Source organism: Arachis stenosperma, chromosome 2 (assembly GCF_014773155.1).
Source record: "Arachis stenosperma cultivar V10309 chromosome 2, arast.V10309.gnm1.PFL2, whole genome shotgun sequence".
Taxonomy (NCBI): Eukaryota; Viridiplantae; Streptophyta; class Magnoliopsida; order Fabales; family Fabaceae; genus Arachis; species Arachis stenosperma.
The window spans coordinates 22,810,490-22,882,578 of NC_080378.1; the positions used below are offsets into that span (position 1 = coordinate 22,810,490).

General features: G+C 36.7%; 5 protein-coding genes, 1 long non-coding RNA gene and 1 other non-coding gene across 25 annotated transcripts; 3 read left to right on the top strand and 4 right to left on the bottom strand.

The window, feature by feature from the left end:
* The first annotated feature begins 8,219 nt into the window (after positions 1 to 8,219).
* Positions 8,220 to 8,327, top strand: LOC130963788 (small nucleolar RNA R71). Its single transcript, XR_009079907.1, has one exon. It is a non-coding gene; the product is annotated as a small nucleolar RNA R71 (small nucleolar RNA).
* A 5,710-nt stretch (positions 8,328 to 14,037) lies between these two features.
* Positions 14,038 to 14,808, bottom strand: LOC130962688 (uncharacterized). Its single transcript, XM_057888866.1, has 2 exons — positions 14,424 to 14,808; positions 14,038 to 14,333 (listed from the first exon to the last, which is right to left on the bottom strand). Exons 1-2 carry the CDS (start codon positions 14,806 to 14,808, stop codon positions 14,038 to 14,040), a joined length of 681 nt encoding a protein of 226 aa, XP_057744849.1.
* Positions 14,809 to 17,793: 2,985 nt separating this feature from the next.
* Positions 17,794 to 19,240, top strand: LOC130962689 (uncharacterized). The gene is made up of 2 exons (XM_057888867.1): positions 17,794 to 18,003; positions 18,131 to 19,240. The coding sequence occupies exons 1-2, from the start codon at positions 17,794 to 17,796 to the stop codon at positions 19,238 to 19,240; spliced, it is 1,320 nt and encodes a 439-aa protein (XP_057744850.1).
* A 13,202-nt stretch (positions 19,241 to 32,442) lies between these two features.
* On the bottom strand, positions 32,443 to 36,465 carry LOC130962135 (MDIS1-interacting receptor like kinase 1-like). Its single transcript, XM_057888236.1, has 2 exons — positions 33,774 to 36,465; positions 32,443 to 33,099 (listed from the first exon to the last, which is right to left on the bottom strand). The coding sequence occupies exons 1-2, from the start codon at positions 36,421 to 36,423 to the stop codon at positions 32,696 to 32,698; spliced, it is 3,054 nt and encodes a 1,017-aa protein (XP_057744219.1). The 5' UTR covers positions 36,424 to 36,465; the 3' UTR covers positions 32,443 to 32,695.
* A 2,555-nt stretch (positions 36,466 to 39,020) lies between these two features.
* LOC130961218 (uncharacterized) lies at positions 39,021 to 45,223 on the bottom strand. 19 transcript variants are annotated; one of them, XR_009079431.1, is made up of 13 exons: positions 44,942 to 45,220; positions 44,754 to 44,858; positions 44,040 to 44,346; positions 43,837 to 43,908; positions 43,672 to 43,744; positions 43,496 to 43,590; positions 43,282 to 43,318; positions 42,599 to 42,831; positions 42,040 to 42,104; positions 41,497 to 41,567; positions 41,269 to 41,375; positions 40,544 to 40,645; positions 39,359 to 40,242 (listed from the first exon to the last, which is right to left on the bottom strand). It is a non-coding gene; the product is annotated as an uncharacterized LOC130961218 (long non-coding RNA). The 19 variants fall into 19 exon arrangements; XR_009079426.1 differs by having other exon boundaries at positions 42,599 to 42,662; positions 42,796 to 42,831; positions 43,496 to 43,744; XR_009079437.1 differs by having other exon boundaries at positions 39,863 to 40,242; positions 43,496 to 43,530; positions 44,942 to 45,219.
* A 66-nt stretch (positions 45,224 to 45,289) lies between these two features.
* On the bottom strand, positions 45,290 to 46,625 carry LOC130962690 (uncharacterized). The gene is made up of 2 exons (XM_057888868.1): positions 46,151 to 46,625; positions 45,290 to 45,402 (listed from the first exon to the last, which is right to left on the bottom strand). The coding sequence occupies exons 1-2, from the start codon at positions 46,623 to 46,625 to the stop codon at positions 45,290 to 45,292; spliced, it is 588 nt and encodes a 195-aa protein (XP_057744851.1).
* Positions 46,626 to 54,093: 7,468 nt separating this feature from the next.
* Positions 54,094 to 54,801, top strand: LOC130962691 (protein FAR1-RELATED SEQUENCE 5-like). Its single transcript, XM_057888869.1, has one exon. It carries the CDS (start codon positions 54,094 to 54,096, stop codon positions 54,799 to 54,801), a length of 708 nt encoding a protein of 235 aa, XP_057744852.1.
* The last annotated feature ends 17,288 nt before the right edge of the window (positions 54,802 to 72,089 follow it).

Here is a 72,089-nt window from a genome sequence, read left to right on the forward strand (position 1 = left end):
TTGTGATAAAAACAGTTTTTATTTAAGAAAGGTGATGGATTCATATTCATAGCTTTAAGGCATAGACACTAAGACACTAATGATCATAAGACACAAACATGGATAAACATAAGCATGAAAATTTTCGAAAAACAAGAAAATAAAGAACAAGGAGATTAAAGAACGGGTCCACCTTAGTGATGGCGGCTTGTTCTTCCTCTTGAAGGTCCTCTGGAGTGCTTGAGCTCCTCAATGTCTCTTCCTTGTCTTTGTTGCTCCTCTCTCATGATTCTTTGATCTTCTCTAATTTCATGGAGGAGGATGGCATGTTCTTGGTGCTCCACCCTTAGTTGTCCCATGTTGGAACTTAATTCTCCTAGGGAGGTGTTCAGTTGCTCCCAATAGTCTTGTGGAGGAAAGTGCATCCCTTGAGGTATCTCAGGGATCTCATGATGAGAGGGGTCTCTTGTTTGCTCCATCTTCTTCTTAGTGATGGGCTTGAGGTCATGCCTTCTCAGTTGAACCGGCTTTGGATGCCATAAATGGTTATGGAAAAACAAAAAGCAATGCTTTTACCACACCAAACTTAAAAGGTTTGCTCGTCCTCGAGTAAAAGAAGAAAGAAGAGAGTAGAAGAAGAAGAAATGAGGAAGAAGGGAGTGGCTTTGTGTTCGGCCAAAGAGGGAAAGAAGTGGTGTTTTATGAAGGATGGATGTGAGTGGTGAAGAGAAAGAGATGTTGAGGTGATTGGTGAATGGGTGAAGAAGAAGAGAGAGTGGTGGGGTTGTTTGGGGATCCTGTGGGGTCCACAGATCCTGAGGTGTCAAGGAAAAGCCATCCCTGCACCAAATGGCACTCAAAATCACGTTTTGAGGCATTTCTGGCGTTAAACGCCGGGCTGGTGCCCATTCCTGGCGTTTAACGCCAGGTTCTTGCCCTTTTCTGGCGTTTAACGCCAGTCTGGTGCCCCTTTCTGGCGTTAAACGCCCAGAATGGTGCCAGACTGGGCGTTAAACGCCCAACTGCTAGCCTCACTGGCGTTTAAACGCCAGTGAATTCTTCCTCCAGGGTGTGTTGTTTTTCTTCCTGTTTTTCATTCTGTTTTTGCTTTTTCAATGGATTTTGTGACTTCTTATGATCATCAACCTACAAAAGACATAAAATAACAAAGAGAAATAGATAAAATATAACATTGGGTTGCCTCCCAACAAGCGCTTCTTTAATGTCATTAGCTTGACAGAGGACTCTCATGGCGCCTCACAGATGATCAGAGCAATGTGGAAACCTCCCAACACCAAACTTAGAGTTTGAATGTGGGGGTTCAACACCAAACTTAGAGTTTGGTTGTGGCCTCCCAACACCAAACTTAGAGTTTGACTGTGGGGGCTCTGCTTGACTCTGATTTGAGAGAAGCTTTTTATGCTTCTTCTCCATGGTGACAGAGGGATATCCTTGAGCCTTAAACACAAGGGATTCTTCATTCACTTGAATGATCAGTTCACCTCCATCAACATCAATCACAGCCTTTGCTGTGGCTAGGAAGGGTCTGCCAAGGATGATAAATTCATCCATGCACTTTCCAGTCTCTAGGACTATGAAATCAGCAGGGATGTAATGGTTTTCTATTTTTACCAAAACATCCTCTACAAGTCCATGAGCTTGTTTTCTTGAGTTGTCTGCCATCTCTAGTGAGATTCTTGCAGCTTGTACCTCAAAGATCCCTAGCTTCTCCATTACAGAGAGGGGCATGAGGTTTACACTTGACCTTAAGTCACACAAGGCCTTCTTGAAGGTCATGGTGCCTATGGTACAAGGTATTGAAAACTTCCCAGGATCTTGTCTCTTTTGAGGTAATTTCTGCCTAGACAAGTCATCCAGTTCTTTGGTGAGCAAGGGAGGTTCATCTTCCCAAGTCTCATTTCCAAATAACTTGTCATTTAGCTTCATGATTGCTCCAAGGTATTTAGCAACTTGCTCTTCAGTGACATACTCATCCTCTTCAGAGGAAGAATACTCATCAGAGCTCAAGAAAGGCAGAAGTAAGTCCAATGGAATCTCTATGGTCTCATTTTGAGCCTCAGATTTCCATGGTTCCTCATTGGGGAACTTAGAGGAGGTTGGTGCACGCCCACTGAGGTCTTCCTCAGTGGCGTCCATCTCCTCTCTTTCCTCTCCATATTCGGCCATGGTTATGGCTTTGCACTCTCCTTTTGGATTTTCTTCTGTGTTGCTTGGGAGAGTAATAGGAGGGAGTTCATTGATTTTCTTGCTCAGTTGACCCACTTGTCCTTCCAAATTTCTAATGGAGGAACTTGTTTCAGTCATGAAACTTTGAGTGGTTTTGATTAGATCAGAGACCATAGTTGCTAAGTCAGAGGGGTTCTGCTTAGCATTCTCTGTCTGTTGCTGAGAAGATGATGGAAAAGGCTTGTTATTACTAAACCTGTTTCTTCCACCATTATTATTATTGAAACCTTGTTGAGGTCTCTCTTGATTCTTCCATGAGAAATTTGGGTGATTTCTCCATGAAGAATTATAGGTGTTTCCATAGGGTTCTCCTAGGTAATTCACCTCTTCCATTGAAGGGTTCTCAGGATCATAAGCTTCTTTTTCAGATGAAGAGATCCTCCAGCAGAGCTATCCAAGGACATCTTGGATAGTTCAGAGAGACCATCATAGAAAATACCTATGATGCTCCATTCAGAAAGCATGTCAGAAAGATATTTTCTGATCAATTGTTTGTATCTTTCCCAAGCTTCATAGAGGGATTCTCCATCCTTCTGTCTGAAGGTTTGGACTTCCACTCTAAGCTTACTCAATTTTTGAGGTGGAAAGAATTTTGCCAAGAAGGCATTGACTAGCTTTTCCCATGAGTCCAGGCTTTCTTTAGGTTGTGAGTCCAACCATATTCTAGCTCTGTCTCTTACAGCAAAAGGGAATAGCATAAGTCTATAGACCTCAGGGTCTACCCCATTAGTCTTGACAGTGTCACAGATTTGCAAGAATTCAGCTAAAAACTGATGAGGATCTTCCAATGGAAGTCCATGGAACTTGCAATTCTGTTGCATTAGAGAAACTAATTGAGGCTTAAGCTCAAAGTTGTTTGCTCCAATGGCAAGGATAGAGATGCTTCTCCCATAGAAGTCGGGAGTAGGTGCAGTAAAGTCACCCAGCACCTTCCTTGCATTGTTGGCATTGTTGTTATTTTCGGCTGCCATGTGTTCTTCTTCTTTGAAGAATTCGGTCAGGTCCTCTAAAGAGAGTTGTGCTTTGGCTTCTCTTAGCTTTCTCTTCAAGGTCCTTTCAGGTTTAGGGTCAGCTTCAACAAGAATGCCTTTGTCTTTTGTTCCTGCTCATATGAAAGAGAAGAGAACAAGAAAATATGGAATCCTCTATGTCATAGTATAGAGATTCCTTGAGGTGTCAGAGGAAAAGAAAAGTAGAAGACAGAAGTAGAAAATTCGAACTTATCAAAGAAGATGGAGTTCGAATTTTGCATTAAGGAATAGAGTTAGTTCATAAATAGAAGGATGTGAGAAGAAGGGAAGTAATTTTCGAAAATTAAGTAAAAGATTTTGAAAACATTTTGAAAAACACTAATTGATTTTCGAAAACAAAAGTGGGAAAGAAGTAAAGTGATTTTTGAAAAAAGATTTTGAAATTAGAAATTAAAAAGATTTGATTGAAAACTATTTTGAAAAAGATGTGGTTAAGAAGATATGATTGGTTTTAAAAAGATGTGATTGAGAAGATATGATTTGAAAACAATTTTAAAAAGATATGATTTTTAAAAATTAATGACTTGCCTAACAAGAAAAGATATGATTCAAACATTAAACCTTTCTCAACAGAAAAGGCAACATACTTAAAATGTTCAATCAAATCATTAATTGTTAGTAAGTATCTTTGAAAAAGGAAAGAAATTGATTTTGAAAACATTTGATTGAAAAGATATGATTTGAAAAAGATTTGATTTTGAAAAACTTTGAAAACTTGAAAAAAAATTGATTTTGAAAACAAAATCTTCCCCCTTGTGCCATCCTGGCGTTAAACGCCCAGAATGGTGCACATTCTGGCGTTTAACGCCCAAACTACTACCCTTTTGGGCGTTAAACGCCCAGCCAGGCACCCTGGCTGGCGTTTAAATGCCAGTCTGTCTTCTTCACTGGGCATTTTTGAATGTCCAGCTTTTTCTGTGTGATTCCTCTGCAGTATGTTCTGAATCTTCAATTCTCTGTATTATTGACTTGAAAAGATACAAATTAAAAATATTTTTGGATTTTTTTTTATAATGAGGAATACTCAAAATGCAAATAAAATCAAATAACAATGCATGCAAGACACCAAACTTAGCAGTTTGTATACTACTGACACTAACAAAATGAGAATGCATATGAGAAACAACAAAACACTCAAGTCAATAGAATTCAAAGATCAAAACAAGAAAATCATCAAGAACAACTTGAAGATTAATTAAGACACATGCATAAATTCGAAAAATGCAAGAAGAACAGAAACATGCAATTGACACAAAACATAAAATGAGACACTAGACTTAAACAAGAAATATTTTTGGATTTTATGATTTTATAAATTTTTTTTTTGTGCTTCTTCGAAAATTAAGTGAAAAGGAAGATAAAGGTATCAAAATTCTTAATGAGAATTCCAGGAATCATGCAATGTTAGTCTAAAGCTTTAGTCTAAAGGAATTAGACATAGCTAGCTAAACTTCAGCAGGACATTGCATTCAAGAGCTAAATTGATGATGATCAATCAGCTTTGGTGATGATAAGAACATCACCTTGAAACACTAGAATTCATTCTTAAGAACTCTGAAAAAAAATACCTAATCTAAGCAACAAGATGAACCGTCAGTTGTCCATACTCGAACAATCCCCGGCAACGGCGCCAAAAACTTGGTGCACGAAATTGTGATCACTACAACTTCGCACAACTAACCAGCAAGTGCACTGGGTCGTCCAAGTAATACCTTACGCGAGTAAGGGTCGATCCCACGGAGATTGTTGGTATGAAGCAAGCTATGGTCACCTTGTAAATCTCAGTCAGGCAGACTCAAATGGATATGGTGATGAACGAAAATACATAAAAGATAAAGATAGAGATACTTATGTAATTCATTGGTAGGAACTTCAGATAAGCGCATGAAGATGCCTTTCCTTCCATCTCTCTGCTTTCCTACAGTCTTCATCCAATCCTTCTTACTCCTTTCCATGGCAAGCTCGTGTAGGGTTTCACCATTGTCAGTGGCTACCTCCCATCCTCTCAGTGAAAGCGATTGGCATATGCCCTGTCACAGCATAGCGGAATTCAGCTGTCGGTTCTCGGTCAGGCCGGAATAATATCCATTGATACTTTTGCGTCTGTCACTAACGCCCCGCCTGCTAGGAGTTTGAAGCACGTCACAGTCATTCAGTCATTGAATCCTACTCAGAATACCACAGACAAGGTTTAGACCTTCCGGATTCTCTTGAATGCCGCCATCAGTTCTCGCCTATACCACGAAGATTCCGGTTAAAGAATCCAAGAGATAAACATTAGAGCCTCGTTTGCTTGTAGAACAAGAGTGGTTGTCTGTCACTTTGTTCATAAGTGAGAATGATGATGAGCGTCACATAATCATCACATTCATCATGTTCTTGGGTGCAAATGAATATCTTGGACAAAGAACAAGCGGAATTGAATAGAAGAACAGTAGTAATTGCATTAATACTCGAGGTACAGCAGAGCTCCACACCTTAATCTATGGTGTGTAGAAACTCCACCGTTGAAAATACATAAGAACAAGGTCTAGGCATGGCCGAATGGCCAGCCCCCAAATGATCTAAGAACTAGATGTCTAAAGATGAAAAATACAATAGTAAAAGGTCCTACTTATAGAAAACTAGTAGCCTAAGGTGTACAGAGATGAGTAAATGACATAAAAATCCACTTCCGGGCCCACTTGGTGTGTGCTTGGGCTGAGCAATGAAGCATTTTCGTGTAGAGACTCTTCTTGGAGTTAAACGCCAGCTTTTATGCCAGTTTGGGCGTTTAACTCCCAATTAGGTGCCAGTTCCGGCGTTTAACGCTGGAAATTCTGTAGGTGACTTTGAACGCCGGTTTGGGCCATCAAATCTTGGGCAAAGTATGGACTATCATATATTGCTGGAAAGCCCAGGATGTCTACTTTCCAACGCCGTTGAGATCGCGCCAATTGGGCTTCTGTAGCTCCAGAAAATCCACTTCGAGTGCAGGGAGGTCAGAATCCAACAGCATCTGCAGTCCTTTTGAGTCTCTGGATCAGATTTTTGCTCAGATCCCTCAATTTCAGCCAGGAAATACCTGAAATCACAGAAAAACACACAAACTCATAGTAAAGTCCAGAAAAGTGAATTTTAACTAAAAACTAATAAAAATATAATAAAAACTCAACTAAAACTACCAAAAACATACTAAAAACAATGCCAAAAAGCGTACAAATTATCCGCTCATCACCTCCCAACAAGCGCTTCTTTAATGTCATTAGCTTGACAGAGGACTCTCATGGAGCCTCACAGATACTCAGAGTCATGTTGGAACCTCCCAACACCAAACTTAGAGTTTGAATGTGGGGGTTCAACACCAAACTTAGAGTTTGGTTGTGGCCTCCCAACACCAAACTTAGAGTTTGACTGTGGGGGCTCTGTTTGTCTCTGATTTGAGGGAAGCTCTTCAAGCTTCCTCTCCATGGTGATAGAGGGATATCCTTGAGCCTTAAACACCAAGGATTTTTCATTCACTTGAATGATCAATTCTCCTCTATCAACATCAATCACAGCCTTTGCTGTGGCTAGGAAGGGTCTGCCAAGGATGATGGATTCATCCATGCACTTCCCAGTCTCTAGGACTATGAAATCAGTAGGGATGTAATGGTTTTCAACTTTTACCAAAACATTCTCTACAAGTCCATGAGCTTGTTTTCTTGAGTTGTTTGCCATCTCTAGTGAGATACTTGCAGCTTGTACCTCAAAGATCCCTAGCTTCTCCATTACAGAGAGAGGCATGAGGTTTACACTTGACCCTAAGTCACACAAGGCCTTCTTGAAGGTCATGGTGCCTATGGTACAAGGTATGGAAAACTTTCCAGGATCTTGTCTCTTTTGAGGTAATTTCTGCCTAGACAAGTCATCCAGTTCTTTGGTGAGCAAGGGAGGTTCATCTTTCCAAGTCTCATTTCCAAATAACTTGTCATTTAGCTTCATGATTGCTCCAAGGTATTTAGTAACTTGCTCTTCAGTGACATACTCATCCTCTTCAGAGGAAGAATACTCATCAGAGCTCATGAAAGGCAGAAGTAAGTCCAATGGAATCTCTATGGTCTCATTTTGAGCCTCAGATTCCCATGGTTCCTCATTGGGGAACTCAGAGGAGATTGGTGCACGCCCATTGAGGTCTTTCTCAGTGGCGTCCACCTCCTCTCTTTCCTCTCCATATTCGGCCATGTTTATGGCTTTGCACTCTCCTTTTGGATTTTCTTCTGTATTACTTGGGAGAGTACTAGGAGGGAGTTCAGTAACTTTCTTGCTCAGCTGTCCCACTTGTGCTTCCAAATTTCTGATGGAGGACCTTGTTTCATTCATGAAACTTTGAGTGGTTTTGATTAGATCAGAGACCATTGTTGCTAAGTCAGAGGTATTCTGCTTAGAACTCTCTGTCTGTTGCTGAGAAGATGATGGAAAAGGCTTGTTATTGCTAAACCTGTTTCTTCCACCATTATTATTATTGAAACCTTGTTGAGGTCTCTCTTGATTCTTCCATGAGAAATTTGGGTGATTTCTCCATGAAGAATTATAGGTGTTTCCATAGGGTTCTCATAGGTAATTCACCTCTTCCATTGAAGGGTTCTCAGGATCATAAGCTTCTTCCTCAGGTGAAGCATCCTTAGTACTGCCAGGTGCATTTTGCATTCCAGACAGACTTTGAGAAATCAAATTGACTTGTTGAGTCAATATCTTGTTCTGAGCCAATATGGCATTCAGAGTGTCAATCTCAAGAACTCTTTTCTTCTGACTAGTCCCATTGTTCACAGGATTTCTTTCAGAAGTGTACATGAATTGGTTATTTGCAACCATTTCAATTAGTTCCTGAGCTTCTGTAGGCGTCTTCTTCAGATGAAGAGATCCTCCAGCAGAGCTATCCAAAGACATCTTGGATAGTTCAGAGAGACCATCATAGAAAATACCTATGATGCTCCATTCAGAAAGCATGTCAGAAGGACACTTTCTGATTAATTGTTTGTATCTTTCCCAAGCTTCATAGAGGGATTCTCCATCCTTCTGTCTGAAGGTTTGGACTTCCACTCTAAGCTTACTCCATTTTTGAGGTGGAAAGAACTTTGCCAAGAAGGCATTGACTAGCTTTTCCCAAGAGTCCAGGCTATCTTTAGGTTGAGAGTCCAACCATATTCTAGCTCTGTCTCTTACAGCAAAAGGGAATAGCATCAGTCTGTAGACCTCAGGGTCAATCCCATTAGTCTTGACTGTGTCACAGATTTGCAAGAACTCAGCTAAAAACTGATGAGGATCTTCCATTGGAAGTCCATGGAACTTGCAATTCTGTTGCATTAGAGAAACTAATTGAGGCTTAAGCTCAAAGTTGTTTGCTCCAATGGCAGGGATAGAGATGCTTCTCCTATAGAAATCGGGAGTAGGTGCAGTAAAGTCACCCAGCACCTTCCTTGCATTGTTGGCATTGTTGTTGTTTTCGGCTGCCATGTGTTCTTCTTCTTTGAAGAATTCGGTCAGGTCCTCAATAGAGAGTTGTGCCTTAGCTTCTCTTAGCTTTCGCTTCAAGGTTCTCTCAGGTTCAGGGTCAGCTTCAATAAGAATGCCTTTGTCTCTGCTCCTGCTCATATGAGAGAGAAGAGAAAAAGAAAATGTGGAATCCTCTATGTCACAGTATAGAGATTCCTTGAGGTGTCAGAGGAAATGAAAAATAGAAGAAGGGAGTAGAAGAATTCGAACTTGATTAGATAGAGTTCGAATTGTGCATTAAGAAGGAGTAGTACTCCATAAATAGAAGGATGTGGAAAGAAGGGAAGAGGATTTTCGAAAATTAATTAAAAAGATGTCAAAAATATTTTAAAAATTGATTGATAATTTTCGAAAATTGAAAGTGGAAAAGAAATCAAGTGATTTTTGAAAAAGATTTTGAAATTAGAAGTTAAAAAGATTTGGTTGAAAACTATTTTGAAAAAGATGAGGTTAAGAAGATATGATTGGTTTTAAAAAGATGTGATTGAGAAGATATGATTTGAAAAATATTTTTAAAAAGATTTTATAAAAAAAAAATTTGTAACTTGGCTATCAAGAAAAGATATGATTCAAACATTAAACCTTTCTCAACAGAAAAGGTAACATACTTGATTTGTTGAATCAAATCATTAATTGATAGTAAGTATCTTAAAAAAAAGAAAGAAATTGATTTTGAAACCATTTGATTGAAAAGATATGATTTGAAAAAAGATTTGATTTTGAAAAACTTTGAAAACTTGAAAAAAAATTGATTTGAAAACAAAATCTTCCCCCTTTGCCATCCTGGCGTTAAACGCCCAGAATGGTGCACATTCTGGCGTTTAACGCCCAAAATGCACCCTTTTTGGGGTTAAACGCCCAACCAGGTACCCTGGCTGGCGTTTAAACGCCAGTCTGTCTTTTTCACTGGGCATTTTTGAATGCTCAGCTTTTTCTGTATAATTCCTCTGCAGCATGTTCTGAATCTTCAATTCTTTGTATTATTGACTTGAAAAGACACAAATTAAAAATATTTTTGGATTTTTTTAATAATCAAAATGCAACTAAAATCAAATAACAATGCATGCAAGACACCAAACTTAAGATGAGACTAGTGTCTCAACAAGAAACATAACATATTTTTGGTCTTTTTATGATTTTTTTGATTTTTTTGTGTTTTTCGAAAATTAAGTGGAAAGAAGATATCAAAATTCTTAATTAGAATTCCAGGAATCAGTGCAATGCTAGTCTAAAACTCCGGTCCAGGAATTAGACATGGCTTCACAGCCAGCCAAGCTTTCGAAGAAAGCTTCGGTCCAAAACACTAGACATGGCCAAAGGCCAGCCAAGCCTTAGCAGATCACTGCTCCAAAAGCAAGATTGAGAAAATCAACAAGCTCTTGTGATGATAAGTTGAAACCTCGGTCCAATGAAATTAGACATGGCTTCTCAGCCAGCCAGATTTCAACAAATCATCATGAAACTCTAGAATTCATCTTCAAGAATTTCGAAAAAAAAATACCTAATCTAAGCAACTAGATGAACCGTCAGTTGTCCAAACTGAACAATCTCAGGCATTGTTACCAAAGCTTGCTCAAAACTTGAACAATCCCCGGCAACGGCGCCAAAAACTTGGTGCGCGAAATTGTGAACAATACTTTTCACAACTCTCATAATCCCTGGTCATGAACTCCAAAAACTTGGTGGTTCAATTCCATGGCATTACACAACTTCGCACAACTAACCAGCAAGTGCACTGGGTCGTCCAAGTAATACCTTACGTGAGTAAGGGTCGATCCCACGGAGATTGTTGCTATGAAGCAAGCTATGGTCATCCTGCAAATCTTAGTCAGGCAGACTCAAATGTATATGGTGATGAACGAAAATAACATAAAAGATAAAGATAGAGATGCTTATGTAATTCATTGGTAGGAACTTCAGATAAGCGCATGAAGATGCCTTCCCTTCCGTCTCTCTGCTTTCCTACAGTCTTCATCCAATCCTTCTTACTCCTTTCCATGGCAAGCTTATGCAAGGGTTTCACCGTTGTCAGTGGCTACCTCCCATCCTCTCATTGGAAATGTTTAACGCACCCTGTCACGGCACGGCTATCCATCTGTCGGTTCTCAATCAGGCCGGAATAGAATCCAGTGATTCTTTTGCGTCTGTCACTAACGCCCCGCCCTCAGGAGTTTGAAGCACGTCACAGTCATTCAATCATTGAATCCTACTCAGAATACCACAGACAAGGTTAGACCTTCCGGATTCTCTTGAATACCGCCATCAGTTCTCGCCTATACCACGAAGACTCTGATCTCACGGAATGGCTGGCTCGTTTGTCAGGCGAGCAATCGGTTGTCAGGCGATCAACCATGCATCGTGTTATCAGGAATCCAAGAGATATTCACTAGAGCCTTGATTGCTTGTAGAACAAGAATGGTTGTCAGTCACCTTGTTCATGAGTGAGAATGATGATGAGTGTCACGGATCATCACATTCATCAAGTTGAAGAACAAGTGATATCTTGGATAAAGAACAAGCGGAATTGAATAGAAGAACAATAGTAATTGCATTAATACTCGAGGTACAGCAGAGCTCCACACCTTAATCTATGGTGTGTAGAAACTCCACCGTTGAAAATACATAAGAACAAGGTCTAGGCATGGCCGAATGGCCAGCCTCCCAATGATCTAAGATAGCATAAAACGAAGATAGCTACCAAGATGTCAAATACAATAGTAAAAGGTCCTACTTATAGATAACTAGTAGCCCAAGGTTTACAGAAATGAGTAAATGACATAAAAATCCACTTCCGGGCCCACTTGGTGTGTGCTTGGGCTGAGCAATGAAGCAATTTCGTGTAGAGACTCTTCTTGGAGTTAAACGCCAGCTTTTATGCCAGTTTGGGCGTTTAACTCCCATTTGGGTGCCAGTTCCAGCGTTTAACGCTGGGATTTCTTGAGGTGACTTTGAACGCCGGTTTGGGCCATCAAATCTTGGGCAAAGTATGGACTATCATATATTGCTGGAAAGCCCAGGATGTCTACTTTCCAACGCCGTTGAGAGTGCGCCAATTGGGTTTCTGTAGCTCCAGAAAATCCACTTCGAGTGCAGGGAGGTCAGAATCCAACAGCATCTGCAGTCCTTTTCAGTCTCTGGATCAGATTTTTGCTCAGAACCTTCAATTTCAGCCAGAAAATACCTGAAATCACAGAAAAACACACAAACTCATAGTAAAGTCCAGAAAAGTGAATTTTAATTAAAAACTAATAAAAATATACTAAAAACTCAACTAAAACTACCAAAAACATACTAAAAACAATGCCAAAAAGTGTATAAATTATCCGCTCATCAGTGGTTCTTGATAGTTGGAACATGGAGCACTGAAGTTTCTTTGGTTTTGACTTTGCCAACCAAAATTTGAGTCGTTCCTCCATCCATAATAATAAGAATCACTCCATGGGTGTGAGTAGTAACCCATATGATCTCTCTCCATTATTTTTCTTAGCACAAAACACCAAAAAGAATTAAACACACCATGTGGTAAACAGGAAAGCAATGAAGACGGAACAGAAATATTATTATTATTTTTTTTTTGAAAATATTTTTTTTAGAGAAAAATTACTACGGGGACACCAAACTTAATTTCAAAAATTAAGGGAAAAATTTAAATAAAATAAATCAAAAAAATATATATATATATTTTTTTTCAAAAACTTTTTTAAAAATAGATTTTAATAAAATTAAAATAAAACGCCTAATCTAAGCAATCAAACAACTAATAGTTGTTAATCACATTCAATCCCCGGCAACGGCGCCAAAAACTTGATGCAGTGATTTATTACCCACAAACTAACCGGCAAGTGCACCGGATCGTACCAAGTAATACCTTACGTGAGTAAGGGTCGATCCCACGAGGATTGATGGATTAAGCAATAATAGTGTTTGATAGGCTTAGTTAGACAAGCAGAAAATAGTGTTTGGAAGTTCAAAAGCATTAACAATAAATTTAGAATATTAAAGATAGGCAGATAAATAAATTGGGAATAAAATATTGAGAAGGCAGTTAAGACTTCAGAGTTATCTATTTTTCTGAATTTACTTTTCTTACTAACTATTTTAATTATGTAGGATTTAATTTATGGCAAACTATATGTGACTAGACCCTAATTCCTTAGATCTTTTTAGTCTCCTCTAAAATTCATTAATTGCCAATTTTTTGGTCAATTAATTCCAATTAGAGGGTGAAGTTCAAATTCCAGTTTATATGCCACAAAAATTCTAATTACCCAAAAATAAGGGGATTATATGTCACGTATCCCGTTAAATCCAAATAATTAAAATTTAGGAGAAATTGTTTTCAACCTGTTGTTCAAGTAAAGAGCTTTTCCAAGTTTTACAAGAACTCAAATAGAAAGAGGGTCATACTTCCGTTCCACCCAAATTCATAAAATAAAGAGCGAAAACAATTCTTAAATTATAAATCCATGCATAAATTAAAATAGAAAAAGCAATAAAATCAATCCATACAAATAGACAGAGCTCCTAACCTTAACAATGGAGGATTAGTTGCTCATGGAATGTGGAATGTAAATTTGTATAGAATTACCTAATGGAATCCCCCTTATGGAACGTCCCTAATGGAATCTCCTTTTTATAACTAATCCTAATTAATTTAAAATCTAATTTTTAAAATTAAAATAATATCTTTTCCTATTTTCAAATTCAAATTTGAATTTAAATCAGAATTAACTAACTACTCCACGTCTTGTAACGTGGGGACCACTTGACTTCATTGGATCCGCGCCTAACCTGGGTGCTAAAATGGGGCCCAAAAATCACCCCGCAGCGGTTTCTGTGTTTTCTACACGTGGCGCATGTCACGCGTACGCGTCAGTCACGTGTACGCGCCGATGGCCTTTTTCGCGAGTCACGCAGACACGTCAGTCACGCGCACGCGTCGCTGAGCAAATCTTCAAATCACCCGTACGCGTCAGTCACGCGCACGCGTCGCTATGGAAAGCTCCAAATCACACGTACGCGTCATTCCTCGTTGCCATCTCCTTTGATTCTTGTGCTGCAGAAACTTCATCAAATTCTACCGAATGCTACCTAAAATAAACAAAATTGCAAAAGACTCAAAGTAGCATCCATATTGTCTAAAAGATAATTAATTCTTTATTAAACTCAACAATTTAGATGCAAATTCACTAGGAAAAGATAGAAAAGATGCTCACGCATCATTGGTCACTCATGAAAACCCACTTTCTTGATTCTCCAATGTCATTTAACAGCATCTCAGGAACCACCCCCAGCTGTCCTTAGTCTCTGCCTCTACTGCAGCCACTGCAATCGGAGAGTAATTGTCATTCAGATTTCTGCCAACAGCAACTAGCAGCTGCTGTCCATGGTCACCCTTCAAGTGACAACCATCGACGCTAATAATAGGTCTACAACCTGCCAAGAAACCTTTCTTGACTGCATCAAGGCACATATACATTCTCATAAATCGGAGCTGGTGCGTAAGAGAAGGCCTATCAACCAATATGCTCAGACTAGATCCTGGATTCTCCCTAAGTATCTCTGCACAGTAATCCCTTAGCTTAGCATACTGTTGGATTGCCCGCCCATGTACCTCTTCTCTTGCCTTCCTCCTTACTCAGTAAGCCTTACCAACAGTGATATTGGCCATATATTGGTCTTGGATGGTCTGAATAACTGTCGCAAGCTTCATTTTCTTGCCTCTACTGATGTTGTTGCCGATCTTCTTTGATATCCAACTGCTTGATGCAAGTCTTCCGCTATAATTCCTTCCACAAGTATGTTTTCCAGTCAAAGTCTTGATCTTGAAACAGTTAGAACCACCAACCTTACTTGCAAAACAAACCCACTTGAACTTTTTCTTTCTTCCTTTGCAAACAACTCTGCACCTCACCTCATCATTTTTTCGAAACCTGATGTCCCAACCATTCAATAGGGCATGCTTCTTAATAGCATCTTGAAATTGATTTAATGATTTAAATTCCAGTCCCACCCGAAATTCATACTCTCTGTTCATTTCTGCCTCATTGTATTTGGAAAATATCCTCCTTTTTATCATATCATCAGAGTCCCCTCATAACTGTCTATATCTTCAGTCTCATATCCATCAGATATGCCCCTAACTTGCTCATCACCCTCCATTAAACCTTCATCACCTTGAGTTGTTCTAACTACTGCAGGTCCCTCATCATTCAGTGGGCCAATGAATTCCCCAAACGCATTTGATTGAGGATCATTATCCTCCACCTCAAACCCAAAGTAATCCTTATGGTCACCATCATCAGCATTGTCATCAAATACCTCTTTATCAGTAGAAGACTCTGACTTAGCATCCACTTCAACCTCTATCAACCCAAAGCCACTATCTTCACCTTCCTCTGGCACATAATCAACATAACTAGAAGTGATTTCAATCCTATTACCTTTTCTGGCTCCATCGACAACGTATACCTTGCAATGTTTGCAAGAACTTGACACCAGTGACCTAGCCATTCTCATCGTATCCCCATCAGACTTCATCTCTATAAGACTTGACTTCAAATCCATCCCAACTTCCTTGTACCATAACCTGTCATATCCCTTATACCCTAATTGCTTTAGCTCACTCACAATCTCTTGCAATAACCATTCATCAACGTCAAAATGTAAATTCTCCATAACTATTCCTCCTAAATACTCTAATCCGTGTGCACTGTCAACAAATTTTTCACCATGGTGGACCTTAATGGTGAAATCCGAATCACCCATAACTGCATACCAAAAATAAAAAAATACAATACCATAAATTCCTATTCAACCATTTTCAGAAAAAAAGGAAGCTCTAATAAACAATGTGGCAAATTTCTCCAGGAGAAAAAAAAAGAAAAACCTTTCAATGACTGAGAAGGTTAATCGTTGTGTTACCTAGAAGCAGCAGCAATGCCTACAACAATGGCAGTGACACCAGAGAAGCGACACCCTCCAGCAACATTCCAGTGGAGTTGATCTCAGCTGATGACGGAGTGTGCAACAAATGAACGAAGGAGGAGAAGAATGTGAAGAGATTTTCTCTAAGTTTGGGAGACTGAACAGTTTTCGTTTAAGTCTGGCAGGGCTATTTTGGTTTTTAAGAAAATAAGAGTGAAAAAGAATTAGAAATTTAGGAAAAAGTTAGAGAAAAATCATTAATTTTGGAACGGAATATTCCGTTAAATCAAACTGTTTGGTCACGGTAGGGACTTAATTGAAAAAAAAAAATTTGTAGAGGGATCCGATTAAAAGGAGAAAAAGTATAGGGATTTAATTAAAAATTTCGCAAAACTATAGGACCAATAGAGTAATTAAACCTTTAATAATAATAATAATAATAATAATAATAATAATAATAATAATAATAATAATGGTAAAATAATAATATAATAATATTAATAATACTAGTATTCCTAATATTAACTAACACTAAGAATAATATAACCAAATAATAATAATAAAAACAATGATAATAATAATAATATCATGATAATAATAATAATAAAAACAGTAATCATAATAATATTATTAACAATAATATTATAATATACAAATAAAAAATAAAAAACTTACATATTGAGAATTGTTCAGATGCTTAATAACATGTTCTGTAATTAATATAAAATTACAAACTATTTTACTTAAATTAAATTAAAAAAATAAAAAATTTGTGCTGATAAAAAAATAAGTTCAACTTAATTTTTATCCTCTCTACACAGAATTGCAAAACATAGATGATGAATGATAGAGAGGAAGCTGTGATTATATAAATTAAAGAAGAAGAAGGAGAAAAGCAATTAATATATGTCACACATTCATCAGGTTGAAAGGTTCTATTTTGCAAAAGCAGATTATACTTGGATTCCGTCACCTGCAAAACGCAGGTTCTGTTTTGCATGGACCTGGGGCGAAAAAAGAAAGAAAGAGAGGGATGGGGTTTTTTTCGTTTTTGGCATAGTGGGCCTTAGTGGGAGAGACTTAAGGAATAATGGAATGGAAGAGAAAAATAAAAAAATAAGTCTCGATTTCAAACGAACAAATTCAAACTTGATTGAAAATGATCTTTCTAATTCTTGAAAAATAAGATGGAGGGAAAAAGGGCTCACTTTTTTTGTTATGGAACAAAGTTTGGTGTTGTTCAATGTAATGGACGCATGGACAAATTTTTTTCCTGCTATGGTGTCAGGTTTAAAACGTTACCTGCGTTTTACTTTTGGCTCATTTTTGTTTTTTTTTTTGTTTTTGTTCAGGAAAGGGAATAATATGGGATGCGTTTTGCTTTCTGCATGCTTTTCAAGTTTTTTTAATTTGTTTTAACCCAAACGCGGCCTGCGTTTTGTGATGGGTTTATTTTTTTTCGTAATAACAAAGTGCAGCTTGCGTTTTGTGCTGTATGTCAGCTTTTTTTTTGGAAAATGCAAAACGCGTTTTTTGCGTTGTCAGATTATTCTTTTTGAAAAATGAAAAACGCAGGTTGCGTTTTGTGAAAAAAATAATTTAATGAAGAGGCCTGCCTATAAATACGAAGCACTCCTCGCCCAAATGACCTCACTCCTCGCCCAAATGACCTCACTCCACTTCTACTCATCATACTCTTTTTTCTTATACATATGTTATAGTTCTTAGTTTTTTTTGGCAGTTAGGTGTGTTAAAAAAAATCGGATTAGGTGAGGTTGAAGTTATGGAAAATATTGCATATTTGCGAGTATATTATAATGGTGAAGTTATACCAAACACACATGAAGGAGTGACTTTTGTTTGTGAATGTCCGTTGTCATTTTCTATTCCATGTACCATGAGTTTTGTCGGGTTGCAAAATTGGCTTTGTAATAACATTCAAAGCGACATTTTGAAAAGGGTGAGCAACCTTTTATACAGAAGTCATGTGCAAATATTTGATAGGTTAATACAGTGTCAATTAATGCCCATCACTGATGATGCCAGTATGCAGCAGATGTTCTGTATTTATCAATAAATCTGATTTCACGTGCCAATGATAGAGCTATACGTTGAGTTTGAACAGCAGTCAGGGTTTGGCACGGTCGACGAGGAGGTCAATGTTGATGAGCTCGGGGATATAGATTGGGAAGAAGATAATAATGACAGTGAAGAGGAGTTCGAAGCTAACTATGAAGTCGATGACGAAAACGATGACGGAGACTTGGCAAACAATCCGGAGGTGCAAAATGAAGCAAATGCGATTGTAAGCCAGCACCCGTTTGGTGTTCCGTCTTTTATGCGGACTCTAGATCTCGAAGTCATGCATGTCCTGGAATTTTCTGAGTATGCAAATAGGGTATGTTATGATTATTAACTCAAGTTTCCTATAGTGTTTATTTTATTTGCCTTGCCTGACTGATGGTGGTGCGCATGTCGTAGGTGAAGGCAACGCTGCGGTGGAAGATGGCGAGTTTAGTGTTAGAATAGAATTTGGTTCGAGAGAGTCGGTGATATCTGCAATCAAAAGCTACACTATCTCTAGAGGAGTTGATTACGATGTGTATGAGTCTGAGCCGCAGATATTCTATACGAAATGGAAGGGGTATGGTGCAGGGTGCAATTGGCTTATCCGAGCTAGCTTGATTCAAAAGAAAGCTTGTTGGGAGATTAGGAGATACAATGGCAAGCACACGTGCCCCGTGGGAACAATATCACAAGATCATGCCAAGTTGGACTCGGACACAATTGCAGATGCCATTAGGCCGTTGGTCGAATCAGACCCCTCGATAAATGTGAAGTCTGTTATTGCAGAAGTTCAATCCAGGTTCAACTACACTGTAAGTTACCGCAAGGCTTGGTTGGCAAAGCAAAAAGCTGTTGCCAAGGTTTTCGGTGATTGGGAAGTTTCTTACCAGACTCTGCCAGTATGGTCGAAAGCAATGACGGTGAAGATGTCAAAGTCTCGCGTTCAAATCAAAACGCTCCCCGTTTACCATGAGAGTGAGGAGGTTCAAGGTGTAAGAGTTCTGCACCATATTTTTTGGAGCTTTTATCCGTGTATTGTAGCATTTAGACACTGCAAGCCATTGGTGCAAGTTGATGGTACGCACCTGTACGAAAAATATAAAGGTGCACTTCTGATAGCGGTTGCACAAGATAGGAATCAAAACATTGTGCCTATTGCATTTGCGATAGTCGAGGATGAGACGACAGACGCATGGGAGTTTTTCCTAACGAATTTGCAGAGATATGTTGTTACCATTGATGGTGTAGGTATTATTTTTGACCGCCATACCTCCATCGATGCTGCAATAACTCGCAGTAACGGTGCATGGTCACCACCAAGGGCGTGGCACATGTACTGCATCAGGCACGTCGGGTCCAACTTCTTAAGGAGGTTCAAGGCTCCATATTTGCATAAACTCGTGGTGAACACAGGAATTTCAACTCGCTGTTATGGTTCTATTGATAGTACATTTGTGGCATCTGCTTATGACTAAATGGTTTGTTCAACAGGCTATTCTAGGACGGAGTAGAACTACAACAAAAACTACCAAAGGCTTAAAGAGCGGGGTGAGGCATATACTCAATGGTGTGATGAGATCGGTGTTGAGAGATAGGTGCTGGCATTCGATGGTGGTCATCGTTGGGGACATATGACGACGCATAAATTCTGTCCTGAAGGGTGCATGCAACCTTCCTGTGACTGTCCTGGTCCGGTCAACTTTCTATCGGCTGAATGAGTTGTTCACTCGGAAGAGTACCGAGGCTCATGAGCGTCTCCGCAACGGATTCTGACGTTGAAGCAACGAAGAGAGTTGAAGAAAGCTTCTGACGTGCAGGAAACGTTGTGGTCAACTGGTTCGACAGGCGCAACGAGATGTTTGAGGTTCGTGAAATGCAAGATGGTACTATTTACACTATTAACCTTGCGCAACGACACTGTGACTGTGGCCATTTCCAGGTTGAGCGACTTCCATGTCGCCACGTGCTTGCATGTTGCGCCAACTAGCGTCTTGATTGGCAAGTGTACGTGCATGATGTGTACAAGATGTCTGAAATTTGCAAGGTGTACAGAGGCGAGTTTGTTTCGATGGGTGACCCCTCTACGTGGGATAGATACGAAGGAGCGAAGGTGATCGCCAACTGGACATTGAAGCGCGCGACAAAAGGAAGACTGAAGTCCACCCGCTACTTGAATGAGATGGATTCGCATGAAATGCGTGGTCCTCCCCGGTGCACTATATGTGGACGTGAGGGATATAGCCGCATCCGATGTCCTCAGGAAAGCCAATACCGTCGCGCTAGTGGAACACCAACATCGCCGAGTTGATCGCGGGGTATAGGTGCCAGGAATGGCATACGCTCCCACGCCCAAACGAAAAGCAGTATTAGTGGGCCATCCATTTTCTTGCAGTTGTATCGTGATGCACGACACAACGATTTGTATAGGTGTGCCAGACTGGCTGTCCCCCAACTGTATCCTAAAATCCGGTGGAAATCTCGAAGTAGTGGTAGAAACTTGGAGTTCAGTGAAACGGTCGACTTATCAGGAAACACAACTGTTCCGAGCACACAGAAAATGTGCGCTCGGATGTTCTGCCCAAAAGACTCCTGAGTATCACACGGCTCGGTGTCTCTGCACCGCCGGACCCAAGCAATATTAACCTTCCCGAACACGTGATCTTTTGGACCGAACTCCCGACCAAAACACGCAATGCAGTTCTCCACAAAAAACTGGTGACTGCTATCTGATCTACCCGTAATGGCCTCCCCATTAATCGGGAGACCAAGAATATAGCTCACATCTTCCAACGTCACCGTCACTTCACCGATCGGAAGATGAAATGTGTGAGTCTCCGACCTCCAACGTTTCACCAAAGCAGTCAGTAGTGCAGAATGACCTCTCATTTCGCCTACTCGCGAAACGTGTTGAAACCCAGTTGATGAGCGGATAATTTATACACTTTTTGGCACTATTTTTAGTATATTTTTGGTATGATTTAGTTAGTTTTTAGTATATTTTTATTAGTTTTTAGCTAAAATTCACTTTTCTGGACTTTACTATGAGTTTGTGTGTTTTTCTGTGATTTCAGGTATTTTCTGGCTGAAATTGAGGGACCTGAGCAAAAATCTGATTCAGAGACTGATAAGGACTGCAGATGCTGTTGGATTCTGACCTCCCTGCACTCGAAGTGGATTTTCTAGAGCTACGGAAGCCCAATTGGCGCGCTCTCAACGGCGTTGGAAAGTAGACATCCTGGGCTTTCCAGAAATATATGATAGTCCATACTTTGCCCAAGATTTGATGGCCCAAACCGGCGTTCAAAGTCACCTCAAGAAATCCCAGCGTTAAACGCTGGAACTGGCACCCAAATGGGAGTTAAACGCCCAAACTGGCATAAAAGCTGGCGTTTAACTCCAAGAAGAGTCTCTACACGAAAATGCTTCATTGCTCAGCCCAAGCACACACCAAGTGGGCCCGGAAGTGGATTTTTATGTCATTTACTCATCTCTGTACACCCTAGGCTACTAGTTTTTCTATAAGTAGGACCTTTTTCTATTGTATTAGAGGACTTTGGTAGCTATCTTCATTTTTATGCTATCTTAGATCATTGGGAGGCTGGCCATTCGGCCATGCCTAGACCTTATGCTTATGTATTTTCAACGGTGGAGTTTCTACACACCATAGATTAAGGTGTGGAGCTCTACTGTACCTCGAGTATTAATGCAATTACTATTGTTCTTCCATTCAATTCCGCTTGTTCTTTATCCAAGATATCACTTGTTCTTCAACTTGATGAATGTGATGATTCGTGACACTCATCATCATTCTCACCTATGAACAAGGTGACTGACAACCACTTTTGTTCTACAAGCAATCAAGGCTCTAGTGAATATCTCTTGGATTCCTGATTGGACGATGCATGGTTGATCGCCTGACAACCGAGTGCTCGCCTGACAAACGAGCCAACCATTCCGTGAGATCAGAGTCTTCGTGGTATATGCAAGAACTGATGGCGGCATTCAAGAGAATCCGGAAGGTCTAACCTTGTCTGTGGTATTCTGAGTAGGATTCAATGACTGAATGACTGTGACGTGCTTCAAACTCCTAGCAGGCGGGGCGTTAGTGACAGACGCAAAAGTATCAATGGATATTATTCCGGCCTGACCGAGAACCGACAGCTGAATTCCGCGTGCCGTGACAGGGCATATGCAATCGCTTTCACTGAGAGGATGGGAGGTAGCCATTGACAACGGTGAAACCCTACACGAGCTTGCCATGGAAAGGAGTAGGAAGGATTGGATGAAGACAGTAGGAAAGCAGAGAGACGGAAGGGAAGGCATCTTCATGCGCTTATCTGAAGTTCCTACCAATGAATTACATAAGTATCTCTATCTTTATCTTTTATGTTATTTTCGTTCATCATCATATCCATTTGAGTCTGCCTGACTAAGATTTACAAGATGACCATAGCTTGCTTCATACTAATAATCTCCGTGGGATCGACCCTTACTCACGTAAGGTATTACTTGGACGACCCAGTGCACTTGCTGGTTAGTTGTGCGAAGTTGTGTAATGCCATGGAATTGAACCACCAAGTTTTTGGAGTTCATGACCAGGGATTATGAGAGTTGTGAAAAGTATTGGTTAGACTAACATTGCACTGATTCCTGGAATTCTCATTAAGAATTTTGAGATCTTTTTCCACTTAATTTTCGAAAAACACAAAAAAAAAATAAAAAAAAATCATAAAAAGACCAAAAATATGTTATGTTTCTTGTTGAGACACTAGTCTCATCTTAAGTTTGGTGTCAATTGCATGCATGTGTCTTAGTGATCTTCAAGATGTTCTTGATGATTTTCGTGCTCTAATCTTTGAATCCTATTGACTTGAAGTATTTTGTGTGTCTCATATGCATTCTCATTAGTGTCAGTAGTATACAAACTGCTAAGTTTGGTGTCTTGCATGCATTGTTATTTGATTTTAGTTGCATTTTGAGTATTCTTTATTATTAAAAATCCAAAAATATTTTTAATTTGTGTCTTTTCAAGTCAATGATACAGAGAATTGAAGATTCAGAACATACAGCAGAGGAATTGCACAGAAAAAGCTGGGCGTTCAAAACGCCCAGTGAAGAAGGACAGACTGGCGTTTAAACGCCAGCCAGGGTACCTGGTTGGGCGTTTAACGCCCAAAAGGGTATAGTTTTGGGCGTTAAACGCCAGAATGTGCACCATTCTGGGCGTTTAACGCCAGGATAGCACAAGGGGGAAGATTTTGTTTTCAAATCAATTTTTTTTCAAGTTTTCAAAGTTTTTCAAAATCAAATCTTTTTCAAATCATATCTCTTCAATCAAATGTTTTCAAAATCAATTTCTTTCCATTTCTAAAGATACTTACTATCAATTAATGATTTGATTCAACAAATCAAGTATGTTGCCTTTTCTGTTGAGAAAGGTTTAATGTTTGAATCATATCTTTTCTTGATAGCCAAGTTACTAATTTTTAAAATCAAATCTTTTTAAAATTGTTTTCAAATCATATCTTTTCAATCACATATTTTTAAAATCAATCATATCTTCTTAACCTCATCTTTTTCAAAATAGTTTTTAATCAAATCTTTTTGATTTCTACTTTCAAAATCTTTTTCAAAAATTATTCTATTTCTTTCCCACTTTCATTTTCGAAAATCAAGTAATGTTTTTCAAAAATATTTTCAAAATCTTTCACTTAATTTTCGAAAATTACTTCCCTTCTCCTCACATCCTTCTATTTATGGACTAACAATATCCCTTAATGCAAAATTCGAACTCCATTCTTTCTGATAAGTTCGAATTTTCTACTTCTGTCTTCTACCCTTCTTTTCCTCTGACACTTCAAGGAATCTCTATACTGTGACATAGAGGATTCCACATTTTCTTGTTCCCTTCTCTTTCTTATGAGCAGGAGCAAAGACAAAGGCATTCTTGTTGAAGCTGACCCTGAACCTGAGAGGACCTTGAAGCGAAAGCTAAGAGAAGCTAAAGCACAACTCTCTTTAGAGGACCTGACCGAATTCTTCAAAGAAGAAGAACACATGGCGGCCGAAAACAACAATGCCAACAATGCAAGGAAGGTGCTGGGTGACTTTACTGCACCTACTCCCGACTTCTATGGGAGAAGCATCTCTATCCCTGCCATTAGAGCAAACAACTTTGAGCTTAAGCCTCAATTAGTTTCTCTAATGCAACAGAATTGCAAGTTCCATGGAAACCCATTGGAAGATCCTCATCAGTTCTTAGCTGAATTCTTGCAAATCTATGACACTGTCAAGACTAATGGAGTTGACCCTGAAGTCTACAGACTCATGCTATTCCCTTTTGCTGTAAGAGACAGAGCTAGAATATGGTTGGATTCTCAACCTAAAGAAAGCCTGGACTCTTGGAAAAAGCTAGTCAATGCCTTCTTGGCAAAGTTCTTTCCACCTCAAAAATTGAGTAAGCTTAGAGCGGAAGTCCAAACCTTCAGACAGAAGGATGGAGAATCCCTCTATGAAGCTTGGGAAAGATACAAACAACTGATCAGAAAATGTCCATCTGACATGCTTTTTGAATGGAGCATCATAGGTATTTTCTATGATGGTCTCTCTGAACTATCCAAGATGTCTTTGGATAGCTCTACTGGAGGATCTCTTCATCTGAAGAAGACGCCTGCAGAAGCTCAAGAACTAATTGAAATGGTTGCAAATAACCAATTCATGTACACTTCTGAAAGGAATCCTGTGAACAATGGGACTAATCAGAAGAAAGGAGTTCTTGAGATTGATGCTCTGAATGCCATTCTGGCTCAGAATAAAATATTGACTCAACAAGTCAGTTTGATCTCTCAAAGTCTGTCTGGAATGCAAAATGCACCAAGCAGTACTAAGGAAGCTTCATCTGAGGAAGAAGCCTATGATCCTGAGAACCCTTCAATGGAAGAGGTGAATTACCTAGGAGAACCCTATGGAAACACCTATAATTCTTCATGGAGAAATCACCCAAATTTCTCATGGAAGAATCAAGAGAGACCTCAACAAGGTTTCAACAACAATAATGGTGGAAGAAATAGGTTTAGCAATGGCAAGCCTTTTCCATCATCTTCTCAGCAACAGACAGAGAGTTCTAAGCAGAATACCTCTGACTTAGCAACCATGGTCTCTGATCTAATCAAAACCACTCAAAGTTTCATGACTGAAACAAGGTCCTCCATTAGGAATTTGGAGGCACAAGTGGGTCAGTTGAGCAAGAAAATCACTGAACTCCCTCCTAGTACTCTCCCAAGCAACACAGAAGAAAATCTAAAAGGAGAGTGCAAAGCCATCAACATGGCCGAATTCTGGGAGGAAGAAGAGGCAGTGAACGCCACTGAGGAAGGCCTCACTGGACGTCCACTGGCCTCCAATGAGTTCCCCAATGAGGAACCATGGGAATCTGAGGCTCAAAATGAGACCATAGAGATTCCATTTGAATTACTTCTGCCATTCATGAGCCCTGATGAGTATTCTTCCTCTGAAGAGGATGAGTATGTCACTGAAGAGCAAGTTGCTAAATACCTTGGAGCAATCATGAAGCTAAATGACAAGTTATTTGGAAATGAGACTTGGGAGGATGAACCCCCTTTGCTCACCAAAGAACTGGATGACTTGTCTAGGCAGAAATTACCTCAAAAGAGACAAGATCCGGGGAAGTTTTCAATACCTTGTACCATAGGCACCATGACCTTCAAGAAGGCTCTGTGTGACTTAGGGTCAAGTGTAAACCTCATGCCCCTCTCTGTAATGGAGAAGCTAGGGATCTTTGAGGTGCAAGCTGCAAGAATCTCACTAGAGATGGCAGACAACTCAAGAAAACAAGCCTATGGACTTGTAGAGGATGTTCTGGTTAAAGTTGAGGACCATTATATCCCTACTGATTTCATAGTCCTAGAGACTGGGAAGTGCATGGATGAATCCATCATCCTTGGCAGACCCTTCCTAGCCACAGCAAGGGCTGTGATTGATGTTGATGGAGGTGAACTGATCATTCAAGTGAATGAAGAATCCTTTGTGTTTAAGGCTCAAGGATATCCCTCTGTCACCATGGAGAGGAAGCTTGAAGAGCTTCTCTCAAATCAGAGTCAAACAGAGCCCCCACAGTCAAACTCTAAGTTTGGTGTTGGGAGGCCACAACCAAACTCTAAGTTTGGTGTTGAACCCCCACATTCAAACTCTAAGTTTGGTGTTGGGAGGTTCCAACATGGCTCTGAGTATCTGTGAGGCTCCATGAGAGTCCTCTGTCAAGCTAATGACATTAAAGAAGCGCTTGTTGGGAGGCAACCCAATGTTTTATAATTAACTATTTCCTTTTGTTATTTTATCTTTTTGTAGGTTGATGATCATAAGAAGTCACAAAATCAATGAAAAAAGCAAAAACAGAATGAAAAATAGGAAGAAAAATAGCACACCCTGGAGGACGCACTTACTGGCGTTTAAACGCCAGTAAGGTTAGCTGTTGGGCGTTTAACGCCCAGTCTGGCACCATTCTGGGCGTTTAACGCCAGAAAGGGGCACCAGACTGGCGTTAAACGCCAGAAAAAGGCAAGAAGCTGGCGTTAAACGCCAGAAATGGGCACCAGCCCGGCGTTTAACGCCAGAAATGGCACAAAACGTGATTTTGTTAGCCATTTGGTGCAGGGATGACTTTTCCTTGACACCACAGGATCTGTGGACCCCACAGGACCCCCACCTACCCTACCACTCTCTCTCTCTTCTTCACCCATTCACCAATCACCTCAATACCTCTTCCCCAAAAACCCCTCACCTATCAAATCCCTTCTTTCTCTTCACCACTCACATCCATCCTTCATAAAACCCCACCTACCCCTCCATTCAAATTCAAACCACTTTCCCACCCAAACCCACCCTCAAATGGCCGAACCACCCTCTCCCTCTCTCCTATATATACCCTCCTTCACTCCTTCATTTTCACACACCTTAAACACCATCTCTCTCCCCTTTGGCCGAATACAAAGCTATTCCCTTTCTCCTCATTTCTTCTTCTTCTACTCTCTTCTTTCTTCTTTTGCTCGAGGACGAGCAAACATTTTAAGTTTGGTGTGGTAAAAGCATTGCTTTTTGTTTTTCCATAACCATTTATGGCATCCAAGGCCGGAGAAACCTCTAGAAAGAGGAAAGGGAAGGCAAAAGCTTCCACATCCGACTCATGGGAGATGGAAAGATTCATCTCAAGGGTGCATCAAGACCACTTCTATGAAGTTGTGGCCATGAAGAAGGTGATCCATGAGGTCCCTTTCAAACTCAAAAAGGGTCAACTTTGATCAAAGGTTGGACCAAGTCCTCATAGACATTTATGAAGAGGGCGTTCAATGAAAGAGAGATTCAAGAAGGAAGCCGGTTCAACTGAGAAGGCATGACCTCAAGCCCATCACTAAGAAAAGGATGGAGCAAACAAGAGATCCCACTCATCATGAAATCCCTAAGATACCTCAAGGGATGCACTTTCCTCCACAAACTATTGGGAGCAGATCAACACCTCCCTAGGAGAACTGAGTTCCAACATGGGACAACTAAGGGTGGAGCACCAAGAACACTCCATCCTCCTCCATGAAATTAGAGAAGATCAAAGAATCATGAGAGAGGAGCAACAAAGACAAGGAAGAGACATTGAGGAGCTCAAGCACTCCATAGGATCTTCAAGAGGAAGAAAGAGCCGCCATCACTAAGGTGGACCCGTTCTTTGATTTCCTTGTTCTTTATTCTTCTGTTTTTTCGAATTTTATGCTTATGTTTATCCATGTTTGTGTCTTGAGATCATTAGTGTCTTAGTGTCTATGCCTTAAAGTTATGAATGTCCTATGAATCCATCACCTTTCTTGAATAAAAATGTGCTTAAATGAAAAAAAAAAGAAAAGAATTGCATGAATTTTGAATTTTATAATAGTTTAATTATTTTGATGTGGTGGCAATACTCTTGTTCTCTGAATGTATGCTTAAACAGTGCATATATATCTTGAATTTGTGGTTCATGAAGGTTGGCTCTTGAAAGAATGATGAAAAAGGAGACATGTTACTGAGGATCTGAAAAATCATTAAAAATGATTCTTGAAGCAAGAAAAAGCAGTGAATACAAAAAAAAAAAGAGAAAGAAAGCAAGCGAAAAAAAAAACCGAAAAAAAAAGAAAGAGAAAAAGAAAGAATAAAGTTGTGATCCAAGGCAAAAAGAGTGTGCTTAAGAACCCTGGACACCTCTAATTGGGGACTTTAGCAAAGCTAAGTCACAATCTAAAAAGGTTCACCCAATTATGTGTCTGTGGCATGTATGTATCCGGTGGTAATACTGGAAGACAGAGTGCTTTGGGCCACGGCCAAGACTCATAAAGTAGCTGTGTTCAAGAATCATCATACTCTACTAGGAGAATCAATAACACTATCTGGATTCTGAGTTCCTAAAGAAGCCAACCATTCTGAATTTCAAAGGATAGACTGAGATGCCAAAACTGTTCAGAGGCAAAAAGCTAAAAGCCCCGCTCATCTAATTAATACTGATCTTCATAGATGTTTTTGGAATTCATTGCATATTCTCTTCTTTTTATCTTATTTGATTTTCAGTTGCTTGAGGACAAGCAACAATTTAAGTTTGGTGTTGTGATGAGCGGATAATTTATACACTTTTTGGCACTATTTTTAGTATGTTTTTGGTATGATTTAGTTAGTTTTTAGTATATTTTTATTAGTTTTTAGCTAAAATTCACTTTTCTGGACTTTACTATGAGTTTGTGTGTTTTTCTGTGATTTCAGGTATTTTCTGGCTGAAATTGAGGGACCTGAGCAAAAATCTGATTCAGAGACTGATAAGGACTGCAGATGCTGTTGGATTCTGACCTCCCTGCACTCGAAGTGGATTTTCTGGAGCTACGGAAGCCCAATTGGCGCGCTCTCAACGGCGTTGGAAAGTAGACATCCTGGGCTTTCCAGCAATATATGATAGTCCATACTTTGCCCAAGATTTGATGGCCCAAACCGGCGTTCAAAGTCACCTCAAGAAATCCCAGCGTTAAACGCTGGAACTGGCACCCAAATGGGAGTTAAACGCCCAAACTGGCATAAAAGCTGGCGTTTAACTCCAAGAAGAGTCTCTACACGAAAATGCTTCATTGCTCAGCCCAAGCACACACCAAGTGGGCCCGGAAGTGGATTTTTATGTCATTTACTCATCTCTGTACACCCTAGGCTACTAGTTTTTCTATAAGTATGACCTTTTTCTATTGTATTAGAGGACTTTGGTAGCTATCTTCATTTTTATGCTATCTTAGATCATTGGGAGGCTGGCCATTCGGCCATGCCTAGACCTTATGCTTATGTATTTTCAACGGTGGAGTTTCTACACACCATAGATTAAGGTGTGGAGCTCTGCTGTACCTCGAGTATTAATGCAATTACTATTGTTCTTCCATTCAATTCCGCTTGTTCTTTATCCAAGATATCACTTGTTCTTCAACTTGATGAATGTGATGATCCGTGACACTCATCATCATTCTCACCTATGAACAAGGTGACTGACAACCACTTTTGTTCTACAAGCAATCAAGGCTCTAGTGAATATCTCTTGGATTCCTGATTGGACGATGCATGGTTGATCGCCTGACAACCGAGTGCTCGCCTGACAAACGAGCCAACCATTCCGTGAGATCAGAGTCTTCGTGGTATAGGCAAGAACTGATGGCGGCATTCAAGAGAATCCGGAAGGTCTAACCTTGTCTGTGGTATTCTGAGTAGGATTCAATGACTGAATGACTGTGACGTGCTTCAAACTCCTAGCAGGCGGGGCGTTAGTGACAGACGCAAAAGTATCAATGGATATTATTCCGGCCTGACCGAGAACCGACAGCTGAATTCCGCGTGCCGTGACAGGGCATATGCAATCGCTTTCACTGAGAGGATGGGAGGTAGCCATTGACAATGGTGAAACCCTACACGAGCTTGCCATGGAAAGGAGTAGGAAGGATTGGATGAAGACAGTAGGAAAGCAGAGAGACGGAAGGGAAGGCATCTTCATGCGCTTATCTGAAGTTCCTACCAATGAATTACATAAGTATCTCTATCTTTATCTTTTATGTTATTTTCGTTCATCATCATATCCATTTGAGTCTGCCTGACTAAGATTTACAAGATGACCATAGCTTGCTTCATACTAACAATCTCCGTGGGATCGACCCTTACTCACGTAAGGTATTACTTGGACGACCCAGTGCACTTGCTGGTTAGTTGTGCGAAGTTGTGTAATGCCATGGAATTGAACCACCAAGTTTTTGGAGTTCATGACCAGGGATTATGAGAGTTGTGAAAAGTATTGTTTACAATTTCGCGCACCACCAGTCAATGCCAATGCCGCTGCAGCTACCTCGTTAAAGGTATCTGGTGGATCCAGTTTTCTGGGCAACAAATTTCTGTTAGCCTGCAAAAAAAAATGATAATTATTAAATTCTAAATAATATCAGTTAATAATTTGTTCAAAAAAAATAGCAACAATAATTAAACAATATTATTATTATTATCTTAAAATATAATAATAAATTATTAAAAAATCATAATTATTTATCTATTATTTATTAAATAGTATTATTAATTATTAAAAATTAATAATAACTTATCCTCACTATCATAACCAGTATTATAAAATAATAATAATAATAATAATATACTAATTATAATAATAATTACTCAAATATAACAATAATAACAATAATAATAACCATTTATTATATTATCTATATCCTAAACGGTATGTTATTAACATACAATATTACTTATTATTAGAAAATATTAATAAAATATTAAACATAATAATTTTTTAAATTAAATATTGTTAAAAAAATCATTTACTATACAGTATTATTATTATTATTATCATAAAAAATAATAATAAATCACAAAAAAATAATAATAAATTATTACACATTATTGTCATTAAAATTATTAATAAATTATTATCATTAACATACCCACTATAATAACAACAACAACAACAACAACAACAACAACAACAACGTCACTAACAATACAGAGATTAATTTGCCTAATAATAACAATAATAATATAATAACAATATTAAAAAAATTAAACCGTAACGAAAAATAAATAACAACATAATATTAGTTATAATAATATTAATAACCACAATACTACTAATTACAACATAAATAAATAAAATTCGAATAATATATATATATATATATATATATATATATATATATATATATATATATATATATATATTCGTTGTTAAATATTAAAAAAAATTACTTACAAATTGAGAATGATCCAAATACTCAATAATATGTTCTTTCGGTTTGGTATAATTACGCAACTTTTTTTTTCTGCCGTACAGTTCTTCTTCGGCAACACTTAGCTCCTTCACTGTTAACTCTTGCTTCCTCACTCTCCTTCAACTCTTCCTCACTTTGCTTCAGTAACTCGTTTTTATCTTTGCTCCCCTTCCAATCTGCGTTTTGGCTTATAAGGACCAAGTTGAACACCCTTCAAGAACACGTGGCGCGCATGCAGCTAGGAAGCCTGCAAAACGCAACCTCCGTTTGGTTCTGCTACGCTGACAAACGCAGCCTGCGTTTTGCGCAGTTCCATGTTGGTCAAAACCTGCTCCTGTCGGCATGTAGGGCACGTTTTGTTTGCTGGTTTCCTTTCCAGCCCAATCGCAGTCAGCGTTTTGCAGCAGCTGCAGATTTTTTATTCCAACGCCTGCAAAACGTTACCTACGTTTTGCAGGTCTCTGATCAATGCAGGTCCACATTTATTGATAACATACCATGCATCCATATACAAGTTTATCACCAATCTTTTATCCATAACCAAATTAATTTCTGGACAAAAAGATTGATGAAAAAAGATTTCTTGTTCTTATTCAAAGGATGGACCCATTTCGTCTATGCAATCCTCCTAGATAAAACGCATGATAATGTTTTCTTTCTTTTTTTCCGTTTAGGGTAAAATGCAACTTGCATTTTTTTCGTTCCCCGCAAACGCAAGTTGCATTTTATAGAACTGTAAATATGCAGGTTCACAATTCTACATAACACACAATGATATAATATGTGTGAATAACATCATTTTTATTTCCATTCTTAAATTATTTTCTGGCAAATAACAGAAGCAGAGTTTGAAATAGGTACTACTATCTTTTAAAAAGAAAGGGAACATTAGAGCAATACTTGAGGGTTTATATATATATATATAGGTCAGGTTGCTTATACGGTTACATTCCTTCTTTGGGCTGCAATCCTTCTCAAGATCTTGAATAATGCAAGATGCTTTGTACGGGAGCTGCCATGTTTACTTTTTTTAATGGGGTTGAAATTGTAAATTTGATAACTTCAGAAATCAAGCCTGTCAGATTAAGTGAACTGATAAACGGAGCCACATGAATTTCAATTCCTTTGGAACGGTCTAGTGAATTGATCACAATAAAAATAAGGGAAAAATGTGAACACAAGTCACACGAATCAAGAAATGAGACAAAATTTATCAGTTGTATTCCTCAGTTGCTTTGTCTGTTTTTCTGGCAGAATTACATTAACATGCCACTTTATCAGAAACAGGATACATGAGAAATTACAAGTTTTATCTGCAAAAAATTAATCATTTTGACATACCCCGAGATATCTTAACAAAATATTCACCAATAGATTCATTTACTAGATTACATGAAACTAACAAAACTATATAGATCTAAGTACACTGAAAGAAAATAAGAAAAAGAAAAAAGAATCTGGTTTTGCTGCTGGTAAGGGAATCAACTCGTAAACTCACGAGGATTTACTCCTAAAGTTCTAAGCTCTTTGTGGAGACCTAAACTTGTAAACTTCTAATAATAATTTAAGAGTTAACACGAGAGTTTGATAATCTAATTTGGTTCCTCAAATAAGGCCACTAACTGGTGAAGTGCTAATATTTTGCATTTCCTTGTTAGCTTCAAAAGTTTCATTGCTCATAGCACTCTTCCTCCTTGGCCTTGCTTCTCCGAGCATCATTATCACATCTCTCATAGAGGGTCGATCTTTTGGTAGTTTTGCAGTGCAAAGAAGTGCTATTCTGAGAACCAAAAGCATCTCTTCTTGAACATGCTTGGAGCTTCCTACACTAGGGTCTAATGCTTCTTCTAAGGATTTATTCTCTATTTTCCTTCTAATCCACCCTACTATATCTACTGATTCTCCAAATTCTGGATCCAAGGGCCTCTTTCCTGTTAGAAGCTCCAGTAATACTATACCATAACTGTAGATATCTATCTTTTCATCCACGTTCAATGAGTATCCATATTCTGCAAAATAATGAAGCACTTAGATAGTTGGCAATGTGAATCTTATGCATCTGAGAAAGAGAAAAGTTATTTTGACTAATCTTCATATAAATCATATGAGGAAACGTCGATTTTGTCCTTCAAGTTGCACTGGTGTTAGTTCTTGCAATTTATGGAAAAAGAAAATAGGACAGCTTAGTACACAAGCATCCTGTGTTAATGTAGAATTTAGAGAATGACTGCATCCAAAGAGTGTCATGTAGACAATCTAACCTAATAATTACATATTAGTGGCTGCTCTCGCAGCTTGAACCCATGACCTTGAGGTCACAGGGACAACTATGCTCCAAGGTATGGAAACGTGTTTAAAAACAAAAGGCATATGAAATAAGTGGGATACTAACAAAATGGTTATCTTGGTGGACTAATTCGAATATATTCTTGATTGATGTTACCCTAGACGTCAAGTGGAATGTTATGACATAGTGATGTATAAGTGTTTAAGGACTAACATGATTCATATTTGCAATTTTGTCAAAGACTAAAGTTAACCACTACTCTAAATAACATGATGCTTTTATTCAATCCTAATAACTATGCTGTCATTGCTATGATCTTTTTGACCATCGTACTTGTTAAGCTTTCTAAAAACAAAGTAAACATTAATCCTACATAAAGTAAAAGTAAATTCTCACCTGGGGCAATGTATCCATAGGATCCAGCAATCATGGAGACAGTTTCATTCTTATGCATCATCATCTTGGCTAACCCGAAATCAGCTATTCTTGCCTCGAGATTCATGTCGAGCAGGATGTTACTCGACTTGATGTCTCGATGGATAACGGCCGGATGACAATCATGGTGAAGATAAGCGAGCCCCTGCGCGACTCCCAGAGCAATGTTATACCTCGAAACCCAATCCACAAGCAATCTTCCAGCTTGCTTGCCATGCAAGGCATCCCCAAGGTTTCCATTGTGCATAAACTCATAAATTATCATCAAATCAGTGTCATTATAAAGAAATCCTAATAGCCTAACAATGTTCCTATGCCTTAGCCTCCCTAGAAGATTCACCTCGCCGACAAGATCATCGCTGCTTCCCACTTCAATATCAGATCCTGATCTCCACAATTTCTTGACTGCAACAACGGTACTTGATTGTGCTATCTCGGCCTTGTAGACAATGCCGGTTGCCCCCATTCCAATCACATTTGTTTCCTTGACGCAGGACAGAATATCAGTACTTGTAAAATCAACCCTCTGAAATGCCATCAATCGCCACGGCCACCGTTTGTTACCCTTATAAAATCCATTTGGGAAGAAGCACAATCCATTGGTGTACCATCTCATGTATAATGATCTTGCAGCTAAAATCGCAATTGCAACAGCAAAGATTGTTGATACTCCAATGATCCATCCTAGAATAATATGCTTTGTATATGAATTTCCATGGCTTGACGAATATGAAGAGGATTTGGCACATGGAGGGAGGACACCACCACAGAGGCCGGCATTGCCAGCGAGATCATTCGGATTAATCGCTCTTAACACACCATTTGCAGGGACAGGGCCTTCTAGCTTATTATACGAAACATTGAATGTTTCCAACGCCGGCGACATACCAAAGTTTTCAGGTATTTTACCAGTCAGAGAATTGTTAGCAAGATCAAGAATGGACAATGTAGGCATGCTCGCTATTGCTTTCGGAATTTCTCCAGTCAATTGGTTGTTCTGCATGTTTAATCTCACCAATTTCTTACACGAACCAATGCTAGCCGGAATGCTTCCAGATAAGCAATTCGAAGAGAGATCAAGGACACCAAGCAAGGGACAGTCCTGCAACTGATCTGGTATTTTTCCTTCCAAGTTGTTGTTAGAAACAATGAAGGTCTGAAGATTTGTAATGGAGAAAATCATCGAAGGAAGCGAATAACAGAGCTTGTTTCTTGAGAAATCAATGAAAGAAAGCGACGTTGAAGAAGCAATGTCGTCCGGAATTCCACCGGTGAGAGTATTGTTAGCCAGTTCCAATCTCTGAATCTTTTTAAGCTTGCCAAAACCAATAGGAATCGTCCCTGAAAGAAAATTGTTGTGAATCCGAACGCGAACGAGGGAAGAACACGAGGATAAACTTGCTGGAATTGGACCAAAGAAACCGTTATTAAAGAGTATAAGCTTGGTAAGATTCCCCATGGTGCAAAGATTCTCTGGAATCTCACCAGAGAGTGAGTTGGATGATACATCTAACCACTGTAATGGTGAATTCTTTCCAAGGTTTCTAGGCAATGTCCCTGTCAATGAATTGTTCCAAAGCTCAAGAACCTGCAAATGATTCAAATCTCCGATGCCGGCCGGAACCGGACCGGTTAACCGGTTTCGCATCAGATTCAGTAGCTGAAGATTCTTGATCTGACTAATTTCATCTGGAATCTTTCCAGATAAAATGTTATCCGAAAGATCCAAGAACATTAACGAACTCATGTTTCCGATTTCCGGCGGAATTTTCCCGCCAAAACTGTTCTTGTACAAGAAAACCGTCTCCAAAAACTTGAGTTTCCCCAACTCTTTTGGAATTTCACCGCCAAGATTCCCCTCTGCTATATCAAGATACTTCAGATTCGTGAGGTTACCGAATTCCGACGGAACTCCACCGTCGAATTCGTTGTATCCGATAATCATAAACTCCAGGGAAGACAATTTTCCGATCTCCGCCGGAATTTCGCCGGTGAGATTGTTCCCGGAGAGTCCGAGATACTTCAAATTGCGGAGTTCACCAAACGATTTCGGAATGGAACCTTCGAAGAAGCTTCCTCTAAGATCAAGTGTTTCCAACAAAGAAAGATTTCCAATCTCCTCTGGAATCAAACCTGAGAAATTGTTGCTTGACGCATTCAGAGTCACAAGCTGCGAAGAAACCGTTGGAATTGGAAACTCGCCGGTGAAGAAATTCTGACTCACGTCAAGAACCTTCAGTGTGGTGACGCTAACTACGGATTTGAAGAGTGATGAGTTGAATGCATTGCAGCAGAAGTTGAGAGAAGTGAGGCTCTTGAGTTTTGTTACGTCGTTGGAAACAGTGCCAGTGAGATTCATGTGAGAGAGATCAAGCTTTTGAACGGATCCATTTGAGTTGCACCATACACCAGTCCAGTTACAGTGGTGAACTGGAACTGCACCGTGCAGTTTCCAATCCTTGAGGCTGTTGAATGGATCGTTGAGACCTTGTTTTATGGAAAGCAATGCAGATATTTCATCGTTATGAGCAAAACAAGAAGAGAATGAACCAATGGTATAGCATATGAGTATGAAGATGAGAAGGAATGGAAACTGTGTTTTCAGTTGCATGTTAGTTATTGTATGTGTTTGGATTATTCTTGTGGTTTTTGAGAAATCTATCTCTCAATTTTTTTTTGCACCATTTGTGAAGACAGTGTGTGTGTGTCAGTAGTGAAGGAGAATGGTGGTGGTGGTGTGTGATGTGGGGATGAACACAACAATGACACAGATAGTGATGTGTCTAGTTTTGGTAATATTATGCTTATGAGTTATGATTTGGTATATGATTAAATATGATCATGATATTATATTATGTTATTATGACAAGGCCAATAATATAAATAGGCTTGTTCAATTATTTTTTGACGATATATATTATTTGCATTTATTTTTATCTTGTACTAACATATTTATTAATATAATTTTACATATTAATTCGTCCATCATGTATAATTAAAAATTCACAAACAAAAACATCAAAGATCAACGAATATAGTTATTTTGTTTAGTTGTACTCTGTTAACAATTTCAACTCCAAGAAAATAATTACCAATAAGCCTTTGTCAGGATGCTTAAAAGATAAAAAGAAAAGAAATCATCTGTTCCACTCATGAAAAGTAAGTATTGTAAATCAGCTCTATTTTTTTTCTTTACGCTTTACCTCATCCTGCAAGTAAATAAGGAACTTAAACTCTTTTCGAGTTATCAGACAAACATTTAGAAGATGATTGATTGTCCATATCAATAAAAGCATTGCGAACCTGCATACAAAATATACAAATATATTTTACATCAGCGTCATGGAGGCATGGAGAATTAAACCACAAGGTCAGAGTAACTATGCTTAATTCATGAACCGGAGATTTGTTTGTTCATAGGTGGCAGCTGCTAAGCTAAACCGATCACATCCTAAAAATCAGGCCAGTTTATGCAATTTACTGGTTAAATGTCGGTTCGACTGATTTTCTTATCGATTTTCTGTCAAACAATTTTTAACCGCAACCAATTTAGTTAGAGGATCAATTTGTAGTTAATCCGGCTCAGAACTATGATTTTTACAAGTAAATAAAATAAGAGTAAAATGATAATTAATTTCTTAAAGATTTTGAATTCAGATTAATTAATTTCTGAACAAAAAAATGCTAATTTGATCATCTAATATAGCAAATCATAGACACGTTATATTATTCTATCAATTTATTATGTAAAATTTGTATTATTAACTATTATCACCTATGTATTTATAAAAGATTGTCATATAGATAATAATTTTTAAAGTAAAATTTTATCTGTTTTAATAGGATTTACAGTAAATAAATAATAATTAATAAAGATTATATAAAAATTCAAAAAATAAATGTCTAAAATTATATTATTTTTATATTTATATGACAACAATTCTATTTTATTTTGTACTATTTGTTAATGGAAAAATATATATATCTATTATTTGTTGTCCTAAAAGATCTTATTGATAATTTTTTTAAAGCTAATTAATTTAAAGTCAAAATCTTTAAAAATGTAATTGTCACCTTGCTCGTAAAATAAGAAAATTATTATAAAGTTTACATTTAATATAAAAATAGAAAGAATATGCCAATTGAATACGAAAGAAAAGTATATTTCTCTTTTCTTTTTTTTTTTTTTTGTCACCAGAAAAGTATATTTCTCTTTGTCGTTTGTATTTCAGAATCAGATGGCAGTGTTTTATACTTTACATAGTTACAGACTACAGTGAAGCATTTGGACTTATTGGAAGTTTCTCCGACATAAAACATGGGAGAGAATAAATGAGAAGTATTCTGACTTTTTTATCCCCGGTTTGGTTTGTTCTTTTCTTCTTTCTTTTTAGTTAGGACTTCGGACTTAGGAGGCAAGCTCAGGCTTTGGTAATTTTATCCAAAGAATTATAAAATGTATTTTATGTTAAAGTTTTTAATATATAAAAATATTCACATGCATGCAATGGTCTTATTTTCGTTCTCTTGCGTTCATCGTTTTTGTTCCAAACAATTTAACTAATAATTTTCATGTTTCTTTTTCTGAACATTTGATCTACCCCACCTTTCTAGTTTCTATTTTGAAGCCTCAAATGGAATGCTTTTAAATATTTTCCTTAAGTAAATCAATTATTATATAGCGATAATATTAGGAAGCCAAAAAAAAAAAAAAAAAAAAAACTCGCAAGAACTTGTTAAAATTTAACCAAATAACATGCAACTGAAGACGTGATATTTCGTTTGACCAACGAGTTTAAAACAAAAAATTAAAAATAAAATATATATGGGAACACTTTTATAGTATTAGAAACTTTAAAGTGAGATACATTTCATAATTATTTTTGGTAAAATTATCGGTGGCCTTTCTGTTAAAGAGAACTACCAAATTCTAAGCCTACGAATCAATATCTTACATTTAAAGTCAATGCCAAATTTCTTGATGCATTGTTGCATTAAGTTTAATTAGTGTATCGTAAGTTCCTAACATTGTTTAAGATATCAATTTCAAAATTAACGGCGGAAGTGAAGAACAATAATATGGCAGATATTACTGTAGTTTCTTTCTTTTCAAAAAAAAAATTTTTGACAAAAAAAAACTCAACACATCAAGTGAAGCGAAAAGATAATAACAAAAACTAATGTAAACCATAAAAGAAGCTGTCCAACTCCAAATAACACTAATGTTTATCCCAATGTCATCTCTGTCATTGCCAGTAATAATAAAAAAGATCCACACCTAACTACTTCTTATAATTCATGAAGGACATATGGATAATTTCATCAACTTTTTATTTTTATTCTGAAAAATCGTTCTACTTTTTCTAGCCAAATGTTCCAGATAATCGCACAGAAAACCATCAACCACCTCTTGCGCTCCTCCTTGCTAGCTGATATATCAGTCCAACTTATAAAATGTTCCTTCAACGTCCCCGGATATGACCATTGCCTTCCAACAAAAGATAACCAAGCACACCAAACCTGTCAAGAAAAATCACAACCAAAGAACAAGTGGTGATCATATTCAATACTCTTGTTGCAAAGCACACATACAACATCTTCCTGGTGGATAACTCCCAACTGACTTAGCCTCTCCTTCGTATTGACCCTACCAGTCAAAACAAAGCAGACAAACAGTTCAACTCACTACAAGATTTTTGTTTATTTGTGGAGGTTTTTTCTCCTATTTGTGGAGGTTTATAACCCCCACCAAATGGTTTATGGGGTTTCCAAAACCCCCAAAATTTGAGGTGCCACGAGGTCTTTTGTAGGGGGTTTTCAAAAACCTCCACAATCTATTCAGTGGAGGTTTTGTGTATGTTTAGTGGGGGTTTTATATTGTACTTTTGTGACGTTTTAAAACCCCCACAAATTAATTTTTTTATTTAACAAAAATTAACTATTTTGTGGGATTTTCAAACCTCCACAAATCCTGTAATTATTTATTTATTTTAAATTTCAAATCATTCATTAATCTCATCTCATTTACATATTCTCAAATTAAAAACTAAATCTTTTATAAGACAATTCCTCAATAATATAAGACATAACTTTATATATAAAAAAATTCTCAATGTCAATAGTTCCAAACATAATTCCATATGGTATTGTTCTACATAACTATTACTGTTTTTCTTTAAAAAGTAAAATAAAATAACAAGAGGTCAATCCCCATATAGATGCATAAAATAGAAACAATCAATTTCTGGAACATAATTAAATTAAACATAAGAATCAAGGAGAAAGTAATAGAAGGCAGGTAAGAGCAAGTAAAGACATTTTCTTTGAGGCCTTGCCTATCACTAATGACATCTTCCTCACGAAAACTGCAAATAATTTCATTCCATAATTGGGCAAATTTGGTAGCTTCAGTTCTTCTGCTAGCAGAAATCTATACAAGCATGAAAATTAAAGTGAAGAGAATAACGAGATTTATTTTTAATGTACTAAGCAATAAAAATGTAGAAAGAAAAAAGATTATTTATCACAAATTCTGTTCAGCAATAGCAAGCTAAAGAAAGGATAAAATTGATAGCGGCCTCTCCTAGATTTTGGTCCATAACTGAAAATTAAGGTCCAAGTTTCTATGATATGTGACAGTTCCAAACTAATAACCTATAGAAAGGTTAGAAGGAAAACACTAAATAAATAAATAATCACTATTTAGTGTGATATATGAACTTGACAATTACCTTTTGGGAAGTTAACTTGTCGAGATACAAGATAATGGATCTCAGGAAGTTTCTATGGGCAGCGATCATAACATTCTTTCCGGATAAAAGTTGAGGTTCAATCTGCAACACAATATCAATGGCACAATCTCTTATCAATGTCAAATAATCACTTCAGCCACAGCAGAAATTCAACTATACAATGTATCAAACCAAATACTTCTTGTCTAAAACATATATTGTTGAAGTTACTCAGTATAGCACATATAACATCAATTATATGCCAGTATATGCATAATAGGCAATAACCATAGGATTATATGTCAATTTATCGATTACCTAACTTTCTGGGTTAGTTTCAATTTAGCAATGATTTAGGAGCATGCCATTGCGATGCTTCCTAGTTCCTAATATGCCCTAAGCTTTCTAATAATAAGATACCACTAATGTAAAGGTTGAAGTCTTGCAAAAAAGAAATTCTCGGTTTCATACTTCCATACCCAGGATAGATGTATCCAACTATGTATTCTATCCTTTCTGATAACATTCAAAGCAAGTGCCTTCAAAATTGGAAATGGAATGAGAGAGAAGCATAATAGATACTATAAAAATTCATCATGGTAAATTAGTAGCCTTCCCTATATAGTTGTTATCATGATTTGCTTTTCTTGGTAATAAGTTAGAACATTTTTCAGGAGATCCAAATACCTTTACAAAATGCACATGGTGATTTGAACAGAGATTACCTCTTGGCTATGGATTGAAACATGGAATTTTAATTGCGCTCGCTGAAACAGTGCATCGTTGTGTTGATTGAGAATATAATGCTTAACCAAAAAATGCATTCATCAACCTGCATGAACATTTAGACAACTTATAGATCTAGGACCAGCACAACTCATGAACCAGCTATGTAATAACGTTTCCATAATAGGCATATAGTAAACAAACACAACTAACAGGATACAGTGAACCTTTCTGAAGCATCTCGAGTGGGATTTCCACTTCTGGTATAATCATAGGGACCATTTTCTATTGCATTAGGCTGCATGAATAGGAGTACTGGTCAATAAACATAATGAGATCAAGAAAAAACTACTCCCTCCATTCCAATTAGCACTCTTACTTTTCTGGTACATCGAAAAATTAATGTATCTAGACACATTTATGTCCAAATACATTGGAAAGGTTCATTTCACAAATCTGCATAAATTAATTATTATTATGGTAATTAAATCAGAAAAAAGAAAAGTGTTCATATAAGAATAATTTATTTGACTAAAATATTCTGTCTCCCACACGACATGACTCTAACATATATTAATCAAATCTAGACAAATAACAATAAAGAAGAAAGAAAGTAGTCATAGATTTTAGCAGCTTTTGAAGTGTTTAATTACTATGTTGACAAAGAAAAAGAGGGAACAAATAATTAGCAGAATGAAGTGATTTAAAGGATCTGACGAAGTTTACAAGTGTCCAATTGCCATATTCTCAAGTAGAAAGACTGTACATACCATTTGCCATCAAACTTCTTAAAGTCTCCATCAACCATGGAAAAGCGAAGTTCTTGATCCCATGTCTGAAGCATTATAGAAAACATACAGTATTAATCATATATCAGAAAGTTCAGTATTGACAACTAATCTATCAAATCAAATGTGATTTATGTCCACTGCAAATGAAAACTATATACGAAACTAGACACTGTCGAAACTGACCTAGAATCACTATAACAAACTCTAATATTAAAACATTGATTCAACCATGAAAGACTACTAGAAAGAGTACAAAAGTCTCATCAATAACATTCACAATAATAGTGAACGCAGCAAATGCTGATGTTATGGATATGGCACTCATCAATCTTAAAAATAGGCCTGCTTTAGTATAAATTACATTAGCCTTTGTGTAGAGCACATCAAATAAAAATCCAAATCGAACTTAAACCACTTTAAAGGCATAAATTGCAGGATTGACCCCTTCTGGCAAAGGTTTTCTCACCAATATCATCAAGTGTAATAACATCCAAATTCCAGTATCAAGTAGAAAAGATATGTTGGTCGATTATCTTACCTTCCCCTTAAGAAGTACATGAGCACATAGCCAAGAGATTCCAGATCATCCCTTCTGCTTTGTTCTGCCAGAAAAGTAAAGTACAATAAGATAATTAGAAACGTTCAATACTATATGTAATAACCCATTTCTAATTTATTATCAACAGGGAAAAGAAAAAGAAAGAATTGAATAAACTGTACAAAAGTAGTACTCACCAATTCCAAGATAAGTGTTGACACTTGCATAGCGTGCTGTTGACATTTGCATTTTATAGAACAAGAAATGTAATAGTAGATTTCTTTTTGTTGAAAAAAAAAAGAAAAGAAAAGTGAAAGCATTTTACTTTTTCCCTTTTGGAGTGCAAAGTACAATGAATACTCGGTCCAAACTTGGAGATAAGATTAAGATCATAGGATGATATTGGGATTAATTAAGTTTTAACATTGAGTGACATCTCCCCAACCAACATATTTTAAAATAATAATGATGTGTGATAGCTAATTAGCTACTGCTCCCAATTAATTAATTAATTAATCAAAGTTAATTGACTGATAAGGGGAACTTGACTCTTCTCTATTTTTGGTTGAAATAAAACAGGGAATCCGGGAGTCTGGGAGAAGGAGATTTATATCGAAATAAAACAGCTGATTATGTACAAGGCCAAATAAGAGCATGCAAGAAAGGAGCACAATTAAATATACCTCATTTACGCTGGTCAGTAGTATACATCAGAACATCCTGTTAAAAGATAAAAAGGATAAAATAAATTAAAAAGCAAAACATTTTCTCCTACATTGAATCATTTTAATAACAAAATTTTAAGAAAAGAGAAATCACTCTCCTTATTTATCAGTAGAAACCATTTGACCAGAAAAGAAAAACACAAGTGGTAGTAGTGAAAGTGTATAAACTCACTCTAGCCATGGTATAATTGATATTGGCTGGCCATCCTGAAAACCAAAGAGTCCACCATTGAAATCTTTGCCATAATTATTTAAATAGCACACCACCTTTGATGAACAAAAGTTGTTAGCAACAGTATTAAATAAAATTCAATAAAAGAGAGGAGTAGTGAAAAGTGGAATCCGGACTGCAAAGTGCCGCTGTTTGAGGTAGGGTCTGTTATCATCACTATGCCACTCAATGCTTGCACCTCTGCTCCAGCTGTTTGATTATTCATATATACAATAAAGTAAAGATTGTAAAAGAAGTAACAACCAACAAGCAATTGATGGTCCTTAAGATAGAGTAGTAACCTGATTAGAGCGGTGAATTCAACAAAGAGCTCATATTGACAGTTGAAAAACTCCTCTAGCTTGTCTTTCAACCTTGAGATGGGAGAGAGTGGTTGAGAAAACATTGAGTTTATAGCCAACAATACTACTACTCTTGACAATGGAATAAATCAAGGGAAGGGAATGGAAGAAGCAAGCAAGAGAATCTGAAAAGGGAACCTAACCTTGCATTCTTCAGGGGAGAGGAAGTTGGGGACCATCACATAAGGGTGTTGCAAACCACAGCAAACCTCACACATTCCTAATCCTACCTTCTTTTCAGTTTTCCGTTTCTATTTCTGAATCTCATCCATTTTCACTTTGAAACTGATGCATACTTCACTTTCAAACTGACACATAGACCTTGCAGTCAACGAAAATGCTTCCATATTTCTGACAGGCTTCTCCAATAGTTGGAATGTAAACAACAGGAAGCAGATCCTCCATGTTATTATCAATCAGAAGCTTGTAAAACAACCTCTCATTCCGCTCCTGAAAAAACAGAGTCAATGAATGTCACATGTAAAATGGTGAAAAATGTTGATTGTTATAACTAAGAACCTTCTCATTGGTTCTTACAACAATAATATTGAATCTATTCATGAATTCACTTCGAATTAATTATTTCAAGAAATTTAGTATTATACTAGTTACCAAGAATCTGCAGATAAATCACAAGTTTTAGTTACCAGGTAGTTCCTATTTTTCATGACAAATAAAAGAGGATTTAAGGTAAAGTTCTTCATGCTCACATGAACTTTTGCTGTAGTCTAAGGCTTAGAGAAGGATTATCACTTCATTGTTTTCTTGAAATCAAAGTCCTATACAACAACACACCCTAACTCAAACTAACAATTAATCATGATAATATGACATATTTAACGAATTCAAAGCAATACCTCTACAATAGTTTCCAAACTGAACTCCTTCCTCCACTTAATCATGTTATCAGACATTAGCTTTGTTTTCCCGAAATTTCAATAGTGTCTGAACCGAATTCCTTCCTTGCATTATAACAAAAATTTCATCGCAAAATCAATAAGCAAAAATATCAACACTAAGAACGCAGAAGGAGATCTCAAGTTACCATGTCGTAACCTCAAGAGACGCGCCGACGGAAGAAACAATGAGAAAAGAGATTGTCAAAGTACGTGGTGGCATTGGCGCTAGCGGCAAGGAGATGAATCGCTGTGATGGTGGCAGTGGCCATGGCGACGGCGACGATGACTACAATTTAGGGTTTCGCTCCGTTTGGCTTGTTCACTCTCCCTCTCACTCGAAGCCGGCCCTAGTTTGCGTCTTTGATATGAGCTTTGAGTGTTTTGGGTGGGCTTTTGGCAGTTTTGGGTGTGTGGCGATTTTAAAATAATTTATTTGGCAGTTTTTTATTTATGGGGTGTAGAGGAGGTTTTCAAAAACTTCCACTATATAACCTCTAGTAATCACTACGAATCTTGTAGTGACTCTCAGTGGAACTAAACATTTTCAAATTGTCCTTATAAAGCTGTAGCTTATTATACCCTCCGGAATGATGTCCTCCTACAGTATCTGCATAAAAGAGTTAGTAGAAAAGACTAATTGTTTATCAAATTTGCATACAACTCTATCCTCTCTACCATAAGCTAGTTTGACCAGCCTTAACGCATCATGCAACTGGTTCACTAGATCCAACTCCCATTGGAATAGCTCACGCCTCCATTGGAAGTTTCATATCCACTCAACCCCATCCCAAAACCCGCAATCCCCTTTAAAGGATTCTCGTTGGTTTGAGACTGAGAAAAGTCTCGAAAATTGATCTTTCAGAGCACCACCACGCAGCCAAAGATCCTCCCAGAACCGAGTCCCTCTCCCATCACCAATCTCCATAGCCAACCCAGTAATCATCTTCTGTCTTACTTGCTGATTTTTGAATTGTATCTGGCAGATATCATTCCAAGGGCCCCCTTGATAGGTAAAACCTGAGAGGACAGCAACATATTTGGGTTTAGGTTATTACAAGCGCAAACCACCTTCTTCTACAGCAGACAATCCTCCTTTGAAAAGCGCCACCACCACTTAAAAAGAAGGGCTGTGTTTCGCAGCATGGCATCCCCAATGCCCAACCTACCAAACTTTTTGGGAGCCTACACCACCTCCCACCTGACCAAAGCCATACCATTCCTACCATCCTCCTTACTCCATAGAAATTTTCTTTGTAAGGAAATAAGCTTCTTCGCAACAGCCTTTGACATCTTATGCAGGCTCAAATAATATACAGGGAGGCTATTTAGCACAGATTTAATGAGCACCAACTTACCGGCTTTATTGAGAACCTTAGCTTTCCATAGGCTGAGTTTTTTCTCCACTTTGTCAATAATTAGCTTCCAAATCTTCACCAACCTTGGATTAGCTCCTAGTGAGATCCCCAAGTATTTTACTGGAAAGGAGGCTTCCTTGCAACCCAGCACGCAGCACATATGTTGTACCCACTGAGCATCACAGTTAATTGGAATCAAGCTAGATTTATCAAAGTTAATGCTTAACCCCGACATTAACTCAAAACAGCGAAGAATCCTCCTGTAATTCTTAACAATCTCTTCCTCTGGGGAGCAGAACAGAATGGTGTCATCCGCAAACTGAAGATGCGACAGCTCAATATGATCTCTACCAACCAGTAATGGAGATATGCGCCCGTTTCTGACCGCCTCCCCAAATATCCTATGTAGAACATCAACGACGAGGACCAACAAAAAAGGAGACAGCGGATCACCTTGTTGTAGGCCCCTTTCCATCTTAAACGACTTAGAAGGCGAACCGTTTATCAAAACTGACATAGAGCAGGGACTAACACACTCTATAACCCACCCCTCCACCTTCTTCCAAATCCCATTTTCTGTAAAACAAGATCTACGAAACTCCACTTGACTCTATCATATGCTTTCTAGAAATCTAACTTTATTATCACCGCTTCCTTCTTTCTCAGTTTAAGCCATTGAACAGTTTTGCAAGCAATAAGAGCCCCGTCATGAATTTTTCTCCCCTTAACAAAAGCACTCTGTGTCTCACCTACAAGTCGTGGCATTATTGCTCGCATTCTCCTAACCAGCATCTTAGAAATGACTTTGTACACGCACCCGACCATACTAATAGGCCCGAGGTCTTTGATTTCCTTTGCTCTAGTAAACTTAGGAGCCAGCGCAACCCAAGTGAGATTAGCAATCGCCGGTAATCTGGAGGAATGAAAAAAGTCCAATACCGCTCCCGTGAATTCAGAACCAATTTTATCCCAACACTTCTTTATGAATTTCATGTTGTAGCCATCACTCCCCGGAGCCTTAGATGATTCACAATCCCACACTACTTCTCTAACCTCCTCAGAAGTCGGCTGTATCTCCAGAGCCACAGCATCATCCTCACTGATCATCTCCACCAGACCGTCTCTAAACCCTACCAACGACGACTTCTCTTGATGATATAAGTCCTTGTAGAAGTCCCTAATCGCAATCTTGATTCTAGCTTGATTCCTTATCAATCTTCCATTAATGACCAGTGCATCAACCCTGTTATTTCTCCTTCTCGCCGAGGCTATGTTGTGGAAGTAGCTCGTGTTTTTATCTATGTCCCTCGCAAGTCTTGAACGCGACATCTGCTTCCAATGTAATTCTTTCCTTACATACCATTTCTCACAACACGTCACAAGGGCTTTCCTTCTTGCCTCTACCATTTCATCATAAGCCCTGTTTGCCCACCATGTCATCAATCTTATTAATCTCTTCCTCCAACTTCGAAATTTTGTTGTCCATGTCTTCAAAATTGTCTTTATGCCATTTTCCCAAAAGAATTGCCAAAGCCTTCATCTTATCTGTAAATTGCATGTCTCCTAGCCCTCTCTATTCCTCCTTTACCTTCCTCAGGAAGCCTTCATGTGTAAACCACGAGTCAAGACTTGTGAATGGTCTAGGACCACCTCTCAGTCTCTTATCTTTCACTATAATAGGACAATGGTCAGACAAACCCCTTGGACCACCTCGTAATCGAGTCTTTGGGAACTCCTCCAGTCATTCCAAACTCAACAGGGCCCTGTCAATACAACTACAGGATCGTCCTCTGAACCAAGTAAACTTGCGGTCAGTAATCGGCAAGTCCACTAAACCCATGTCTTGTATTCAGTTCTTGAAGTCCTCCGCCGACAAGGATAAGCTATCGGTGCCTCTTCTTTCTTCAACATGTACAATCTCATTAAAGTCTCTCATGAAACAACAGGAACCTGACATAAACCTGCTATGTAATTCAACTCTTTTCACACAACAAGTTTCTCATCTCTAACATGTACACCATAAACCAATATAAAAGCACAATTAAAATTATTCTGCAACAGAAGTCTTTCAACACACAACCATTTCTTATTTTTATAACAATTTCTAACATCAAAAAATCCCTCGTCCCAATTGATAATGAAGATTGTTTCTATTTTATTATTTCTTTATTGTGAATCCATTTTGTATGGCATAACATTCTAGCTAAGAAGATTGAGAATAAAGGAACGAAATAACTTATACGTTTTTATCTTGCAATTTAACTAGTATGGTTTGGATATATTTAAAAAAAAATTACCAAATGTATAACTAAGTATGCCGATGAGATAGTTAATTAAGGAAACGTTATAATAACCTGTTTGAGCTTTCATTTAGCAGCTTTCTAGACTTTTCCGCTTGAGTTTTGTATTCCGATTGAAGAAGTATAGAGAGTCAATAAAATATCTGTACAATAGAATATTTTTGGTATTTGGATTAGGGGTGTTTAAATCTAAACCGATTCAAATTAAACCGTTCATTCAATCCAATCCAAATCGAAAACCGATTAAAAGCGCACTAATTCAGATTTGATTGGATCTTATTTTTTGCAAACCGTTAGATCGAATTGGATTTCAGATCTATTTTTCACAACCGATCCAATCCAATTCAAACCGCATAATGTGTTATAATATTATTATTTTATTATTATGTTTACAATTGTACTTATAACATATTCAATTTGTTATACATTTTTATATTTTTCATGTATTATTATTATTTAATAGATGTTTTATGTTCAAAATGTGATTTATTTATTTATTTTAACTAACTTATAATTTTATTTCTATTGTTATAGTATTGTTGATTTTTTAAGATATTGTTAAGACCTTCTATGTCATTATTGGTTATTTGAAATTTGATGTTGAGATTTATTATATATTTAATTTTTTTAATTATAAAACGGTAAATCCAATCCAATCCAAACCGCTCGAAATTGGATCGGATCGGATCGGATCGGATTTTTTTAAAAAAATCATCCAATCCAAACTGCACCGCAAGTAAATATAGTGTTCGGGCGGATGAGTTTTTGACTCAAAACCGATTCAAACCGCACCGCGAACACCCCTAATCCGGATGGTTATTCTGAATAGTATGAATGTATTGTGTTTGAGAAATTAGTAGTATTTTATTTTGGATGTTCATTTTTTAACTCATATTGAACCAAATAAATAGCTCATTGTACATATTGTATAAATACTTCATTAACTCCCCTACCAGAATTCATTTCCATTTAGGATAAATAATGATATTTGAGTAAAGTTTCTCTTATTATTTTTTTTTTTGTTTCAAATAAATATAACCCATCATCAATGAACTGCGCATCATGTTTAATGATAGATAAAACTGTATATAAATAAAAAAAATCACGATATATGTATATAAAAAATAAATCACCAAATTAAATCAGTTAGTTATATATATATAATATATATTAAAATATAAAATATTAGTTTTGTTATACATCTAATTTTTTAGTAATTAAATTGATTTAAATTTAACAAAAATCAATTTTATTAGTGAGACATGTCTATATGTTCCAACTCCCTAACTAATAACGTAAACGGTTATATCTCATATTTTTCTTTTTTTTTCTTTACGTAGTTTCTCTTTATCATCGTTCTTTTATTATTGTTGTTATTATTGTATTTTTTTCTCTCTTTCTTCTGATTTTGCAGCATTATGTATTTTATTATTATTATTATTATTATTCTTGATAAGAAGGTAAAATAAGAAGAAATATGAGAAGGTAAAACAAAAAGAAGAAGATGAACAAAAAAAGAAGAAGAAGATGATGATGAAGAAGAGGAGAAAGAGTATAGGTTTGAATTATGCAAAATTTATCAGAAAATAACACCAAAATTTTTTAACTATGACACGTAAATTTTTTAATTTTGATGCCGAAATTTCTTCTTATTCTTCTTTTTTCTTTCTTTTATGCTGTTATTACTTCCTCTTTTAAGAGCATTACTTTTTATATTAGACTTGAATGAACATGTGTGTACTGCATTACAATCTTATTTAGTTGAATGAGTGTAGGTTCACACTTATTGGATTGAACTCTTACTAAAAACAAAAATAGTACTGAAATTTGTTTAAATTGACACAAAAATTTAAATACAATGATACAAAATCTTATTGAATTGAATTCTTATCAAAAATAAAAATAGCATTGAAATTTGTCTAAATTGACACCAGAATTTAAATAAAATGATACATAATGTAAAAAGTAAATTGCATACTAAAAGATCATATTGACTTTATAGAATGAAACAAGATAGCACCGAAATTACTTAAAATTGACACCAAAAATTCAGTAACAAGACATAAAAAAATATTAAATTTTTCTAAAAAATATTATACATTCTGTGAGTTGAATGCTTATCTCATATATGAAATAACACATAAAAACTAAAAAACAATATCGAAATGTCTTCACTTTAATACCGAATTTTTTAACTAAATGATGTGATATAACTAAGAACTTATTTCATAAAAACTTGAGCTGTAGATTCACAAATTTTAATAGAAAAGAGAATAAGTAAAAAATCTGTAGATAAATACAATGAAATTAAGCGCAAAAATTTGAAAGAGAATTAATATATAGTATCATTTACGTATAAGAAGAAGACGACGTATTTGATATAAAAAATAATACATAAATTTCTAAAAAATAACACTGAAATATCTTCACTTTAATACTGAAATGTCTTCATTCTAACACCGAAATATCCAACTAAATGATGTGATGGAACTAAAAAATTATTTCATGAAGACTTGAGTTGCATATTTACAAATTTTGATAGAAACAAATAAGTGGACAAATCTATGGATAACGTAGCGAAATTAACCAGAATAAGTGTAAAAATTCGAAAGAGATTTACATATAAAAAGAAAAACACGACGACGACGATGACGATGGATGAGAGAGAGGAAAAGAAATGAGGAGAAGAAATTTAATTGAAAAAAGAAGAAAGAGGAAGAAATTCAATTGAAAAAAGAAGGAGGAAGATGAGGAGGAAGAGTTCGTGCTAGTGGTGGTGATAACAAAGATAACGAAAGAGAAATAGGAGAAAAAAAAAGAAAAGAAAAATAAGCATCAGCAACACAAGTGTAAGGAAGAAGAAAACAACAGCAATAAAAGCGCATATGTATGAATGTGAAATATAATACATTATAGTAATTTAGTTGGATTTGGTTGAATTTAATTAAATATTTTATTTATTTGTAAAATTTTATGATAATTTTAATCGATTATAAATGATGTAATTTCATACTAGTATTTTTAACAAACTATGAATTTACCCTTTTTTTTCCCTCGCAGCTTTGTTGATTATTTTGCTTATATTTTTATGAAATCCTGCTGGTTTCAAAACAAAATAATATATATCGTTGTAATATAATGCTGCGAGCCATTATCGTTCATCGTCAGCCATTTAGCTTATACATAATTTAAGCTTGGTTTAGTAAAATTAAAAAATATATATTTGTATTATTTTTAAAATACATATATTTTATTTTGTATTTGATAAATAAAAAATCACATATTTATGTTTATATTTTTTAAAAATTAAAAATATTTTTAAAATTTTTTTTAAAAATATTTAATTTTTAAAATTATTTTATATTTATTAAAATTAAAAAATGTAATATAATAATAATTATTTAAGTTATTTTTATATTTATATCTATTACGATCTTTTATATCAAACATAACTTACATAAGTACTATATATTTTAAAAAATTCTCCTTCAAAAGTCAATTTTAAAGGGCTATCTAGTACTATAGCCATGAGTGGCATAAACGCATACACATTTATCATTGGCCACATAATAAAAGCAAATTCAATTGAACCAGCCAAAAGAGGAACCTACATTAAGCAATGTTACAAAAAGAGGAATTTACATAAATAAATAGTTTGGGATTAAAAATTATGTAGATATTCTAAATTAATTTTTATTATACATTCTGTTCTGAACATCTTTTTACGTTATTTTCAATATGATATTAGATTTGATGATTAACTATTAAAAATTTACATTCATACCAATTAATATTTAAGAGGATGAAATAACCTCTTTAGAAAAGAGTTAAATTGTTCAATAGAAAATTTACTCATTACTTATCTGAATATACTGTTGAGGGCTAATTTTAAGATGATTGAAATTCGGAAGCCAGTGGTGGAGAAATTAGAAAACAAACTTTACAAGTGGAAGGCGAGAGTGCTATCAAAGGCCGGAACGCTTGACTATTACTAGGGTTGTGCTTAATAATTTCCCTCCGTATTACTTGAGCATCTTCAAGTTACCGAAGACGGTAACAAAGAAGATCATATCCATTCAGTCAAAGTTTTTTTAGATGAGAAAGATGGTAAATTAAAACTTTCTACAGTAAGCTGGAGTACAATACAAAAACCTAAGGAGTATGGAGGTTTAGGAATGAATGACATAACAATAAAAAATGTCACTCTCTTGTTTAAGTGGTGGTGGAGATATTCTTCTGAAGACAAGCCGATGTGAAAAAGAATAGTTGCTGGTTGTAATGGAGTACTTCTCTCAGAATCGGTTTATAGGACTATCGAATTCCTAAATCTATTGGCCCGTGGAAAGATATCATTAGTGTACTTGTAAGAATTTGTTTTGTAAAGAAGTTTGTATGTCAGGTTTGAGATTGTGTATGGGGAATGGTGAGAAAACTAGATTTCGGAAAGACACATGGCGGTGAGTTTTAGCCTGGGCCTCGCTAATTCAAACTCTGCATACGCCTCGTACGGTTTGACACAAGTTTATGTATTCGTGTTCTGTTTTACTAGTATTTTTGTTTTGACCATTGGAGTTATTGATATTATAAGGTTGCCTCAAATTTAAAGACAATTTCTTAAACATAACCACAGAGCCAATACGGACCTGAAATCACTTAATGGGTGTAAACTGTTAGGTAAAAAAAAAGTGATAACATTGTGATAAGGTAAGATTAAAAAAAGAAGGTAGGGCCAAAGAAAAAATAAAGAAAGAAAAGAAGTAAAGGCCACTGTCGAGGCTAATTCATCGTGTCCTCTTGATTCGGCGCTGCGAGGCTAATTCCTTTCTCCGGAAGAGCCACTGTCGTCCCCCAGCAAGTCATCCGTCTTCACTGGACGTCCTTGTCATGGGGTTGCGTAGCCGTCGCTGAAACCAGTTATGTTCGTCTTCATCGGAGTGCCGCCGAGAAGGATGAAGACGAGCAGGTGCTGCAAACGTGATAAAAGAGAGACGATCGCAGATTGTTGAGGGGCGACCGTAGGTGAAGCCATTGTTGATCATAACTCCGCACAAGAGGAGAGGGATACGCAAGTTTGAATGCTGGGTCGGGTTTGGGGAATGGGCTGGTGATCCCCTGAATTTCCTCATCGAAACCATAGAGTGGCTTCTTAGTCGGAGTGCAATGTTAATTACGGTATCCATGCTCTTTTTTTGTTGTGGACTGTAGCACCCATGTGATTTTATTATCGTGTCCTATCGGTTTTCATGGAAAGGATACTATATTTTTTTTCGAAGTAATATTTTTGCGGCTCAATGTTGTTGATGAAATTTTGTTGAAGTCTGATTTGTGTCTCTGCCGATATGGTTTCGGGCCAGGTTAGAAGATTTTTGTGCAAAGCAAGAAGCACCGATGTGCAGTGAAGGAATGAATGTGTTTCATGATTTAGATCTCCAGGAAAGGACACTCGAAGATGTGCCTGATTGTGTTTCCGGTTCCGATGAATATTTTGGTGATAATTTCTATGATAACTGGGATAACAGATCAATTGACGGGATTGTGGACCTCCGGACCATGAAGTTTAAAGAGATAACTGCAGATCAGATTCGAAGGCTTCATTTTCCAGATTGATCAGTTGCCTTTTCCTTCTACAACTTGTATGCCAAAATGAATGATTTTTCTGATAATGACGCTACTCGTCGCAAACTGGAATCAAAGCCTACAACTAGATGTGGAAAGGGGGCAGAGATGCGCGTGCATATACATGAGGAGATGGGCAGATGGATTGTAACCTACTTTCAAGACGAACACAACCATAAAATGCTTGATGATATGTTAACTTTTATGCTTCCTGGGCATAGGAAAATGAATTCTGCTGTAATTGATCAGATGAACATGGTGCTGAAAGTTGGTATTAAAACTACTCAGATTTATTTATCATTTGTACACACTGCAGGTGGATTTCATAATGTGCCCTTTTTGAAAAGAGATATGTATAATCAGATAGACAAGCAACGGAGGCTCATAGGTGGTGATGCCATGGCTTGCCTTAAGTATTTGGAATCAACGGCAGCAGAGAGCCCAGGAATGTTCGTGCGATACCTGGCAGATGATGAGGGTCGGTTGGTCCACCTTTTTTGGTCAGACAATTGTAGCCAATTGGACTACCATTTGTTTGGAGATGTGGTAGCATTTGATGCGACTTATCGAAAGAATAAGTATATGTGCCCTTTAGTTGTATTTTCCGGTGTCAATCATCATAACCACACCATTGTGTTTGCATCTGCACTTGTTGCAAATGAAAATGAGGCAACATATACGTGGTTACTTGAACAGTTTCTAGATGCCATGAAGGGAAAGAAGCCTGGTGTGTGATTATCGATGGGCATGGAATAATGAAAAAGGCCATTGAGACTGTGTTTACCGGTGCTTATCACCGCCTATGTGCTTAACACCTGATAAGGAATGCAACATCAAACCTCAGCAACCCAACATTTACGTTGAGTTTAAGAAATGTATGCTTTTTTATTATGAGGTGTCAGAGCTTGAAGAGAAATGGGAGAAATTGGTGTCTAGCTTGGGTCTTCATGACAATGAATGGGTTTGTGACCTTTATGCCAAGTGCAAGATGTAGGCAACCGCTCACATTAGAGGACGTTTTTTTGGAGGCTTTCGCACAACCTCTAGATGTGAGGGATTGCATTCTATGCTTGGGAAATTTGTTCATTCCAGGCATAACCTGAGAGATTTTGTTGAACAGTTCTTCTGGTGTATTTCCCAAATGAGATTCAGAGAAGTATAGTCTGATTTACAATCAATTGTTGGGGACCTAGTACTACAAAGCCCGTTGGATGATTTGGAGAGGTCGGCAACAAACATGCTCACAAGAGATATATTTTTATTATTTCGTCCAATGCTTTCGCGAGCTTGCACTTTGAATATTCATTCGTGCACGTATACACCAACTTTTGAGATTTACACACTTTCATGTTCTGGAAGCTTGCATAAAGAGTGGCGTGTATCTCACTATCCGAATGAAGAAATATACAAGTGTAGTTGCATGAGGATGGAATCGCTTGGCATACCATGTGAACATGTTGTTGCCGTTCTTGTTCATCTTGATGCTACTGAGTTACCCAAGAGTCTCATTCTTGATAGGTGGTCCAAAAATGCACGTTCAAGGGTTCGTGCATTCATGGATAATGGCCCCTTTTGCTGGGACAATGGTCACTTGCCGTAACTGGATGCTAAGCGATCTTTGCAGGGAGTTATGGCTTCTTGGTTCTGCTGGCAATGCTGAATAATTCGAACTGACGAATAAATTTTGGAATGAGATAGTACTTCTTAAGGAACGAAAAAAAGGTATGCAAGCTGATAGGGAAAGGACCGAGCCACATGCAGAGTCAACCACCCTTGAGGGCTGCATTAGGTGTAACACCCTAACTTTTAGCACCTCATGATCGTACTAAAAGTCTGAGTGCTACTTACCTCTAAACCTTTTTATTATATACTATCTTTATTTAATATTGAGCCTTCGCGAATACGAACCGAAACTTTATTTAAGAAAACAAAAAGAGACTTTATTTTTCGCCACTAAATCACAAAAGTATATATATTCACATAGTATTAAATACATAAACTTATTTCAAGATTCCCAAAAACAAATCCTACCCCTCTAAAAACTCTAACTAACAAGGCGAGGGGAAAACAAATCCTAACAACTCAACTTATAAACGTATTCCTCTGTGCGCCCGTAACTTGACAATGAGCCTTTGCACCTGTAGCTGAAAAGGGGTGGAAATAGGGGGTAAAAACCGGGAAGTTTTTAGTAGGGTCGGGGTTAGAAGTTAAGTTCATTTTGCCATTATTAACCAACCGCAACTAACAACAAAACACTTATAAGCATGAATAATAAAAGAACTCAGAAGTCAATCAGTCACGCAGCACACACACACAATCACAGAGTTACACAGCACAGAGATATGCGCAAACAAGCATGATGCATGTCTATTCCTATCGTAGGTAATGAGCTCATTTGTCGGTTTCGACCCGCATCCGACGCAATCCGACCCGCAAGTCAGATAAGGCATTCCAGTGGCATAACCTCTGCAAGTTTTCACTTCTTGCAGGCGCTGATTCTCCAGCTGAAGCATGTGCCACTTTCTCCTGGAAGTCGTTCCATACACACGGGCGTCCCCGCACAATCATACAAGAACAAAGCCCACGGCTTAACACTTTCACATCGGCACCATAACTATTTACTTTCCGTCACCCTCTCGTGACCTTTCAATCATTCTCATAAGTACACGTGCCGATTTATCTTCTCTTTTTCTTTTAAAACTAAAACCACATCTTTATGCCATTCTCCAAAATCTTTAAAATAATTAATAATCCAACCGACTCCAGCAGCAAAAATATTTCTTTAATAATTCAAAATCAGTTAATATATTTCTTAAAGCTTTTGAAAATTCCATTTCTTATTCCCAAAATAATCAAAGCATCACAGCTAGTTGTTCATACATAACTGAATCAAAATCTCAAGCAAACAACAATAATTCAACAATAATTTAACATAAACTCATTCAAATTCATGCAATAATCAGCTAAATCAACATTCACTTATCAAACTCACATTTAATTATTATAAAGTTACCAAACCCTACCTCCATACGAAATCAAACTAACGGGACCTCCGGAGAAGTTTTCTGACCGAACTGCTGAAGAAGAAAACGTTAAGAATCGTCTGTGCCTCCTAAAACTCCAATTGACCGAACTCAAGGGAAAAAGGAGTTATGTCACCGTCGACTTCTACCGGACAAAAATAACATCAACGTGTAGAAGATGAAGATACGAACACTTTTACCGAATTAAATTTTTTATTGGAGTTACGGATCCCAAGAAATCGAAACTAAAAGTTCACGGTGCCGTGGTTCTCTCGTTCTCTCTCACTCACGACATTCTCTTCATTTTTCCAAAGAAAATGATTCAGTATTGCTTGGAGAAGGAATGGTTAATGAAAGAAGAATGGATAATTAGTGTTAAAGTGACACATGGAAGACTTATGTGTCATTGATTATATATATATACATGCATATAAAGCTTAGCAAGTAACACATTCCATTTTTTATTCTTTCATTCCCTTAAAGGCTTTCGGCCGATGGGAATAATAATAATAATAATAATAATAATAATAATAATAATAATAATAATAATAATAATAGTTTAATATTATTAATAATAAAAATTACGTCCCAATATAATATATTTATTCATAAATAGTTAATTATTTAATTTTCAAAAATCAGGATTTTACATCCTACTCTACTTATAAAAATTTTCGTCCTCAAAAATTGATATAATAAAATAAATTCAGACTCTACTAGAAGAAAACATGATTCATGAAGAATGATACAGGCCATGCCAAGAATGTATATTCAAAAAGATTCAAATGAACAGGTAGGATCACAATCAGGCAAAGAAATATATGAACGATAAAGTGTGGTTGAAAGGAGTAATCAAACCATATTTTAAAGAAGAAATCCGGAACAAAGAATTCCAATGAAAACAATGAAAGAAGAGATGACACTAAATCACATAGCACGAGTAAAGAGTATACGTCAAAACGAATCCTTAAAACATAACTTCTAACGTTCCCAAAACCCACGATTCACGTTACTTATTACTTCTATCTCGTCTGTGATAATCCATTAGTGTTTCCATATACATGAATCATTAGTATTAAGTTGGCCAGACCTAATACCATGAGAAATGCAACGGTCGACTAACAGCATTAATCAATAGACAATCATGCATCTGAAACTCAAACTCTTGTCAGTGGGACAAGTCCTACTGCATGACAGACACTCAGAGTATGCAGTAAAGCATAGTCAGTCTATTCCCAAGGCTCTAACGGGAACGAACTGCTCTGATACCATAATATAACACCCTAACTTTTAGCACCTCATGATCGTACTAAAAGTCTGAGTGCTACTTACCTCTAAACCTTTTTATTATATACTATCTTTATTTAATATTGAGCCTTCGCGAATACGAACCGAAACTTTATTTAAGAAAACGAAAAGAGACTTTATTTTTCGCCACTAAATCACAAAAGTATATATATTCGCATAGTATTAAATACATAAACTTATTTCAAGATTCCCAAAAACAAATCCTACCCCTCTAAAAACTCTAACTAACAAGGCGAGGAGAAAACAAATCCTAACAACTCAACTTATAAACGTATTCCTCTGTGCGCCCGTAACTTGACAATGAGCTTTTGCACCTGTAGCTGAAAAGGGGTGAAAATAGGGGGTAAGAATCGGGAAGTTCTTAGTAGGGTCGGGGTTAGAAGTTAAGTTCATTTTGCCATTATTAACGAACCGCAACTAACAACAAAACACTTATAAGCATGAATAATAAAAGAACTCAGAAGTCAATCAGTCACGCAGCACACACACACAATCACAGAGTTACACAGCACAGAGATATGCGCAAACAAGCATGATGCATGTCTATTCCTATCGCAGGTAATGAGCTCATTTGTCGGTTTCGATCCGCACCCGACGCAATCCGACCCGCAAGTCAGATAAGGCATTCCAGCGGCATAACCTCTGCAAGTTTTCACTTCTTGCAGGCGCTGATTCTCCAGCTGAAGTATGCCGAACATGACCTCTGCAAGTACTTGCAGGCGCTGATTCTCCAGCTGAAGCATGTGCCACTTTCTCCTGGAAGCCGTTCCATACACACGGGCGTCCCCGCACAATCATTCAAAAACAAAGCCCACGGCTTAACACTTTCACATCGGCACCATAACTATTTACTTTCCGTCACCCTCTCGTGACCTTTCAATCATTCTCATAAGTACACGTGCCGATTTATCTTCTCTTTTTCTTTTAAAACTAAAACCACATCTTTATGCCATTCTCTAAAATCTTTAAAACAATTAATAATCTAACCGACTCCAGCAGCAAAAATATTTCTTTAATAATTCAAAATCAGTTAATATATTTCTTAAAGTTTTTGAAAATTCCATTTCTTATTCCCAAAATAATTAAAGCATCACAGCTAGTTGTTCATACATAACCGAATCAAAATCTCAAGCAAACAACAATAATTTAACAATAATTTAACATAAACTCATTCAAATTCATGCAATAATCAGCTAAATCAACATTCACTTATCAAACTCATATTTAATTATTATAAAGTTACCAAACCCTACCTCCATACGAAATCAAACTAACGGGACCTCCGAAAAAGTTTTCTGACCGAACTGTTGAAGAAGAAAACGTTAAGAATCATCTGTGCCTCCTAAAACTCCAATTGACCGAACTCAAGGGAAAGAGGAGTTATGTCACCGTCGACTTCTACCGGACAAAAATAACACCAACGTGTAGAGGATGAGGATACGAACACTTTTACCGGATTAGATTTTTTATTGGAGTTACGGATCCCAAGAAATCGAAACTAAAAGTTCACGGTGTCGTGGTTCTCTCGTTCTCTCTCACTCACGACATTCTCTTCATTTTCCCAAAGAAAATGATTCAGTATTGCTTGGAGAAGGAATGGTTAATGAAAGAAGAATGGATAATTAGTATTAAAGTGATACATGGAAGACTTATCTGTCATTGATTATATATATATATATATATATATATATATATATATATATATATATATATATATATACACATGCATATAAAGCTTAGCAAGTAACACATTCCATTTTTTATTCTTTCATGCCCTTAAAGGCTTTCGGCCGATGGGAATAATAATAATAATAATAATAATAATAATAATAGTTTAATATTATTAATAATAAAAATTACGTCTTAATATAATATATTTATTCATAAATAGTTAATTATTTAATTTTCAAAAATCAGGGTCTTACATTAGGGACCCCTTGACGGTGCGTCACAATAAGCGCTAAAGAAGGGGTTTGATTAATCACTTATCGCCGCGAGGTGTTAAGCGGTGTGGCGTTTGTCACCGCGTCGGGCATAACCAGGTGTCATGTGCTTTAAACAACCAGAGACGCAGACATAGGCATCGTTATTATAGTAATGCGTTGGAGGAGAACATTCATCATGTTGAGGTTTGTTAAGCAAATCGACTTATAAGATTTGTTTAGATTGTACTTCATTATGCATATATTACTAATAAAAATAACTAAAGACAAAAGTACAATTACTTTAGTCTTATATATCTATATATTTTTTGTTATAAAACATTGATTTATTATAGCTTTTCAGAGCCCCCAAGACGATTGTTATAGGCTGGAATGGACGGATGTGGAATACACTAGTTTCTTTTGGGATGGTGATGGTGGCAGTGACAACTTTGACATGGAGATCCCTGTCTCAGACCCATATTTCAGTTCGCAACCTTAAAGCAGCCTACCGATGATTCTCATTTCACTTTAGTATTGGTGGTTTTAACGTTATGGTTGTTGTCGTGAGCTTTCACTTATAATTATGTTGTTACTTTAGTTCATGTGTATGCCCATTTTAGTATAGAACTGGTGCGAGAATATTGTTGCAGGTGACTAATATTTATTTTACTCACTTTTTTTATCCTAAATTCATCAATTAATGATTTTCCAATGTTGAAAGCAGCCAACTTTTCTTGCCATGATTAGTGAGAAAGTGAATTGCTTAAATTTAATTTTTTATAGATGATTTGCTTATTTAAAGTTTTTGTATAATAAGTCTACTAAACTATGGAGATTGCACAAAGGAATAACCTGGATGTTTATGTTCACTTGGCATTAGGCTTTGCTTCCCATTACGGCAAATTAGAGACTATGGAGTATTTAGAGTAAGAGGGGAATGCCATAGCATTTGCATTTAGAGAAACTTAAATTTATGTGTTAACATTTAGAACCTTTTTTATTATAATTTGTGAGTACTCTTTTTTAACTTAATTTGGTCTTCCTAAAATATAAACGTAGTCATATTATTATACTCATATGATTAGTTATGTTTATTCAGTTTCAAAAAAAATTTACCATTTAAAATCGATAATTTTAAATTAAAAAAATTAATATACTTGTATTAATTTTAAATGAATGTACTTGTATTAATAAGAATAATCAATAACTGTAATTATGTTATTAGCTTGCCAGTAAAATATTTAAGTATACACTATACACCTAATATAAATAGATGTCAACAAAACTCACTAAATTTGTCCTTAAAAAAAATTAGGCAATTATTAATATAAAAGTTACATAATTACTATTGTATATTATATAGAATTAGGAATATCTAATTTGTTTAACATTAACTTGAAAAGTTTTATGAAAAATTACTACTAAATAATTAAATCATCCTCAGATAATAGAATATCAAATTCTATCTAAATTTTAGAAATTAAATAAAACATCAAAGAGTCTTAATAACCGACCTTAAAAGTCTTAATACAAGACAAATATTCTCAACAGAAGCATAACCATAGAATACCTTAACATAACACACTACTACGTGCACAACAAAATAACCAACATTTGAGTTCAGAATTAAGGTTCAAAAGGTAAGTGGTCGGCCATGTCCATGGTACTCAAGGTCCAGGGACACAAGTAGTGATCCATTCAGCAGCCTCGTTGGCAGGTGACATCAACAGACCTAATGATGTGTGCAATCTCACTACTTTTTCGTCTATACAAGGTAGCATATTATGTTGGAAAGCGCCAGCCATAGCCATCCAACTGAGTATCCAGATTGCACATGCTTCCCTAATGGACATAAAAAGTTAAGTAACTGAGCCAATCAATAACTAGCAAATAGCAGGAAAACATTTTGCATAAACATAAATAGTTTACCTTGCCTGTCCTACAGGTAGGCCATCTGCACTAGCAATGCTGAAGCAGGTAATCTCTTCGGCCTTCTTAGCTAATGGGGGGTGAATACTCCCCAGTAGCTACCAATCGAGAAAGGACCTCCCCAGGTTTCTGATGAATAGTTTCCTACTAACACTCCCCTCTTCATCCATACTAGCATCCAAATGATACAAGATTTGCTCTCGAAATGCTACAACTGCCAGATACCAGTGTCCACATGCATCCTTTACGGGGATATAAACTTAAAAGAATACCAACAATTGTGAGGCATGAATTGATTTAAGTATTTGCCAATAACAATAACTGCGGCAACAACTTACATAGTTGAGGCTATTAGAGGGCCTCATCCATCTCTCCTTGTTGTTAATCATCGATAAAGAAAATTATATCACACATTTTACTGTGTCATTGGCCGACTTACCGTGAATCCAGGAGGCAAGGTCCAGAATTCTACCCCATCGTTTCCGCGAGTGGCTAAACTTAGCCGTAAGGCTAACATTTCAAAAATGTTATCGTTTGGCATTTAAGGGGGCTGGAGGGTGAGTATGTTGTGGTACTGCAAGACAAAATGTCCAAACCTAACCAGTTCTTCCATGCAAGGTAGTGTGTGAATCTCAACTTAACAAATTAGATGCCAAATAAATACAGGTCAGAAACAAGCATCGTAATCAAAGAGTTTCGCGATCGAAACTTACATGGGGTCTCCCATTGTGTTAAAGGCATATGCAGGAACTGCTCTCTGCAATTCAGTGAGTTTGTTGTCCATTGGCTTCAGTAATCGCTGGTCCACCGGAACCCATGAGAAGGCATCCAAGCACATTATGTTCATCAGACTGCCAAACAATCTAACAGAGGTGGACGGCCACGGCCGTGGTCCATTTAGATGACCTACTAGAGGTGGGTTCACTGGAAACCCCTGTATTAGATCAGCAGGTCCTAGTCCAGGAAATTTTGAGTTCCCACCAATGGAACCCGTTCTTAGCAAATTTGCAGAGGTGCACCCGTAGTTATTCTTGGACATCATTGTTGGGTATCCATACAAACTTTCACGAGTATTTTGTGAGGCTCCAATTGAGCGGGTGAAATGCTTCCCTTGGGTGGATATCAGTTTCGTCTCTTTGTGTGCCACAACCTCTGCTGCTGTCTGTAATAAGTTATTATGGATTAGTGTTCCAATGTAGAGCATGGTTGTTCAATAAAATATTATTTTTGTTTGTAATTTTTTTCCTCACAACTTTTTGTAAGACAATATAGCATTACAATTTGGATTCTAATCCGGATAGTGGCTCAGCCACACCCTTAATAGGCCTTATAAATAAACCATGTATCATAGCTTTTCCCCGTACCCAAAAAATTATCAAAAAAGTCATTGTCAAGTTGGCTTTGAATCTATGAAGTAAAAGTGATCTGAATCTAGATCAAGCACAAATTATGTATTCAATAATATTGAAAAAAATAAAAAATAAAAAGAAAAAAATCCTTTAACATCTGAAAAAATATAATTAATTAAATTTTTCATTAATAAAAAAGGCCAGAAAAGACAAAAACCAAAGTCAACCATTTCACCAAGGGAAAAAACCTTTCTAACCTAAATATTACGTAACTGTAGCCTAGACATCACCATACCTTGAATGAACCTTGTTGGCCGGCACTCTTTTGGTTTCTATTGTGGCTGCTGGTTGGCCTTTTCGGTGGGTTTGCCGCTGATTCGTCATCATCAAGGATGGATATTGGTACCCGAATGGTTGTGTTGAAGTTGTCGATATTATCATAGCTCTGACTGTCTGCCTTCCTCTTAGGTGTTGTTGTTGCACATAAATTTTTGGTAACATCTGAATACTCCTTCTTTATTGCAATCTTATTTGTGACACTAGCTTGGATACTGAGAGGAATAGAACGCATAACATCGATAGCTGAGTCGCGCTCAAGTTGCCGCCTTTCACATGCTTCTACCTTTGATGTTAGGTGGTCCACTGCAGCGGTCAAAGCGTTGACGGATGATAAGCTATTACAAGTTACTTGGCTCTACAAAGAATACATTGGTATACAGGTTAAACGAGGATGCAATGCTTAAACGTTACATGCCAAGTTTTTCATAAAGAGACAAACCGATACTCACAACCTGGATGGTTGTGTTAAGGTAGTTCCACCAGGACTTTTTGTCATCAGGTGCGTAGGGTCGAACTCTTTTTTCGAAGGAAGTGAACCCTTGTCGGCCATGTCTCTATCGATTTGTGGAATTTGGTCCTTCACGTTTGCATAATCGCTTTCTTGGCAGGACGACATTAGAAATTGGAGAATGGCTTAGCTTTCGTGCCTCTTCTATGACTCCAACGGTGCTTTTAAAGTGTTCCTAGAAAAGCAAGGGCTCGCATCACCAAATATCACTTGTCTCATCACACAGATGGTCATTGCCATTACCACGATTAGAATCCAGCAAAGGTGGAGAAACATATATCGTTGACGCAATTCTGTTATTATGCAAAATGCAGGTGTCTAGTAACTTTTTAAATAGGTCAACACCAGCACCGTCAACGTTACTAAGCTGGGAAGATTAAACCTGAATCTTATCACATATCGAGGAGCACCTCGGAATATCAAATATGACAGCAACAACATTTCGAATCTGGCGCCTTATCAACAAGATGGTACGATAATGTTGTTGCATCTATTGGCAGCGATTAGGTGAAGTACAAAGGTTACGTCTTTGACTTTTGAATTTTTCAATTTAACCATGATAACATGTTTGATGGATTAATGGTATGTTAAACCGAAAACTATTCCAATTTAAATTTATTAGGAATCATATGCCTTGCACCAAAATGACTAACTAATGCTACAACTATTAATTAAAATTAATTTATGAGATAGTAGTGTAGTACTTTATTCTTTTTTATTAGGAAATTAATTTTATTCCTAATCAGTAACTAGTCAATAAAATAGTGAATCGCTAAAAAAAATTAAAAACTAATATTATTTATTATTATATAAAAAGTATTAATCTTTGATTTTTATTTTTTATATTTATTTTCATGTTTTTGTGAAATTATGGATTAGCAAATTTTTATACAATAATAACTTAATATATTTTTTTTGCATTATAAAAATTTTAAAGCATGATAATTGATCTTAATAGATCAAATAATTTATATATTCGTATATCTTATATTTATTATTTAAATATACAAAATTAAATTAATGGTCATGTTTGCATTTGTTTAGATAAAATAATTTATATATTTTATATTTGTATATTTTATATTTATATATTTTATCCATGCTAGGAAATCAAATTAATGTTAATAGATAACGTAATGGTCATGTTTGCATTTGTTTATCCTTCTCAAGTTAAATTTACAAGGTCAACATGTCATTTAAACCATAAAATTAGTATTAATTTACATAGTGACCCACATATAAAGTGAACCACATATAGGATAACATAGATATTAAATTTATAACTAAGGGACAATTCATGCAAAGGCGTAAACTATCTAGATAAAGGAAATTTAATGTTCAAGAACAAAACAAAATAACTGCTGACAATGACATATACAGACCCTAACAACCTTATTTCTCTCATGAGCTTATAGGCTATCATGAGACCTAGGATCTACTTCACCATGATCCTTACTGATGTGTCCCCATTGAACTCTTTCTTTGTTGCAGTTTCATACGACGGAATGTCTTTTCCACTGTCTAGCCCTGATCCTCACGGTGCTGGCCATGGTGTTGGCAACAAGAGATATCACAGTCAACCCTCTTATGTTAGAATCTTCAAGCTGTCCAAGTTGATATCAAATGGATAATTTTACATATAAACCAACAATGTTATAATAGTTAACATTATATTTAATTGGTATACACTCACCATCCCGCTGATGTTTGAAGCATTAAACTTTCCATCCGAGTTAAGCCAGGAGATAACCCACGAACCTGAGCTATCACTGAAATGGATAAACTTTTTAACGTATAAGTATTACATTGTAGGCCATAACATTGCATGATTACTGTATATATTACCTTGTGTTGCAGTTTGGAACTCCTTGGCCTCTTCTAACAGGCCAATCCGTAAGATCTCCTGGAATATACCTCCGAAGATGTCCGTATGTCTCAAAAGTCATAATTTCGTGTAGTTTACCCATCTAAAAAGGTCACCATCATTTCAAATGAGCATGCATTTCCACAAAAACAAATGGAAGTCGTGAACTATTTGGGTTTACTTACAATCTTTCGGATAAGTTGCTCCCTGTCGTGAACCATATTAGGATCTAGATAAGAGTCCAGATGGTAGATAGTCATGTTCCCAAAGTCTACCACCATGCAATACCAATGCATGAAAATGTCTTCGATGCGAATGAATATCTATTGCAAATTAAATACCGTAAGAAGAATGGTACCTTCTACCAATGATAGCACCATATAAACAATACAACTAATGTTAACCCTAATAACTCACATGCGTGCGAAATAAATCTACTTGGTTTTATCGAAAAGGGCACGTAACAGTCTGCTAATTCCGGAGTGCCAACATCCTTCATTATATCATCCTATAAGTGCACCATACACAAATCAATCACATGAAGCAATGTGAACTACTTGAGGATGAAATATTTGTAAACATAGACACTTACTGTGAATGATGGTGGGAGGCACCAGAAAAATGGGTGCTTAAGGTGTTGTATGAAACAAGCATTTCTAACGACTACCATTTCGACCACTTTGCCGTCAATAGGTCGTCCAGGTATGAGTGACTGGATATCATGCAATGTGAGCCCGTACTGATGCATCCTCACCATGGTTTCACTAAATAAAAGGACATCCTATTATTTTACAAACAAGCTAAGATCCATTGCCCTACTTGTTAGAAAAATAAGTAAAAAAAAAAAACAAATAACGGTTAGATAAATGCATGGACGCATACTCTGGCGAGTGTCCATCGGAAAATAAGAAATTAAATAGAAGGGTGTCTGCTTGGTTTAAGTCCATATCATATGTAGGCTTGAATCTAATTTTCAATGATCTCTGTGACATCAATATACATAAGCGTCAGTTTGCTAAACTCTACTGCGCTAGTGGCGAAAAGAAAATTGCTTACGCGTGTTGTATTCGAAGTTGAGTTCACTTTAGACCGCTTAGCTGGAGCAAATTCACTGGCTCACTGATGGTGTTTTTGTGGAAAAATGAATTTCCAAACACACAAATCTAACCGGCAAGTATACCGGGTCGCATCAAGTAGTAATAACTCACTTAGAGTGAGGTCGATTCCACAGGGATTGATGGATCAAGCAACTTTAGTGGGTGATTAGTTTAGTCAAGCTAACATTGATTATTTGAGTGAAATTGATTGACAGAAAGTAAATTGCAGTGAATTTAAAGTTACAGAAAGTAAATGGGCAGAAAACTTAAAGAACAAGAAATGTGAATTGACAGAATCTTAAATGACAAGAAATGTAAATTGCAGTGAATGTAAAGGGGAGTGGGTGCTGGAAATTAAAGAAGCAGTAATTTAGAACTCAGATCAATTACAGAAAATTAAATTGCAGGAAGAATAAAGGAGTTGGAGTGCTGGAAATTAAAATAGAACTAAAAGATGTAAAGTGCATTAAACTAAAGAGCTCTCAGATTATGAAATTCAGAAACAGATCAATTTAATATCAAAACAGAAATGTACAGGTGTTGAAGAATCAAAACAGCAAGAACTTAGATCATTCATGAAAATCCAGAAGAGGAATCAACAATTTCAATGAAACAGAAGAGTAGCCAAGAGCGCAGCTCAATTGCAAAATAAAATTGAAGATCTCAGGGAATCAAAGAGACTAGAAAACAAGTCTAGATCTCAAGCCCTTCCTTGATTCAACAGCAGGCAGATTGAAAAAGAAATAAAGATGAAAGTAGTAAGAGAACTTTGATTCAAATTGCAATTTACTGAAATTATGCAGCAAGACAAACAAAGAGAAATCTCAGAGGGAGAATGAAACAGAATTCCTTCAATTCTCCACCCAAGATTCAAAACAAAGAAAAGAAAACTAAAAGAGAGAGAGCTCTCTAATCCTAATGCTCCCTAGTGGAGCCAGCCTTCCTAACAAAGATGAAAATGATGCCTTATATAGGCTTTACAAAATGAAAATGTAATTGAAAACAAATTACAATTAAATGAAATTCCTATTCTAACTTGTTCTTGTGCCTTTGAGTAATGATGTGGGCTTTGCTTGTTTTGGATTTGAAGAGAGATGGGTCCATTTGGCCTTGGTTCAATTGGTGAAGAATTGAATCCAATTTGATTTTTAATTGAATTTTGGACCATGGATGCTACTCCCAGTATCATGCTCGGTTGAAGAAGTGAACTGAGCTCTCCATTTGCTTGTGGCGTGCCAATTTGTGCGCACCAAGCCTTCCTTGTTGCTGCCCCCTTTGATCCTTGCCCGTGTCACATTGTTGGAGTGCCTGGGGGAGTAGTGCTCAGTTAGGAAAGTGAACTGAGCTTTCCTTTGTGTGCCTTGGTAGCGCCTTTGGCTTGAGTGTAAGCTCCCTTGTTCGAACCTTGGTGGAAGCACTTTTGTGAGCCTTTTCCTTGCATTTTCTTGAGTGGGAGAGCACGACAAAGCTAAGTTGGGAAAGTGAACTGAGCTTTCATGGGCCTTGGCCTTCCAATTTTTGCTTTCCTTATGTCTCCCCCTTCGAGCCTTGGTGAAGCCACTTTGTTTTATTTTTACTTGTTTTTGGTCCTTAAAGATGCCTTTTACTTGTACCTCAATTTCATGCCAAATATGAACTACTATATATCATTGGAAAGCTCTTAATGTCAGCTTTCCAACGCAACTAGAAGCACATCAATTGGACGTCTGTAGCTCAAGTTATGACTCTTTGAAGGAGGCATGGTCATGCTGTGAGCGCCCAAGTTTAACTTAGCGAAAATTCTTGCTTCCAAGCCAAATTTTTCACGATAAAGCTAGGTTCACTTAGTTAACCGAGCTTTGAGTGCTGATTGTCAAGCTTCCTTGATTTGGTCATGGGCTACGCTTTTAAAAGCGTGGCCTAAGGCTCCAAAGTGTGCTCCAACTTCAAAGTGTGCCCCAACTCTTTTTTTTTCTTTTTAGCTTATTTTGTGCTTTTTGCTTCTTTTTCTTCTTATTTCCTACAAGATTTATAAAATTCAAAGATCAAAGAAATATACCAATTAAGCACAAAAGAATGCAATGTTTAAGCACTAATCATCAATTTCTTGTATGAAAAAGTATAGAAAAATATGACATGATGACATGTCATCACTCACAAAGCAGGTGAGTTGAATAGCCTCCTCCGATTCACAACAGGTGCAGTTCCATGCCATTGGGGATTGTCACCATTATCAGAGTCCTGAGCTACCAATATAGGACATTCATGACCAACCACTTCTTCCCTCAATTGCTCCTGATGAGGGACGTCACAGGGCCAGACCACATTTGGACTAGCAGGCTCATCACGGTCATGCGAAAAGATCTCAGCAGACCAACCGGTGGTTGGATCAGACCATTAGGATTCATGATAACTTCCTTCATAACTTGGGTCTCAACAGCAAAGCAGCGCTTTGATTAGTGCATTATGGGAGGCTCGAAGAAATGGATATTATGCGAACGAATATGGGCAACTGAAAACTGAGGAACGATACATTTATAGTGTTTTTTTTAACAACTTCCCGCGTAAAAACAATAATAAAAAGGTTTTAATTTTTACTTAAATAAAATAAACACAATCTAAAATTATTTGATTTTCCTAAAATTGATACCATACAAATTGATGCTCTTTTTCTTTATTTAATTCGATTTTTTTAATGGAATAAATAACTGAAATTATATAATAATAATTAAAAATTATACAAAGACAAATAAATATAAAAAATATGCATCAATAAAATTGATTAAAAAAATTATATGACCAAATAAAATCTGGATTTTAATTTAGAGATTTGAAATTAGACCCTCCGATTTGTTTATCTCCAAATTTTTTTATTTTTTAAACATAAATGGGACGGTCCAATTTGTGTACCCAAATTTTTTTTTAAAACACAAATCAAATCCTCCAATTTATGTACTTCTCATAGTTTTAAAAAATATCGAAAATTACAATATTAAAGTATATCACACATCCCACTTCTTTATCTAAATTACATTTACTTATGCAAAATTATATTTTTTAACTCCTTTTTTAAATGTATGTATTCAAATTTAGAAATTTTTTATTATAACTTGTCAGTACACTTTTTTTACTTAATTTGTTCTTTCTAATGCAATCAATAATTGAAAATATAAAAGGTATATTTTTATTTTTTTAAGTTAAAATTTAAATAGATACAATTTAAATTTAAATTTAAATTAAATTTGATAACAATAAACGTAGTCATATTATTGTACTCATATGATTAGTTATGTTTATTTGGTTTAAAAAAAATTAACCATTTAAAATCAATAATTTTAAATTAAAAAATTAATGTCCTCGTATTAATTTTAAATTGAAAATTTATAAATAAGTTTATTTTTATTATTTTAAAATTTTGAAATTTAAATATACAAAACATATAGATGTACATAATATTTCAAATTACATCTTAAAACTTTAGGACAATTTATATATTATTAAGAAAACGCAATTCACGTTTTAAAAATTGTTTTAGGAGATTTTATTTAAGAAAAAGAATCTAACAAAAATTATTTTACTGAAACCAATATTTGGATATTTGATAAATGCTGGCACAATTGACAAAGATTTTCTCCTGGCCAATATGGGTCCATAGTCATTTACTTACTTGGGTCATGGTACTACGTTAGTTTCATTTATTCCAAATCTCAGCAACCGTTGGAAAAATAAACACCAATATTGATTGCCCCATTGAATAACCTAACTAACAACTGCCTCAAATTGAGCTATATAAACCCCTCCAGGAAGCTATCTCACAACTCATATCAACCTCAACACTCCTACAAGATCTTACTATTGTGACATGGTTACTCTAAGAAAGAAATTCTATGCTGTTTTCAAAGGCAGAGTGCCTGGAATTTATGACAACTGGCCTGCTTGCCAATTGCAAGTTGATAAATTTTCAGGCAACCTCCACCAATCCTATAGAAACTTTCAAGATGCACTTATGGCATGGTAGATATTCACTGGCAACCTCTTCGTTCACGGAGAGGTTGTACTACACGATGACTCCAAACAGTTGTTGTCTCCTAATCATGCACCTACTGCCTTGACACCCCCACCACTGGTCCACGATGTACCCATGCCTATGCAAAAACAAGCTCAGCATCACCAACACACGCTGGAAGTAGCCGAACTTGGGGACGTGAACCACTGCACACCAAAGTCAGAGAGATGCAACCCGCATCCTGCTATTGCTATCATGGCCATTAGCATTTTTGTACTTTATCTGGCTCTGATAAGGGGCTAAACTTTTAATTTCTTATTTCCAATGTTTGACTTACTAGTTGCTACATCTTCTTCAACATGTATTCATTTTTAGCGTTGGATTATTGTCTAGCGTGACTAACAATAAACAACCCTAATTGCACCAGGATAAACTAAAACTCCAAAAAAACAAGTTTTCTAACTTCACTACAATAACTTCTATTAGGTGACGAAAACAACAAAATGACATTAAATGAATATATCAAGTACCTAAACTTTCTCTCATACTTTCAAACAGCATTAAATAAATCTATCCTTGGCTGGCAAAATCACCTAACACAAAATGACAAATCCTCTTCACCCACAATGTTACAGAACAACCTTTACATAAAAGTCAGAGTTATAGTTGACAAAATGATAATGGTTCATTTGCATT

Excerpts from the sequence above, each read along its gene's own strand:
- LOC130962688 (XM_057888866.1), bottom strand. The coding sequence starts at position 14,808 with ATGAACAGAGAGTATGAATTTCGGGTGGGACTGGAATTTAAATCATTA. Across the intron at positions 14,334-14,423 it reads TATGGCCAATATCACTGTTG|AGATACTTAGGGAGAATCCA; the intron begins GTAAGGCTTACT and ends ATTACTGTGCAG.
- LOC130962689 (XM_057888867.1), top strand. The coding sequence starts at position 17,794 with ATGATAGAGCTATACGTTGAGTTTGAACAGCAGTCAGGGTTTGGCACG. Across the intron at positions 18,004-18,130 it reads AAAATGAAGCAAATGCGATT|TGTTTATTTTATTTGCCTTG; the intron begins GTAAGCCAGCAC and ends AGTTTCCTATAG.
- LOC130962135 (XM_057888236.1), bottom strand. The coding sequence starts at position 36,423 with ATGCAACTGAAAACACAGTTTCCATTCCTTCTCATCTTCATACTCATA. Across the intron at positions 33,100-33,773 it reads CTATGGATACATTGCCCCAG|AATATGGATACTCATTGAAC; the intron begins GTGAGAATTTAC and ends ATTATTTTGCAG.
- LOC130962690 (XM_057888868.1), bottom strand. The coding sequence starts at position 46,625 with ATGGAAAGGGGCCTACAACAAGGTGATCCGCTGTCTCCTTTTTTGTTG. Across the intron at positions 45,403-46,150 it reads TAAGGTTCTCAATAAAGCCG|ATACTGTAGGAGGACATCAT; the intron begins GTAAGTTGGTGC and ends TCTTTTATGCAG.
- LOC130962691 (XM_057888869.1), top strand. The coding sequence starts at position 54,094 with ATGAATGATTTTTCTGATAATGACGCTACTCGTCGCAAACTGGAATCA.